Genomic DNA, 72,089 nt, shown 5'->3' with positions numbered 1-72,089 from the left:
GCGGAGTTTGTGGCAGGAACTGAAGATAATGTTGTGGCTTTAATCTTTCCAATATTTAGTTTCAGGCAATTTCTGCCCCTCCAGGATGTTGGATACACAATCAAATGATTCAGAGACAGTGGAGAGTTTGAGATTTGTGCAGATCAAGTCGAGCTGGATATCATCCATGTATATCATCCAGAACTCTACATGGTTAACGGCAGGGTTCTGAAGAATGTGGAGGAGCAGAGAGATCTTGGAGTTCATGTCCATAGATCTCTGAAAGTTGCCATCCAAGTGGATAAAGCCGTGAAGAAAGCCTATAGTGTGTTAGCATTTCTTAACAGGGGGATTGAGTTTAAGAGCAGTGAGGTTATGCTGCAACTGTACAAGACCTTGGTTGGACCACATTTGGAGTATTGTGTGCAGTTCTGGTCGCTTCATTCGAGGAAGGATGTGGAAGCATTGGGAAGGGTGCAAAGGAGATTTACCAGGATGCTGCCTGGGTTGGTGGTTGGGTTTTATGAGGAAAGGTTGAGGGAGCAAGGGATTTTTTCATTGGAGCGAAGGAGGATGAGAGGTGACTTAATTGAGGTGTATCAGATGATGAGAGGGATAGATAGAGTGGACGTTCAGCGACTTTTTCCTCGGGTGGATGTAGCTGTTACAAAGGAGCATAACTATAAGGTTCATGGTGGAAGATATAGGAGGGATGTCAGAGGTAGGTTCGTTACTCAGAGAGTGGTTGGGGCATGGAACGCACTCCCAGCTATGGTAGTGGAGTCGGACACTTTAGGAACTTTCACGTGGTTATTGGATAGGTAGATGAAGTGCACTAGAATAATTGGGAGTAGGTTAATTTGATCTTAGCTTCAGACTAGTTCGGCACAACATCGTGGGCCGAAGGGCCTGTACTGTGCTGTACAGTTCTATGTTCTGTATGTGCTTTGGAAGATGCCATTGAGGGAAGTGAGTGGATGAAAAAGAGGAGAGGGAAGGATAAATCTATGGATTCAACAGGGATAATTATGTTGGAACAGAAAATAACGCATGTGAATTGTCGAGGTGAGTGCTAATTGATAGGTTAGTGGTGGGGCAAGAGTGAATTGAGAGTGAATAAGACAAGCAATGCAGTTAGTAGGTGGGCCATTTGAACAAACAGACCTTGACAGTGACGATTAAAATTCTACTAGCACTGAATCCATGACTGAATCATAGAATATAGTGCAGAAGGAGGCCATTCAGCACATCAGTTTTGCACCGACCCTCTGAAAGAACACTCAACCCAGGCCCACTGACCCACCCTATCCCCGTAACACTGCAGCCCCAATTAACCTGTGGACACTAAGGGACAATTCAGCATGGTAAATCTGCACCTCTTTGGACTGTGGGAGCAAACAGGAGCACCCAGACTAAACCAACGCAGACACGAGGAGAATGTGCAGACTCCACACAGTCACCCAGGGTCGGAATCAACCCCGGATCCCTGGTGCTGTGAGTCAGCAGAGTAAACTACCGTGCCACTGTGCCGCTCCAACATTTTGCAGCAACACCCCTGGCATTGACGTCTCACATGTTCAGCCATTGTTCCAAGTAAAAGGCTGTCTGCTCCTTGATGTAATTCAGCCCTTTCCATGGAGAGTTATTATATCCAGAAAATGTAACACAGTCTAGTTCATGGATGGAAGACAGTCTATTCTGTGGATTGAACAACGCATGTTCCATGGATCTAACAACCTGTTCCATGGACAAAACATAGTCTGTTCCATGGATACAACACAGCCTGTTCTATGGATATAATACATCCTGTTCCATGGATATAACACAGTCTGTTCCATGGATATTACAGTCTGTTCCATGGAGGTAATTCCATGCATGTAACACAGTCTGTTCCAGGGATATTACACAGTCTGTTCCATGGACATTACGCAGTCTGTTATATGGATGTAAACACAGACTGTTCCATGGATATTACACAGTCTGTGCCATGGATATAACACAGTCTGTTCCATGGATATAACAGGGACTGTTTCATGGATAGAACACAGTCTGTGCCATGGATATAACACAGTCTATTCCATGGATATAAACGAGGCTGTTCCCTGGAAATAACACAGTCTGTTTATGAATAGGAAAAATCCTGTTCCATGGATATAACACAGCTGTGCCATGGATATAACACAGTCTGTTCCATGGATATAACAGGGACTGTTTCATGGATAGAACACAGTCTGTGCCATGGATATAACACAGTCTGTTCCATGGATATAACAGAGGCTGTTCCTGGAAATAACACAGTCTGTTCCATGGATAGAAAACATCCTGTTCCATGGATATAAAACAGCCGATTCCAAGGATATAACAGAGTCTTTTCTACGGATGTAACAAAGTCTGTTCCATGGATATAACTCTGTCTGTTCCATGGATATAACACAGTCTGTTCCATGGATATTAGATATACTATTCCATGGATATAACAGAGTCTTTTCCACGGATGTAACACAGTCGGTTCCATGGATATAACACAGCTTGTTCCACGGATGTAACATATCTGTTCCATGGATGTAACATAGTGTGTTCCATGGAAGTAACACAGACTGTTCCAAGGATATAACAGTGTAAGTACCATGGGTATAACACAGTCTGTTCCATGGGTATAACACAGACTGTTCAGGGATGTAACAGAGTCTGTTCCATGGATATAACACGGTCTGTCCCATGGATATAACACAGACTGTTCCATGGATATAAGACAGCCTGGTCCAAGGATATAACACAGCCTGTTCCATGGATATTACATAGCCTGTTCCATGGATATAACACAGTCTGTTCCGTGGATATTAGATATCCTGTTCCATGGATATAACACAGTCTGTTCCATGGAGATAACACAGCCTGTTCCATGCATATAACACAGCCTGTTTCACGGATGTAACACAGTCTGTTCCGCGAAGAAACAGAGTCTGTTCCATGGATATAACACAGTCGGTTCCATGGATATAACACAGCCTGTTCCACGGATATAACACAGTCTGTTCCATCGATATAACACAGACTGTTCCATGGATATAACACAGTCTGTTCCATGGATGTAACACAGTCCGTTCCATGGATGTAATACAGTCCGTTCCAGGGATATAACCCAGCCTGTTCCATGGATGTAACATAGACTGTTCCAGGGATATAACTGAGTCTGTTCCATAGATATAACGCAGTCAGTCCCATGGATATAACACAGACTGTTCCATTGATATAACACAGCCTGGTCCATGGATATGCCACAGTCTGTTCCATGGATATAACACAGACAGTTCCATGGACATAACACAGCCTTTTCCATGGATATAACACAGACAGTTCCATGGATATAACACAGCCTGTTCCATGGATATGCCAAAGTCTGTTCCATGGATATAACACAGTCTGTTCCATCGATATAACACAGACTGTTCCAGGGATTAAACACAGCCTGTTCCATGGATATGACACAGTCTGTTCCACGGATATAACACAGTCTGTTCCATGGGTATAACACAGACTGTTCCATGGATATAACACAGCCTGGTCCAAGGATATAACACAGTCTGATCCATGGATATAAAACAGACTATTCCATGGATATAACACAGCCTGTTCCATGGATATTACATAGCCTGTTCCATTGATATAACAAAGCCTGTTCCATGGATATTACACTGTCTGTTCTATGGATATAACACAGTCTGTTCCATGGATAATAATATCCTGTTCCATGGATATAACAGAGTCTGTTCCATGGAATTAACACAGTCTGTTCCATGTATATAACACATACTGATCCATGGATATAACACAGTCAGTTCCATGGATATAACATAGTATGTTCCGTAGATATATCACAGATTGTTCCATGGATATAACACAGTGTGCTCCACGCATATAACGTAGTCTGTTCCATGAATATAGCACAGTCAGTCCCATGGATATAACACAGTCTGCTCCATGATATAATATAGTCTGTTTCATGGATATAACACAGTCTGTTGCATGAATATAACACAGTCTGTTCCAGGTATGTAACACAGCCTGTCCCATGGATATAACACAATCTATTCCATGGATATAACACTGCCTATTCCATGGATATAACACAGATTGTTCCATGGATATAACACGGTCTGTTCCTTTGATTTAACACAGACTGTTCCATGGATATAACACACTTATTCCATGGATATATCACAGTCAGTTCGATGGATATAACACAGCCGGTTCCACTGATTCAGCACACTATGATCCTTGTGTACAACACAGTTTTTTCATGGATCTAACACAATCTGTTTCATGGATAGAACACAGACTGTTCTATGGATGAAAACACAGTCTGTTCCATGGATATAATACAGTCTGTTCCATGGATATAACACAGTTTGTTCCATGCATACACCACAGTCTGTTCCATGGGTATAACACACTGTTCCATGGATATAACACAGTCTGTTCCATGGATGTAAGACAGTTTGTTCCATGGATATAACACAGTCTGTTCCATGGATATAACCGTCTGTTCCATGGATGTAACACAGTCTGTTCCATGGATATAACACCGTCAGTCCCATAGATATAACACAGCCTGTTCCATGGATATTACATAGCCTGCTCCATAGATATAACACAGTCTGTTCCATGGATATTAGATATCCTGTTCCATGGATATGACAGAGTATGTTCCATGGATGTAACACTGTTTGTTCCATGTATATAACACAGACTATTCAATGGATGTAACACAGTCCGTTCCACGGATATAACACAGCCTGTTCCATGGATATAACATAGACTGTTCCAGGGATATAACAGAGTCTGTTCCATTGATATAACAAAGCCTGTTCCATGGATATTACACTGTCTGTTCTATGGATATAACACAGTCTGTTCCATGGATATTAATATCCTGTTCCATGGATATAACAGAGTCTGTTCCATGGATGTAACACATACTGATCCATGGATATAACACAGTCAGTTCCATGGATATAACATAGTATGTTCCGTAGATATATCACAGATTGTTCCATGGATATAACACAGTGTGCTCCACGCATATAACGTAATCTGTTCCATGAATATAGCACAGTCAGTCCCATGGATATAACACAGTCTGCTCCATGATATAATATAGTTTGTTTCATGGATATAACACAGTCTGTTGCATGAATATAACACAGTCTGTTCCAGGTATGTAACACAGCCTGTCCCATGGATATAACACAATCTATTCCATGTATATAGCACAGCCTGTTCCATGGATATAACACTGCCTATTCCATGGACATAACACAGACTATTCCATGGATATAACACGGTCTGTTCCTTTGATTTAACACAGACTGTTCCATGGATATAACACACTTATTCCATGGATATATCACAGTCAGTTCGATAGGTATAACACAGCCGGTTCCACTGATTCAGCACACTATGATCCTTGTGTACAACACAGTTTTTTCATGGATCTAACACAATCTGTTTCATGGATAGAACACAGACTGTTCTATGGATGAAAACACAGTCTGTTCCATGGATATAATACAGTCTGTTCCATGGATATAACACAGTCTGTTCCATGGATGTAAGACAGTTTGTTCCATGGATATAACAGCCTGTTCCATGGATATAACACACTGTTCCTTTGATATAACACAGTCTGTTGCATGGATGTAAGACAGTTTGTTCCATGGATATAACACAGTCTGTTCCATGGATATAACCTTCTGTTCCATGGATGTATCACAGTCTGTTCCATGGATATAACACAGCCTGCTCCATGGCTATAACATAGACTGTTCCAGGGATATAACAGAGTCTGTTCCATGGATATAACACCGTCAGTCCCATGGATATAACACAGCCTGTTCCATGGATATTACATAGCCTGCTCCATGGATATAACACAGGCTGTTCCATGGATATTAGATATCCTGTTCCATGGATATGACAGAGTCTGTTCCATGGATGTAACACTGTTTGTTCCATATATATAACACAGACTATTCAATGGATGTAACACAGTCCGTTCCACGGATATAACACAGCCTGTTCCATGGATATAACATAGACTGTTCCAGGGATATAACAGAGTCTGTTCCATGGATATAACAGAGTCTGTTCCATGGATATAACAGAGTCTGTTCCATGGATATAACAGAGTCTGTTCCATGGATATAACACAGCCTGTTCCATGGATATAACACAGACTATTGAATGGAAGTAACACAGTCCATTCCATGGATGTAACACAGTCTGTACCATAGTTAGAACATAGATCATAGAACATAGAACAATACAGCGCAGTACAGACCCTTCGGCCCACGATGTTGCACCGAAACAAAAGCCATCTAACCTACACTATGCCATTATCATCCATATGTTTATCCAATAAACTTTTAAATGCCCTCAATGTTGGCGAGTTCACTACTGTAGCAGGTAGGGCATTCCACGGCCTCACTATTCTTTGCGTAAAGAACCTACCTCTGACCTCTGTCCTATATCTATTACCCCTCAGTTTAAAGTTGTGTCCCCTCGTGCCAGCCATTTCCATCCGCGGGAGAAGGCTCTCACTGTCCACCCTATCCAACCCCCTGATCATTTTGTATGCCTCTATTAAGTCTCCTCTTAACCTTCTTCTCTCCAACGAAAACAACCTCAAGTCCATCAGCCTTTCCTCATAAGATTTTCCCTCCATACCAGGCAACATCCTGGTAAATCTCCTCTGCACCCGCTCCAAAGCCTCCACGTCCTTCCTATAATGCGGTGACCAGAACTGTACGCAATACGCGGCCGTACCAGAGTTCTGTACAGCTGCAACATGATCACTCGACTCCGGAACTCAATCCCTCTACCAATAAAGGCCAACACTCCATAGGCCTTCTTCACTACCCTATCAACCTGGGTGGCAACTTTCAGGGATCTATGTACATGGACACCTAGATCCCTCTGCTCATCCACACTTCCAAGAACTTTACCATTAGCCAAATATTCCGTATTCCTGTTATTCCTTCCAAAGTGAATCACCTCACACTTCTCTACATTAAACTCCATTTGCCACCTCTCAGCCCAGCTCTGCAGCTTATCTATATCCCTCTGTAACCTGGTACATCCTTTCGCACTGTCGACAACACCACCGACTTTAATGTCGTCTGCAAATTTACTCACCCACCCTTCTGCGCCTTCCTCTAGGTCATTGATAAAATCGACAAACAGCAACGGCCCCAGAACAGATCCTTGTGGTACGCCACTTGTAACTGAACTCCATTCTGAACATTTCCCATCAACCACCACCCTCTGTCTTCTTTCAGCTAGCCAATTCCTGATCCACATCTCTAAATCACCCTCAATCCCCAGCCTCCGTATTTTCTGCAATAGCCCTATGGAGTGTTGGCCTTTTTTGGTAGAGGGATTGAATTCCGGAGTCAGGAGGTCATGTTGCAGCTGTACAAAACTCTGGTATGGCCGCTTTTGGAGTATTGCGTACAGTTCTGGTCACCACATTATAGGAAGGACGTGGAGGCTTTGGAGCGGGTGCAGAGGAGATTTACCGGGATGTTGCCTGGTATGGAGGGAAAATCTTATGAGGAAAGGCTGATGGACTTGAGGTTGTTTTCGTTGGAGAGAAGAAGGTTAAGAGGAGACTTAATAGAGGCATACAAAATGATCAGGGGGTTAGATAGGGTGGACAGTGAGAGCCTTCTCCCGCGGATGGAAATGGCTGGCACGAGGGGACATAGCTTTAAACTGAGGGGTAATAGATATAGGACAGAGGTCAGAGGTAGGTTCTTTACGCAAAGAGTAGTGAGGCCGTGGAATGCCCTACCTGCAACAGTAGCGAACTCGCCAACATTGAGGGCATTTAAAAGTTTATTGGATAAACATATGGATGATAATGGCATAGTGTAGGTTAGATGGCTTTTGTTTCGGTGCAACATCGTGGGCAGCGATACTGCGCTGTATCGTTCTATGTTCTATGTTCTATAACACAGCCTGTTCCATGGATATAATACAGTCAGTTCCATGTGTATAACACAGCCTGTTCCATGGATATGACACAGTCTGTTCCATGGATATAACACAGACAGTTCCATGGATATGCCACAGTCTGTTCCATGGATATAACACAGTCAGTTCCATGGGTATAACACAGCCTGTTCCATGGATATGACACAGTCTGTTCCATGGATATAACACAGTCAGTTCCATGGATATAACACAGTTAGTCCCATGAATATAACACAGACTGTTCCATGGATATAACACACTCATTCCATGGATATGTCACAGTCAGTTCGATGGATACAGTACAACACAGTTTTTTCATGGATATAACACGATCAGTTCCATGGATATAACACAGCCCCTTCTATGGATATAATAGTGAGTTCTATAGATAGTATGAGGCCCTGTGGGACATGCCCCAGTCTCAGATTGGAACAGCCGAGGTGCTGCAGAGCTTATCCCAGTTAAAGGCAGGCATTGCTGGAGTACTGTCCCAGTCATTGAGGAGCACCGCCGAGGGTGTCGACACCATGCTGCAGACATTGGGGAGTTGCCAGTGCTGGCATAACCAAATGAGGTGAACCCCAGGGCCCTATGGACACTGAGTGGGAGGAGGGGGAGCTGGTTGCGAACCCGGACCCATCCAATGGAGTGGAGACGAAGTTCACCAGCTGCCCCGAATTCCATCCCTCTGATGAGGCCATGTCTTGCAGTTAACACCTGGTACAGTGCTGTACAGTAGGGTATGTGCCGCCAGCAAATTCGCTGAGGTCATATGGCCCCAGAGAATGCCCGGCCCGGGGCATCAAAGGCAATGTGGTAATCATCAATGTGGTAAGCAGCTGACTGCCTCCACCTCTGATGTACATCCTGGAGTAACACCTAGACGCAGTGGTTGAGCTCGGAAGGCTAAGCACTTCGAGGATCACTGTGAGGGCATGGCGGGGAGGGGTGGGGGTGTCATAATATACTTGCAGGTATATGATGGTGCACAGACAGGCAATGATTGACACACAGGATGACCAGTGAACACACAGAACACAGCAGCCAATCACCAGACAGGACACGACCACTATAAAGCCAGAGGGCACATGTTTTGCCGCTCTCTTGGGATCCAGCCTCTGAGACAGTCAGAGCCCATGAGCCGCAACTAGAACATACACCATGTGGTAGTAAGATAGTCTGGTCAGGTTAGCCTCAGGTCTCCAGTCAAGTCAGCACAGTGTCAACCCACAGTTAAAGTATGTATGATAGTTAAGAGTTCAATAAAATCGAGTTGCATTTCTTCAAGTGTTGGAAGCCTGTCTCTCTCACTGCTGCAGTAAACGCAGTCCTCCCAGACCCAGCATACCCAACACATCATGGGGGATGGTAAGTAGGGGGTAAGGGGGTGGCTTTGGGGGAAGTGGTGATGTGGAGACAGGGGCGGCACCATTGGGAGATTGGGGTAGTCGTGTGCACTTGTTTGAGGTATTATTAAAAAACCTTCATCGCAACTAGTATGACGCCTCTAGCACTTTCTTCCGCAATGTGGGCCAAGCATCAAACACATGCCCCATCCCCTCCAGACATGGGGGTCCTGGACCTACTGTCCTTCCCCCCCATTCTCCTCGGCACACCGCATGCAGGTGACGGATGTGAGTGTGCACTCAGCAGACAGGCAGGGGTCAGACTTTGGCGTAGAATGAGGAGCACCAGCGCTTAGCTCTCTGTGGGTTAGCATCACCCCCTCCTTCCCTTGACAGTGACCTGCTGACAGCGCCGACACAGTCCCAGCACCCTGGAGTGATGCAACACAGACACTGGGAGGGTGAAAAATGAGGAGGGGGGGGGTGTCTGGAGGCAGGAGGGGAGGATAGTGAAGGTGGAAGGTGCGCAGAGGGATGGGGGAGGGAAGGGGAGTGAAGGGAAAGAGACTGTGATGATGGACTAGATCATGTCTTATGTAAAGCGTGCGTTGATGAGGGCCTCCCTACACTTCAGGCTTACTGGATCCTTGCCGCAGCCGCTTGTCCTCCAGCGTCCGGCTGGACCTTCGGTTCCTCCCCGGGGTCATCTTCCAACCTCTCCTGGTTTGGTGGCTCCTCATTGCCTAACCCCCCCTCCTCAGAGGTGACCACATGTTCCTCCACCAGCACGTATACCTGCTGCAATGCCAGGTTGTGGAGAACACAGACGACCACCACAGACCCTCCAGAGTACCACTGGAGTGGTCAAGGGATTGGGACTGCATTTTGAGGAGTCCGATGCACCGCTCAATGACAGCCCGGGTGACCGCATGGGTCTTGTTGTATCGGATCTCTGCATCGGTCACTAGCCTCCACACTGGCATTAACGAGGTTCTCAGCGGGTACCCCTTATCCCCCAAGAGCCAACCCCAACCGGCCATCTTGGGGTGGTCCTCGAAGAGGCCGGGGATGTCTGACTGCTCAGGATGTAGCTGACGAGCACACTCCCTGGGAAGCGTGCACACACGTGTATGATCTTCATGAGGTGGTAACATGTGAGCTGGACTTTCAGGGACTGGAACCCCTTCCTGTTGATGTAACGCCTGGGCAATGCCGCTGATGCTCTAAATGATGCTTTTGTTCTTTAAGATTGTAGTTGTTCTTTAAGATTGTAGTTTAGTCGGGCAGTATGGTCGGCACGGGCTTGGAGGGCCGAAGGGCCTGTTCCTGTGCTGTACATTTCTTTGTTCTTTGTTCTTTGTTTAAACCATGGCCCGCTGTGACTGGGCCATGTTCTGGAATGCCGCTGAAATGTCCGGGTGGCTCTGATACACAGTTGTCTGTCATAGGGCAGCCCAGTCCTTGGCCTTGGCCTCTGGCTGCAGAGTGCCCCAGGACTTGGACTTGTTGACCCGTGACCGAGACCTTCACCCCCAGGCCTCCACCGTGGACGCCACCCGTGTGGTTTGGCCTGGGTGGCATGCATGGTCGGCACCACCTCCTGCTCCTGCATGTGGTTGGACTCCTCCAACTGCACCTGAAGGTGTTGGATTCTCGCCGACAACCCTTCATGCAGTCCCTAGCTCTGCGACTGCCTTTCCACAATCGATGGTACCGTGCGTTCCAGAAGCCAGAAACTTGCCTAGACGACAGCTATTCCCTGAGGTCAACCCGCCCTTCGACCATCCACCCCTCGGGAGTTCCTACCTCCACCTGTTGTACCGGATTATGTGTGTGATGTGCACCACATAGTGTCGTGGGAGCCTCTTCACTAAATTGCCCAATCGAGGAGTGTGACCCTGGGATGGTGGAGGGTGTTGTGGACAGCTGAAATGGGAAGTCAGTGTCTTCCCCGGACTCAAGCTCCGTGGTGTCTTGGGATGCGGGTTGAGGGCTCCCGTCTGTGTCGGTCTTGTCTTCATCGCCTGTTAATGCACGGGGTTCTCGTTGTGGTTGGGGTTGGGGGCCAAGGACACCAGAAGGGCTCGCCCATCACCAGCAGCTCCTGCAAGACACAAGTCAAGACCCATGATTGGGAGGGAGTAGAGCGTGAGTGTGGGAATGGTGGTTGGCTGGTGATGGGTCAGGGTAGGATGTGGGGTGGGTGTGGGTGTGTAGGTGGTATGGGTGGGGGGGGAGAGAGACACACGTGTCATGGGGAACCGCCACTCAGCGGGATCTCACTTCCTCGCCCGATGCCTACCTCCGCCCCGGCCACTGCCCTGTCTTCAGGTCCTCTGACCAAGTCCAGTGTCCCCTGTTCTGCTGCGGTGAGGGCCGCAGGCCCTGTGGTTCCCCCTCCAGTCTTCTCCTGCTCTCAGTGGTTCTGAGCCGCCTCCTCCTGGTGGGGGGAACAGAAAATGCACAGTGTTCGACAGTCCGACGCATGCAGGCCAGGGGGTGGGTATCTGGTGCCTTCCTTAGCCGGGGCACCCGGTCATAGCGGCTGGTATGGGTGCTGGCATGTGGTGCATTCAACATCTCCACGAATGGGGGGGGGGGGTACAGATGTGTGGGACGGGGGATGGTGCCAGGCGCACAGTGTTGCCTACTCGCCCTGGCCGCCCTGAGGAAGCCATGCAGTTTTTTCAGCATTGCTGGCCGGTCCGGATGGTGTTGCCCATGGCGCTGATGGCCTCTGCCACCTGCTCGGCAAATGGTGGCGGCTGGCAGCTTCCTTCCCTCCCTGGAGTACAGGGTCACCCGCCTCTCCTCCACGGCTTCCAGCAGTGTCTCCAGTTCCGCATCATTAAAGCTTGGTGCCGCGCGTCTTACTGCCATCTTGTTGGCTGGGATAGTGTGTATGGGGGGTGCAGTGTATATATGCGGCTGCAGCTTGTCAGCCTCCTGAGTGACAATCCCAGACCCGGCGAATCCAACACTGTTTCTCATTGGAATCGACTGAGTTCCATGTGGCGCCGGTGCTAGCCCCTTAATGGACGTTGAATTGGTCCAGATGTGGCGGCAGTTTTGCTGTCATGGATCTCCACTAATCCTGCCCCGGCGTTAGCACTTCGTCTCAGGAATGGAGAATGCGGCCACATGTGATTTCTCTGCAGTTGAAGGAAAAGTGTGTTCAGCGTGTACACCTCAAGGACAATAAAAGGACACTTAAATACATATTCTGTTACCTTTTATTTATTGGACTCTAATTTTTAATATATGTGTCCATACATGCATGTGTGTGTGTGTGTGTGTTTGTGTGTGCACACACATGATGTTTGACATTATTTTTCTTGATGTGGAGATGCCAGCGTTGGACTGGGGTGGGCACAGTAAGAAGTCAGCGAAAACAGCGCGGGAGCAGAGAGAGCCGGGACAGCGAAAACAGCGCCGGAGGAGAGAGCCGGGAGATTTTAAAAGCGCGGGAGGAGAGAACCGGGACAGCGAAAACAGCGCGGGAGCAGAGAGAGCTGGGACAGCGAAAACAGCGCCGGAGGAGAGAGCCGGGAGATTTAAAAAGCGCGGTAGGAGAGAGCCGGGACAGCGAAAACAGCGCGGGAGCAGAGAGAGCCGGGACAACGAAAACAGCGCCGGAGGAGAGAGCCGGGAGATTTAAAAAGCGCGGGAGGAGAGAGCCGTGCTGGGAGAGGTGAGTGCACAAAAGGTGTGGCAGGAGTGCCTTTAGTCACGGAGTGCTGATTGGAACAGAGTGCATCTGAGTTTAGGTGAGTGACTGAGTTCGGGTGAGTGGCTGTGTTTTTGTTGGTGTTCGGGTTTACCCTTGAGGTTCTGTAAAGAAAATAAAAACATTTTAAAAATATTTAAATTAATTAACTAGTTGAATATGGCTGGACAGGTGATGTGCTGTTGCTGTATGATGATGGAACTGGTGGATCCCATTGAGACCGTCAGTGACCACATCTGCAGCAAGTGTTGGCTGCTCGAGGAACTTCGGCTCAGAATTGATGAGCTGGAGACCGAGCTGCACACACTGCGGCACATCAGGGAGGGGGAACATTACCTGGACGCTTTGTTTCAGGAAGCAGTCACACCCGGTAGAATAAGTTCTGTTAATTCGGACAGTGGTCAGGGACAGAGTGGTGTGACTGCAAGGGAGGCAGGTAGGGGGATCCTGAGTTTAGGAGTTGAGGAGCCTCAGCCCTTGACCTTGTCCAACAGGTATGAGGTACTTGCTCCCTGTGTGGATGAGGAAGAGGGCTGTAGGGAGGATGCGTTGACTGACCACTGCACTGTGGTACAGGAAGCCATTCAAGAGGGGGGAGCAAAAAGACAAGTGGTAGTTGTAGGGGATTCTATAATTAGGGGGATTGATGGCATCCTTTGTAAGCCAGATCGAGAGTCCCGCATGGTATGTTGCCTGCCCGGTGCCAGGGTGAGGGACATCTCTGATCGGCTTGAAAGGATTTTGGAGAGGGAGGGGGAGGATCTAGTTGTTGTGGTCCACGTTGGGACTAACAACATAGGTAAGACTAGGAAAGAGGACCTGTTTGGGGATTAGCAAACACTAGGGACTAAATTAAAGAGCAGGTCCTCCAGGGTTATAATCTCTGGATTACTACCCGAGCCACGTGCCATTTGGCATAGTGTTGAGAAAATTAGAGAAGTTAACACGGGGCTAAAGGAGTGGTGCGGGAAAGAGGGATTCCATTTCATGGGGCATTGGCATCAGTACTGGGGCAGGAGGGACCTGTACCGTTGGGACGGTCTTCACCTGAACCATGCTGGGACCAGTGTTCTAGCGAATAGGATAAATAGGTTGGTCACAAGGACTTTAAACTAGCAAGTTGGGGGGAAGGGAAGTGTAAAGCTATGGACAGTATAATGGTTAATGGAGATCAAGGCAGCAGGTTACGTGACAGGTTATTATGTAGAGATATGGGTTCAAAGACAAAGAAAATTAGGAGAAAGGGTAAGAGGAAAAATAAATTGCGAAAAGTTACTGATCAAGGTGTTAGGATTCATAACAAAGGCATAAAAAACAGCAGAAGTGTACTTTTCCTGAATGCTCGTAGTATACGAAATAAGGTAAATGAGTTGATGGCGCAAATCATCGTGAATGACTATGATTTAGTGGCCATTACTGAAACATGGTTAAAAGATGGTCACGACTAGGAGTTAAATATCCAAGGGTATCAGACTATACGAAAGGATAGAATGGACGGGAAGGGCGGTGGTGTAGCTTTGTTGTTTAAGGATGGCATCCGGGCAATAGTAAGGAATGATATTGGTGCTATGGAGGACAAGGTTGAATCAATTTGGGTGGAAATCAAGGCAAAAAGGTCACTGATAGGAGTAGTCTATAGGGCACCAAATAGTAACAGGATGGTAGGGCAGGCAATAAGCAAAGAAATAACGGATGCATGTAGAAATGGTACAGCGGTTATCATGGGAGATTTTAATCTGCATATCGATTGTTTTAACCAGGTTGGTAAAGGCAGCCTTGAGGAGGAGTTTATAGAATGTGCCCGGGATAATTTCCTGGAACAGTACGTAATGGAACCTACAAGGGAACAAGCGGTCCTAGATCTGGTCCTGTGTAATGAGGCAGGATTGATTAATGATCTCATAGTTCGGGATCCTCTTGGAAGGAGTGACCACAATATGGTGGAATTTAAAATACAGTTGGAGAATGACAAGGTAAAATCAAACACTAGTGTTTTGTGCTTAAACAAAGGCGATTACAATGGGATGAGAGAAGGACTAGCTAAGGTAGACTGGGAGCAAAGACTTCATGGTGAAGCAGTTGAGGAACAGTGGAGAACCTTCCGAGCGATCTTTCACAGTGTTCAGAAAAGGTTCATACCAACAAAAAAGAAAGACGGTAGAAAGGGGAAAAATCGACCGTGGATATCTCAGGAGGTGAGGGAGAGTATCAAATTGAAGGAAAAAACATACAAAGTGGCAAAAATTTGTGGGAGACTAGAGGACTGGGAAGTCTTTAGGGGACAACAGAAAGCTACTAAAAACGCCATAAAGAAGAGTAAGGTAGACTATGAAAGTAAACTGGCTCAGAACATAAAAGCAGATAGTGAAAGCTTCTACAAATATATAAGACAAAAAAGAGTGGCTAAGGTAAATATTGGTCCTTTGGAAGATGAGAAGGGAGATTTAATAATAGGAGACGGGGAAATGGCTGAGGAGCTGAACAGGTTTTTTGGGTCAGTCTTCACAGTGGAGGACACAAATAACATGCCAGTGACTGATGGAAATAAGGATATGATAGGTGAGGACCTTGAGATGATTGTAATCACTAAGGAGGCAGTATTGGGCAAGCTAATGGGGCTAAAGGTAGACAATTCTCCTGGCCCTGATGGGATGCATCCCAGAGTGTTAAAAGAGATGGCTAGGGAAATTGTAAACGCACTAGTGATAATTTATCAAAATTCACTAGACTGGGGTGGTCCCAGAGGATTCGAAAGTAGCAAACGTGACACCACTGTTTAAAAAAGGAGGTCGGCAGAAAGCGGGTAATTATAGGCAGGTATGCTTAACTTCGGTTGTAGGGAAAATGCTGGAATATATCATTAAGGAGGAAATAGCGGGGCACCTGGAGGGAAATTGTCCCATTGGGCAGACGCAGCATGGGTTCACAAAGGGTAGGTCGTGTCTGACTAATTTGTTAGAATTTTTTGCGGCAGTTACCAGTGCAGTAGATAATGGGGAGCCAATGGATGTGGTATATCTGGATTTCCAGAACGCTTTTGACAAGGTGCCACACAAAAGGTTGCTGCTTAAACTAAAGATGTATGGCATTGAGGGTAAAGTGGTAGCATGGGTAGAGGATTGGTTAACTAACAGAAAGCAGAGAGTGGGGATAAATTGGTGTTTCTCTGGTTGGCAACCTGTAACTAGTGGGGTCCCTCAAGGATCAGTGTTGGGCCCGCAGTTGTTCACAATTTACATAGACGATTTGGAGTTGGGGACCAAGTGCAATGTGTCAAAGTTTGCAGACGACACTAAGATGAGTGGTAAAGCAAAAAGTGCAGAGGATACCGGAAGTCTGCAGAAGGATTTGGATAGGTTAGGTGAATGGGCTAGGGTCTGGCAGATGGAATTCAATGTTGCCAAGTGTGAGGCTATCCATTTTGGGAGGAATAACAGCAGAATGGATTATTATTTAAACGGTAAGATGTTAAAACATGCTGCTGTGCAGAGGGACCTGGGTGTGCTGTTGCACGAGTCGCAAAAAGTTGGTGTGCAGGTGCAACAGGTGATTAAGAAGGCTAATCGAGTTTTGTCTTTTATTGCTGGAGGGATGGAGTTCAAGACTAGGGAGGTTATGCTGCAATTGTATAGGGTGTTGGTGAGGCCGCATCTGGAGTATTGTGTTCAGTTTTGGCCTCCTTACCTGAGAAAGGACATATTGGCACTGGAGGGAGTGCAGAGGAGATTCACGAGGTTGATCCCAGAGTTGAGGGGATTAGATTATGACGAGAGGTTGAGTAGACTGGGACTGTACTCATTGGAGTTTAGAAGGATGCGGGGGGATCTTATTGAGATATAAAATTATGAAGGGAATAGATAGGATAGATGCGGGCAGGTTGTTTCCACTGGTCGGGAAAGCAGAACTAGGGGGAATAGCCTCAAAATAAGGGGAGGTAGATTTAGGACGGAGTGTAGGAGGAACTTCTTCACCCAAAGGGTTGTGAATCTCTGGAATTCCTTGCCCAGTGAAGCAGTTGAGGCTCCTTCTTTAAACGTTTTTAAGAAAAAGATAGATGCCTTACTAAAGAATAAAGGGATTCGGGGATATGGTGTACGGGCCGGAGAGTGGAGCTGAGTCCACAAAGATCAGCCATGATCTCATTAAATGGTGGAGCAGGCTCGAGGGACCAGATGGCCTACTCCTGTTCCTAATTCTTATGTTCTTTTGTTCTTACAACATCAGGTTAAAGTCCAACAGGTTTGTTTGGAATCACTAGCTTTCGGAGCACTGCTCACCTGATGAAGAAGCCATGCTCCGAAAGTTATTGATTCTGAACAAACCTGTTGGACTTTAACCTGGAGTTGTGAGACTTCTTGGGCGAAATTCTCCGTTATCGGCGGAAAGTCCGCCGATCGGCGCAAAAAACGGCGCAAATCCCACTTGCGTCACGTCATAAAAATGGGACGATAGTCTCCGGCCCGAAATGGGCTAGCAGCGACGTAACGGGATCCGCGCTTGCGCAGTGGTTCACGCCGTGCAGCGTCATACGCGCTGCACGGCGGGACGGCTCATAAGGCCGCGCAGCTCCCCCCCAACCGACCGGAACACCCGACCGCAACACCTGACTGGATGGCTGGCCGTCGCTCAGCCCCGAGGTTCGAGTCACGCGATGTGGAGGCGCTCCTGGACTCGGTGGAGCAGAGGAGGGATGCCCTGTATCCCGGGCACGGTCGCAGAGTTGCCCCACGCCACAGCCGGTGTCTGTGGAGCGAAGTGGCAGAGGCCGTCACCGCTGTGGCCCTGACACCACGGACAGGCACCCAGTGCCACAAGAAGGTGAACGACCTCGTCAGAGCAGGCAGGGTGAGCCTCCCCATATCCCCCCTCCCCCATATCCCCCATATCCCCCAACCCCATATCCCCCCTCCCCCATATCCCCCCTCCCCATATCCCGCCTCCCCATATCCCGCATATCCCCCCCTCCCCCATATCCCCCCTCCCCCATATCCCCCCTCCCCCATATCCCCCCTCCCCCATATCCCCCATATCCCCCCCTCTCCCATATCCCCCCTCCCCCATATCCCCCCTCCCCCATATCCCCCATATCCCCCTCCCCATATCCCCCCTCCCCATATCCTCCCTCCCCCATATCCCCCATATCCCCCCTCCCCCATATCCCCCCTCCCCCATATCCCCCTCCCCATATCCCCCTCCCCCATATCCCCCCTCCCCCATATCCCCCTCCCCATATCCCCCCTCCCCCATATCCCCCCTCCCCCATATCCCCCATATCCCCCCTCCCCCATATCCCCCCTCCCCCATATCCCCCCTCCCCCATATCCCCCCTCCCCCATATCCCCCATATCCCCCCTCCCCATATCCCCCCTCCCCCATATCCCCCCTCCCCCATATCCCACTCCCCATATCCCTCCTCCCCCATACCCCCCCTCCCCCATATCCCCCATATCCCCCCTCCCCATATCCCCCCTCCCCCATATCCCCCCTCCCCCATATCCCCCCTTCCCATATCCCCCCTCCCCCATATCCCCCATATCCCCCCTCCCCCATATCCCCCCTCCCCCATATCCCCCATATCCCCCCTCCCCCATATCCCCCCTCCCCTATATCCCCTTCCCCCGTATCACCTGATCACTGCCTGATGTCTAACCATGCATGCTTCATTGTGTATCGCAGGACCAAACGTTCAGGCACCCATCCCCGCAGATGCACACCGCCCACAGGATGCCCCTCGGAGACCACAGGAGACGGAGAGACCCGGACCCTCCAGCATGCGACGCCCGCAGGATGCCCCTCGGAGACCACGGGAGACGAAGAGACCCGGACCCTCCAGCATGCGACGCCCGCAGGATGCCCCTCGGAGACCACGGGAGACGAAGAGACCCGGACCCTCCAGCATGCGACGCCCGCAGGATGCCCCTCGGAGACCACGGGAGACGAAGAGACCCGGACCCTCCAGCATGCGACGCCCGCAGGATGCCCCTCGCACACCACGGGAGACGGAGAGACCCGGACCCTCCAGCATGCGACGCCCGCAGGATGCCCCTCGGAGACCACGGGAGACGGAGAGACCCGGACCCTCCAGCATGCGAATGCGACGCCCGCAGGATGCCCCTCGCACACCACGGGAGACGGAGAGACCTGGAGCAACAGGGAGACGACACCCCCGTCACGTGCGGGAGCGACCACCCAGCGATGAGGGGGGCAGCCACAGGCCCCCGTCACATCCGAGCCAGGACACCACTACACAGGACACCACTACCCAGGACACCACTACCCAGGACACCACTACCCAGGACACCACTATCCAGGACACCCCTACCCGGGACAGCACTACCCAGGACACCCCTACCCGGGAAGACGAAATACCGGACAGTGACTCAGAGTGGATGGGTGGAGACGAACCCCCACCCCAAAGTGCCATGGAGTCAGAGTGGGACGAAGAGCACGACATAACGCCACTGCTGTCACCAACACCCTCCACCATCGCAGAAACACTCACCACGGTTGGGCACTTTAGTGATGAGGCGTCTGGTACACTCACTGGTGCGCACAACACAGCCGTCCCGGTACAGCAGGTGGAGGTAGGAGCAGCAGAGGAGCCGGGCGGTCGGAGGGCAGCCCAGCCCAAGCAAACATCTGCCGCCCAGATGGATCCCGGGTTCCTGCAGTTACCACACCCACACATAGATCCGATGCAACCACCGACCCGAAGACGAGCGAAGACGGTGACGGGCGGCTTGCGGCGGCTGCGGTCGCAGGTGGAGGAGTCCACCCGCGTCCAGGAGCTGGGAGTGGTCCCGGTCATGCGTGCCACCCAGGCTGACACCGCACGGGTGGCGTCCGCGGTGGAGGCAATGGTTGCGACGGTGTCAGACATGGGGAACGGTTTGCGAGGCCTGGGGCCTTCCGTGCAGGCGGCGTCTGTGGGCCAGGAAATGGCTGCCCTCTCACAGGAGGCCATGAGCCAGTGCCAGCGCCAGATGGCAGAGGCGCTCAACGCCATAGCCCAGTCTCAGCAGGCCATGGCCCAGTCTCTGCAGGCCATGGCCCAGTCTCTGCAGGCCATGGCCCAGTCTCAGCAGGCCATCGCTGAGGGCATCGGCGCCAGTGGCCATGTGCGAGCCGGCGTCGCACTGTCACAGACAGGGTTTGCCAACACCCTGGGCTCCATGGCTGCAAACCTGCAGACCCCTGTCGATACCAGCACGGGCCTCCAGGACTGGCAGCGCCAGATGTCGGGGGGGCGTCGGATGGCCAGTCCGTTCGCATCCCCCACCCATGTAGAGGCCTGGGGGCCATCGGGCACCCCGAGGGAGGAGGAGGTGGTGTGGTCCGTCCCGGCTCCCTCTGTAGGGGAGGTCCCGGTACACCGCGACACCTCGGACTCCCCCCCTTCCATCCCAGTCGCCCGGGCCGCAGCCTGGCCCATCTAGGCCAGGACGCCCCAGGAAACGGCCGCCAAAGGGATCCAGTGTCAGAGGGCAGGAATCACAGGAGTCCACCTCCAGTTCTGCTGTACCATCTGGGGAACCACGTAGACGTAGTCAAAGGGCCCGTAAGGCCAAACAATTAGACACTGAGTAAGTTGGCACGGGTGCAGGGCACAGATGAGTTTTAGGGGCTCGGGCACGTGCATGAACTCCTTTCGTTATTAAAGTCAATGTTACACCTACCGAAGCTGCCTTTGTGCTCTGTCCAAAGTGTGCGGGCGTGTCATGTACGTTGAGCGCAAGTGTGTGTGTGAGGGGTGGTCTTACCTCAGCCCCAGGTGAGTCTGCCCCCTTCCCCCTGGGCCGCCATCAACATCCCCCGGGCAGAGGACGGGACCGTGCGCTGCAGTGTCACAGCCGCATGCAGGGATGGTCCGGGTGGATGGTGGTACTGTGGCCATGGGTCAGACATAGTCCAACGATGTAGAGCCAGGAGCTCATCGCAGGGCGGGTTGTCATCATCCTCCATGGCCTGCGATAGACACGCGTCCACCCGCAACTGTGTGAGCCCGGACCGTTGTGCCGCCGGTGGATCGGCAATGGGGGGTGGCGTGCATGCGGGTGGGGTGGGTGGGGTTGGGGAGGGGGGGATGAGGGTGCTGGGTGGGTGGATGGGTGGGGGGTGTGGGTGGTCGGCTGTTGCCATGGTGTGCGGTCTGTGGCCATACTACCCGATTCCCACGGCCATCTAGTCAGTGAAGCGGGCGTCTATCAGTCTGTCCCGTGCCCGCTGGGCCAGCCGGTAACGGTGGACAGCCACCCGCCTGTGTCTACCCCATCTGCCCTGACCATTGCCCCCATGCCCCTCATCTGGGGAGGACTGTGCCTCTTCCTGCTGCTCCTCCACTCCGCCCTCCTCTGCCTGCGGCACATCGCCCCTCTGCTGGGCTATGTTGTGCAGGACGCAGCACACCACAATGATGCGGCCGACCCTATCTGACCGATACTGGAGGGCGCCCCCAGAGAGGTCCAGGCACCTGAAACGCATCTTCAGCACGCCAAAGCACCTCTCGATCACTCCCCTTGTCGCTACATGGGCATCATTGTAGCGGTTCTCCGCCTCATTGCGTGGCCTCCGTTTAGGCGTCATCAGCCACGATCGCAATGGGTAGCCCCTGTCGCCCAGCAACCAGCCCCTCAGCCGGGGATGGCGTCCCTCGTACATGCCGGGGATGGATGACCGCGACAACACGAATGAGTCGTGTACACTGCCTGGGTGACGGGCGCAGACGTTCAGGATCATCATGCGGTGGTCGCAGACCACCTGTACGTTCATCGAGTACGTCCCCTTCCTATTAGTGAACACGGCCCTGTTATCTGCAGGTGGCCGCACGGCAACGTGCATCCCATCGATCGCGCCCTGGACCATGGGGAACCCGGCCACGGCAGAGAAGCCCACGGCCCGGGCATCTTGGCTGGCCCGGTCCACGGGGAAGCGGATGTAGCAGTGCGCCATGGCATAAAGGGCATCTGTCACTGCCCGGATGCACCGGTGCACCGATGTCTGCGATATGCCGGACAAGTCCCCACTCGGTGCCAGGAATGACCCCGTTGCATAAAAGTTCAGGGCCACCGTAACCTTGACGGACACGGGGAGAGGGTGTCCCCCGCCAGTGCCACGCGGTGACAGGTGTGCCAGCAGGTGGCAGATGTGTGCCACGGTTTCCCGGCTCATCCGGAGTCTCCTCCTGCATTCCCGGTCCGTGCGGTCCTGGTATGACTGCCGGGGCCGGTACACACGGGGCGCCCGCGGGTGCCTCCGTTTCCGTGGGGCCGCGTCGTCCTCCTCCCCCTCCTCGTCCTGTCGGTCAGGTGTCCCTCCAGCCTGGGCGGCTGCCGCCTGCCCCTCTGCGGCAGCCTGCGCCGCCTCTCTGGCACGCTCCTCCTCCTCCTCCTCCTCCTCCTCCAGGGCAACATAGACATGAGCGGCTGCCACCACGGCGGCCAACATCGCTGGATGAGCTGAAAACATGACGGCCTGGTGGGGGGGAGGGGAACGACGACATGTCATCATTGCCCATATCCCCTCCTCCCCCCAGCCAGGTGGCATGGACCGCATGGGTCCAACTGTTGGAGGCTGGCACCTGGCCAGGTGGACCAACTCATTTGCCCTCCCATCACCCTCCTCGGCACGGACCCCCTCCCCAACCTCCACCCCAGCACGGACCCCCTCCAACCCCCAACCTCCACCCCGGCACGGACCCCCCCCCAACCTCCACCCCGGCACGGACCCCCTCCCCAACCTCCACCCCAGCACGGACCCCCCCCCCAACCTCCACCCCGGCACGGACCCCCTCCAACCCCCAACCTCCACCCCGGCACGGACCCCCCCCCCCAACCTCCACCCCGGCACGGACCCCCTCCCCAACCTCCACCCCAGCACTGACCCCCCCCCAACCTCCACCCCGGCACGGACCCCCTCCAACCCCCAACCTCCACCCCGGCACGGGCCCCCTCCCCAACCTCCACCCCAGCACGGACCCCCCCCCCAACCTCCACCCTGGCACGGACCCCCTCCAACCCCCAACCTCCACCCCAGCACGGACCCCCTCCCGGCACTCCCCCGGAGCCCAGCCTACTCTAACCACCCCCCCCCCCCCCCCGCCGCACACACACACACACAACCCGAGACACACCTCTCCTCACGCAATCAGTCTGCGGCCACGCCATTTCCTGCCCAGAGCCAACCCCCCAGGCCGTCACTCACCTCCTCGCTGGTCGGCGTGAGCCTGGAGCACCGGGCCACGCCGATGAAAAGGAGGTTTAATTCACGTCGACGTGAACGGTCATCACGTCGACGGGACTTCGGCCCATCCGGAAGGGAGAATATCGGCAGGCTGAAAATCGGCTGCCTTGCGCAGACCCGTGACATTCTCCGCGGCAGCGGCGCCATTAACGCCCCGCCGACTTTTCTCCCTTCGGAGACTTCGGCGGGGGCGGGGGCGGGATTCACGGCGGCCAACGGCCATTCTCCGACCCGCTGGGGGGTCGGAGAATGACGCCCCTTATTCTTCTTGTGAATAGTGGTTAACAAATTGCTCTTCGTTTGACTCAAGAAAACCTTGATTGATTGGCTACTTATTGCTCACAGCCTAAATCATGAAATACATTTCTGATTTGGAAAAGATATGTTCTCACTAAAATCACAGAATCACAGAAAATACAGTGCCGAAGAGTCCCTTCGGCCCATCGCATCTGTAACGCGACATAAAAAACACCTGGCCTACATACCCAATCCCATTTGCCAGCACTTGGCTCATAACCTTGAATGTTATGATGTGCCAAGTGCTCATCCAGGTACTTTTTAAAGGATGTGAGGCAATCTGCCTCTACCACTCCCCAGGTAGCGCATTCTGACTGACACCACACTCTGGGTAAAAAGGTTTTTCCACAACTCTCCCCTAAACCTCCTCCCCCTCACCTTGAACTTGTCTCCTCTCGTGACTGACCCGCCAACTGAGGGGAATAGGTCAGCAGATCTGGCAGCATCTGTAGGGAGAGAAAAGAGCTAACGTTCCGAGACCGGACGACCCTTTGTCAAAGCTAAAGATAGAGATAGTGGGAAATTTAAGCATAACGCAAACTGGAGGAACAACATCTCATCTTCCGGATAGGCCTTCCGGTCTCAACATCGAATTCAACAACTTCAGATGATTAGCTCTACCCCATCTCAACCAATTTGGTTTCATCCCATTTCATTTTAACTGTCTTTTACCATATCTTTCTCTCTTGTATTTCTTTATATATATCCCCCCCCCCCCAATCTTATCCACCTTTCATTACCCTTTCTCCCCTTTGCTTCCCCCTTCCCTTCCCCCCCCCCCCCCCCGTCACAGTTACCCTCTGATGTTAGATTCTCTGCAGTTTGGCCTTTCACACCTTTTGTTTTCTCTGGAGACTGACATTAGCACCCTTGCTTTCTGTGACTATTAGCACCCCGTTTCCCTGGGTGTCTGTGGCTATGAATCATCTTTCATTCTCACTCCACAGTATAAACATTTCCCACTTTCTCTGTCTTTAGATTTGACAAAGGGTCATCTGGACTCGAAACGTTAGCTCTTTTCTCTCCCTACAGATGCTGCTAGACCTGCTGAGACGTTCCAGCATTTTCTTTTTGGTTTCAGATTCCAGCATTCGCAGTAATTTGCTTTTATTAAGGGGAACAGCTGCTCCCTATCCACCCTGTCCACATCCCTCATAATCTTGCACACCTCGATCAGGTTGTCTCTTAGTCTTCTCCAACAAAAACAACCCAAGCCTATCCAACCTTTCTCCATAACTTAAATGTTCCATCCCAAGTAACATTCTGGTGAATCTCTTCTACGCTCCCTCCAGTGTAATCACATCCTTCCTATAATGTGGTGACCAGAATTGTACAGAGTACTCCAGCTGTGGCCAACATGACGTCCCTGCTTTTGTAACCGATGCTTCGATTGATAAAGGTAAGTGTCCCATATGCCCTTTCACCACCCTATTAACTTGTCCTTCTGCCTTCAGAGATCTATGAACAAACATGCCAAGGTCCCTTTGTTCCTCAGAACTTCCCAGTGTCAAGCGGTTCATTGAATACTTCCTTGTCAAATTTCTCCTTCCAAAGTTTATCGCCTCACACTTTTCAGGGTTAAATTCCATCCGCCACCTTTCTGCCCTTTGGCCATCCCGTCTATATCCTCCTGTAACCCCAGACACTCAACCCTCACCCTTAACCACCCAATCAATCTTTGTGTCATCCGCAAACTTACTGATCCGACTCCCCTCATAGGCATCTAAATCATTTTCTTATTTTATTTGGTATACATACATAGATACATAGAAGATAGGAGCAGGAGGAGGCCTTTTGGCCCTTTGAGCCTGCTCTGCCATTCATCACGATAATGGCTGATCATCCAACTCAATAGCCTAATCCTGCTTTCTCCCCATAGCCTTTGATCCCATTCTCCCCAAGTGCTATATCGAGCCGCCTCTTGAATATATTCAAAGTTTTAGCATCAACTACTTCCTGTGGTAATGAATTCCACAGGGTCACCACTCTGTGTGTGAAGAAATGTCTCCTCATCTCTGCCCGAAATGGTTTACCCTGAATCTTGCTGACAAATGGCAACTAACCTTCGCACCACACAAGTGCCAGGCAATGACCATCCCCAACAAGAGAGAATCTAAATCATCACCATTTGATGGACTCCCCGTGTCCTTATTAAAGTGCCCACACTCTGGATTCTTGCAAACATGATGAGAGGTTTTATTCAGACATGTTACTCATACAATCTAAGATGGAAATCCAGGAACGAGTACGGAAAGCCATCAGGGATGCAAAAAGACAATACCGCATCACACTAGAGTCCCAGGCCAACGACACTAACCCACCATGACTATGGCGTGGCCTACACAAGATCACAGGCTATAAAGGAAGGCCAGGCGGAATATCTGGGGCTGGAGCATCCCGATCATCTGAACAAGTTCTATGCCCGCTTTGAGCAGTCAGCCAATGTATCAGTGCCACCCGCCCCAACGGCCCAGGACACCACCATAGCCACTATTACAGCCTCAGAGGTAAGAGCTGCCTTCTTGGAAGTGAATCCCTGGAAAGCGACGGACCCTTACGGAGTCCTTGGGTGAGCACTTAGAGCCTGCACAGACCAGCTGGCGAGTGTATTCGCAGATATATTCACCACCTCACTCCTCTGCTCTGAGGACCTCCGAGGACCTACCTCCTTCAAGAAGATCACCATAATACCAGTACTAAAGAAGAACAAGGTAGCCTGCCTCAACTACTACTGACCGGTGGCCCTGACGTCTGTTATCATGAAATGCTTCGAGCGGCTAGTCATGAGACGGATCAATGCCAGCCTCCCAGACGGTCTCGATCCACTGCAGTTTGCCTATCACCACAACCAGTCCACAGCAGATGCTATCTCCTTGGCTCTACAATCAACACCCGAACACCTCGCCAACAAGGACACCTATGTAAGACTGCTGTTCATAGACTACAGCTCCGCCTTCAACACCATTATCCTAACAAGACTAATAACCAAACTCCACACTCTTGGACTTGACCCCTCCTTGTGCAGCTGGATCCTCGACTTCCTCACCAACAGACTGCAATCTATCAGGATAGGCAACAGCACCTCCTCCTCAATAGCCCTCAACACCGGAGCGCCGCCAGGATGTGTGCTCAGTCCTTTACTGTACTCCCTATACACACATGACTGTGTGGCAAGATTTAACTCCAACTCAATCTTTAAGTTTGCGGATGAAACGACTGTGGTGAGCCTGATCTTAAACAATGACCAATCAGACTACAGGAGGGAGATAAATCACTTGGTTGCATAGTGTACCGAAAACAACCACTCTCTAAATGTTGGGCAGCACCGTAGCACAAGTGATAGCACTGTAGCTTCACAGCGCCAGGGTCCCAGGTTCGACTCCCCGTGTCTGCGTGAGTAGTAGTTGTGATTTTGCAACCACATTCATTTGTAAATACGCCTGTGAAAGATAGGGGGCGGGATTCTCCCATCGGGTGTCGGCGCCGGCGTAAAAATGGGAGTGTTTTACTTCAGCGTTGGTGCCCATTCCGGGACCCCTATCTCCGGCCCACAGGAGGCTAGCACGGCGCTGGAGTGGCCCACACCGCTGCAGCTGCCGATTCCGGTGTGAACCTGGAGCCGCAGGGTCCACGCATGTGCAGCTGGGCCAGTGCCAATTAGCGCATGTGCAGTGACTTTCTTCCCCGCGCCGGCCCCGACGCCAAATGGCGTAGGGCTGCAGGAGCTGGGGCGGAGGAAACGAGACCCCTGCCAGAGAGGCTGGCCCACCAATTGGTGGCCCCAGATCGTGGGCCAGGCCACTACGGAGGTCCCCCCTGGGGTCGGACCCCCCTGCCCCCCGCACAGGCCACCACCGGAGCTTTCAATGCCGAGGTCCCGCCTGCTCAGAGGATGTTAGAACGACACCGACGGGACTCGGATTTATTTTGATTGCCGGAGACCAAGTGAGAACAAACCGAGTTTATTCAACCGCTCCTCATAGCTAATGCCCTCCATACCAGGCAACATTCTGGTAAATCTCTTCTGCACCCTCTCTAAAGCCTCCACATCCTTCTGGTAGTGTGGAGACCAGAATTGAACACTATACTCCAAGTGTGGCCTAACTAAGGTTCTATACAGCTGCAACATGACTTGCCAATTCTTATACTCAATGCCCCGGCCAATGAAGGCAAGCATGCTGTATGCCTTCTTGACTACCTTCTCCACCTGTGTTGCCCCTTTCAATGACCTGTGGACCTGTACTCCTAGATCTCTTTGACTTTCAATACTCTTGAGGGTTCTACCTCTGTATATTCACTGTATATTCCCTACCTGCATTAGACCTTCCAAAATGCATTACCTCACATTTGTCCGGATTAAACTCCATCTGCCATCTCTCCGCCCAAGTCTCCAAACAATCTAAATCCTGCTGTATCCTCTGACAGTCCTCATCGCTATCCGCAATTCCATCAACCTTTGTGTCGTCTGCAAACTTACTAATCAGACCAGTTACATTTTCCTCCAAATTATTTATATATACTACAAAGAGCAAAGGTCCCAGCACTGATCCCTGTGGAACACCACTGGTCACAGCCCTCCAATTAGAAAAGCATCCTTCCATTGCTACTCTCTGCCTTCTATGACCTAGCCAGTTCTGTATCCACCTTGCCAGCTCACCCCTGATCCCGTGTGACTTCACCTTTTGTACTAGTCTACCATGAGGGACCTTGGCAAAGGCCTTACTGAAGTCCATATAGACAACATCCACTGCCCTACCTGCATCAATCATCTTAGTGACCTCCTCGAAAAACTCGATCAAGTTAGTGAGACACGACCTCCCCTTCACAAAACCATGCTGCCTCTCACTAATACGTCCATTTGCTTCCAAATGGGAGTAGATCCTGTCTCGAAGAATTCTCTCCAGTAATTTCCCTACCACTGAAGTAAGGCTCACCGGCCTGTAGTTCCCTGGATTATCCTTGCTACCCTTCTTAAACAGAGGAACAACATTGGCTATTCTCCAGTCCTCCGGGACATCCCCTGAAGACAGTGAGGATCCAAAGATTTCTGTCAAGGCCTCAGCAATTTCCTCTCCAGCCTCCTTCAGTATTCTGGGGTAGATCCCATCAGGCCCTGGGGACTTATCTACCTTAATATTTTTTAAGACACCCAACACCTCGTCTTTTTGGATCTCAATGTGACCCAGGCTATCTACACACCCTTCTCCAGACTCAACATCTACCAATTTCTTCTCTTTGGTGAATACTGATGCAAAGTAGTCATTTAGTACCTCGCCCATTTCCTCTGGCTCCACACAAAAATTCCCTTGCCTATCCTTCAGTGGGCCAACCCTTTCCCTGGCTACCCTCTTGCTTTTTATGTACGTGTAAAAAGCCTTGGGATTTTCCTTAACCCTATTTGCCTATGACTTTTCGTGACCCCTTCTAGCCCTCCTGACTCCTTGCTTAAGTTCCTTCCTACTTTCCTTATATTCCACGCAGGCTTCGTCTGTTCCCAGCCTTTTAGCCCTGACAAATGCCTCCTTTTTCTTTTTGACGAGGCCTCTTCAATCCTTGGCCTGATGGCATATGTTGCGGTTCTAGCTTTTCGACATTTTGGTGCACTGTATGGCTTGACTTTTAGCTGCACTTCAACTCTAGTCATTGAGCCTAGTGAATCTTCGACCACCTTCTCATACTTCCCCACAAATTGTTGCAAATTGCCCTATGAGTCCAGTAGTTAATTTATTACTCCTCGGTTGAGTTTAACCTTGGACAACCATACTCTACCAAATAAACCTGGAAGATTTCCATGGACAGCGTGAAGAGGCCATTCTGCCGTTTGTCAATTTGCTTCGATTTTCACCATAATGCATCCTTTTAATGGTATGACTTCTTCAGTGCACGTCCTTAGGATCAAACTTTATGGTTTTAAAGGCAGATGCTTCAATTTTTGATTATAATTTGTTTCAGGTATTAATGATGTAGCTGAACTTGTATCCACATTGTTTTCATTTGCGACCCTCCAGTTTTGGATGTGCCCAAAAATATTGTAGATCGCCCCGCACTGACAAGACACCTAGTTTCACTTCCTGAAGTTGCTTGAGTATGTCCTTTTCTGAGTGGTCTTGAACTCCGTCTACTAATTTATAGACATGGCTGTTCGGCTTAGGTGTGCTTATTTTCTTGCACATTCCTGGTATTCGGGGTGTGCTCTGAGCTCAACGTGCCTTAGCAATAAGGCCCTTTTTGCCACAGTTCTTGATCTTATTTTCTCTACTCCAGTGTTCCAACCTGTGTATATCAGTGGCATGGCTGTACCCTTGCAGCCTTGTTCGTTATGGCACCATTTTGTGCATCTTTGTTCCAATCCCTATCTGTGAAGCTTCTTTTATTGCTAGCTTCATTGATGTGACAACTTCCACAGCAGCTTTGAGAGTTAAATCACTTACAGTAAGCAGCTTTCTCTGAATAGCTTCACTGTGGAGTCCACAAACCATTCTGTCATGAAGAGTGTCATAAATTGTTGCACCAAACTCGCAGTATTTTGCAAACTTTCTTGAAGTCGCTACAAATTGTAAAATGCTTTCACCTTCTTCCTGACTATGGTAGTGGAAACAAAACTTTTCTGTCGGTGAGAAATGCATTTCCAAAATGTTCATGAGTTCAATAGAAATCTTTTCTCCCGGTTTTGCTGGGTGAACTAAATTTTGTTGCAGCATAAAAGTTTTACCCCCAACTGAACTGAGAAATATTGTGACCTTTAGGCCCTCTGGTGTTTGATTCGCTATGGGGCATAATTGGAATCTTTCCTCAGATGAGTTCCAAGTCTCATGTTCTTCATCAAAGGCATCCCTGGTGCCCGTTTTTCCCCCCAGTTTGGATAGCGGCTCCGAGATTCTCTACTTCAACCAACTTCCTCCTTTCCAATTATTTAAATGTACGGCACAAATTATCCCCTTATCCACAATATGCAACTAAGAATTTTTTTATTTATGTTTGACTGTGGTTTGACTTTTCCCCCAAATAGTGGCCTGTACAGAGTTGGAAGACTTCTGAATCCCAGTTCCCAACAGGCCGTTTAGATTAGCCCCTGCAGCTTAGACTCTTCCCATTTCAACAGTAAGCAAGTTTTCGAAATGTAGTTCTTACTCATGGTTGTGTTATTTTTTAAAAAACCTTCAGTATGGATGGCTTGCTTCGTCCAACATGTGTGTGTGTGTGTGTGTGTGTGTGGTACTGGTCCTGAGTATCTTTTTCTGCTCCCGAAGCCATCTCCACTCTTTTTGTCAACAGTTTTATTCTTCAGCAATTTGTTCTCTTGCATCCCATCCTCATCGCCAGTTCTCTCTTTTGTTACATCTCTGAGGTAGCTGCAAAAAGAAAAGGTATGGAGGTTTTATTAAGAGGTGTTGCTCATACAATGTAAGACAGAGAATTGAAAGCTCGCGCAAAACACTCTGCTGACGTCACTACAGTTCAAGTGACGCTTCACCAGAAGGGAAGTATTCTCTGATACATAATAATGTAGAAGAATTAGAATTTTTAAAATTTGTGCCATTCGTGAGCCAGGGGCCAGTATGTGTGTGTAATCACAGGGCTTGGATAAACTCGGTTTGTTCTCACTGGAACGAAGGAGGTTGAGGGGCGACCTGATAGAGGTCTACAAAATTATGAGGGGCATAGACAGAGTGGATAGTCCGAGGCTTTTCCCCAGGGTAGAGGGGTCAATTACTAGGGGGCATAGGTTTAAGGTGCGAGGGGCAAGGTTTAGAGTAGATGTACGAGGCAAGTTTTTTATACAGAGGATAGTGGGTGCCTGGAACTCGCTATCGGAGGAGGTGGTGGAAGCAGGGACGATAGTGACATTTAAGGGGCATCTTGACAAATACATGAATAGGATGGGAATAGAGGGATATGGACACAGGAAGTGTAGAAGATTGTAGTTTAGTTGGGCAGCATGGTCGGCACGGGCTTGGAGGGCCGAAGGGCCTGTTCCTGTGCTGTACATTTTTTTGTTCTTTGTTCTTTGGTGTGAGCTAGCATATAAGCAGTAAATTTGGAGAGTTTGTATGAGAACGTAGAAGTTGTAACACCAACCAGGAGATCATTGGAATAGGCAAGTCAGAATATAACAAAATCAGAGAATCCAAGAAGAAAGAGCCTATTTTATCGATCAAGTTTTGCAAGCATATTTTCCCATGAGCCAGTAAGCACAATCTTAATTCATTGCTTGTTTCTGATAACTTTAAGTACTATTATTTATTCAACAGCTGTTTATGCTCTTTAAAAGTATTTAGGGACTGCTTCAATGTGGTTCATTCCAGTAAATTCCACATTCTCATCACCCTTGTGTAAAGGATGTCTTTATTACCTCGGCTGCAAATCCAATTGCTGCCTTTCCCTCTCATTGTCATCTGACCTACCAGTGGAAAATTTCCATCAGCATTTACCCCATCATGGCTATTTGTCATCTTGAAGAACTCTCTCAATCTGTAGCCACTCGTCCTCAGCAAATACTGTCTGAATTCATGCTGCATATTGTCCATTTCTTTTATATTTACCTATAAAGGGATACACAAAACTGCAACTTCATTGAAATTATGTCCCCAATAAGGTCCTGTACACGTTCAAGGTGACCATTGTACAGTATTTAATGTCCTTAAATTGAAAATGTTCATCCCATTGATTTCCTTCCCATTGATCAGGGGCCAAAAATACACTTCAGGTGATCTATGTGCACGGTTGCCACATTCACTGATTTCCCTCCACGTTATTTTTTTTCATACCGGTATGATAATAATAATCTTTATTAGTGTCACAAGCCGGCTTACATTAACACTGCAATGAAGTTATTGTGATAATCCCCTAGTCACCACACTATGGCGCCTATTCAGGTACACTGAGGGAGAATTCAGATTGTCCAATTCACCTAACAAGCACATATTTCGGAACTTGTGGGAGGAAACTGGAGCGGCAGGAGGAAACCCACACAGACACGGGGAGAACATGCAGAATCTGAATAGGCAGTGACCCAAGCTCGGAATCGAACCTGGGTACCTGACGTTGTGAGGCAACAGTGGTAACCACTGTGCTACCATGCCTCCCCGACTGAAGTGGCTCACATGTAAAGCAAGGGTAATGGAAGTGAGGAGCATGCTGATTGAACACAACATTGGCTTTGAGATCTTTGGCTGCATCCAAAGTGGAAATATTTATTTTGTTTTTATCATTTGAAGTTAATGAAACTTCTTTTAATATATAAATGATTAAGCACTTTCTATAAATCGTTCTGAAATATTTGGTACATATTAAACATACTTAATCTTATTCATGGGGTCATGGTTAGTGAACAAGCCTGATTTCAATCTTGCAGCCCACTGAGATGAAGGAGGGCCATTCATGCGGCCCACTCACTAGCCTACATTTCCCATCACTGCCTTAGTTCAATCCAGTTCGGATAGGACGACTTCCCTATGTCAGATGATTCCTTGCTCTGGACCAGGAGCTGTTCTTAAAGGAAACACCAGTCAGGGTATTAGATCTACAGAGTTTTTACTCTACCTCCACCCCATGCTCCTTTCCAACTGGGAGTTAAATATCCTTTGAATTTAGCAAGGACTGGAGTACAAAGGGGAGGAAGCTACTATTCTGTTCTGTAGAGGCTCGGTCAGACCCCAGTCTTCAGATTACAGCATTCAGTTATGCGCATTACACCTCAGGAAAGATATATTGAACTTGCACGAGTACAGAGTCAATTCATCAAAATGATACTGGAGTTTAGAGAGTTACATCATGCAGCCAAATTGCATGAACGTGGCTTGTATTCCCTTGAATATAAAAATTCTAAGGTGGTCTTGTCAGTGTTTCAAATGTTAGAAGTATTCAATAGGGTAACTAAATGAGGCAAACAATTTTCTCTGATGGAAGAATCAATAAGGAAAAGGCCTAACATTAAAATCAGAGCCAAGCCAATTAGGAGGAAAATAAGGAGACAGGTATTCACACAAGGCACGTAACAAACCCTGGAAGTTGCCTCCTTAAATGTTTGTGGATGCTAGGACATTACCTTTCAAGACTTTGATTGATAGACTTGTATCATGTGTCAAGGAATATTAATTTAAGGTGAGTAATTAGAGCTGAGGTCAGAATAGCCACAATCTAAATGCAGGTTGTGGGGACTGACTAGCCTACTCATGTCACGATATTCCAAGGCACTTCTTGGAATAAAATTCATGAAAATCATTCAGATTTTCAAGCTAAAACGAGTAATCCTCACTTCAATCAATTGAGAACTGACAGATCCATAGAAACCCTACTGTGCAGGAGGAGGCCATTTGGCCCATCGAGTCTGCACCAACACTCTGAAAGACCACTCTACCTAGGCCCACTCCCCATCCCCATGACCCCGCATATCGATTATGACCAATCCACCTATCTTTGAACACTAAGGGTGAAATGCACGCAGACATGGTGTTGCGTGTTTCTTTTACTTTGGCTTTCTGTGGCTCTGTTCCAATTATGGCAATCAGTGAGTTTGCCCTTCTTTTTGTGTTATCTATGTCTTAATGCTTAGAGTCGGCAGGTATCAAGTGATACCACCACAAGTTTCAACCAGCTAGCGATCAAAGCGCCAAACACCAGTTAGTCAGTTCAAGGTCAAGGGTACTTTATTTACACACAATTACTCATGCAACATAAACACTACTAGTTAACTATGCCTATCAACAAAGACAACCTGTACTTAAGGTCGGGCACCCGGCTTAGGTCAGAAAACAGTGGCCGCCGTCGATTCTGGATCTATTGGGTTCGAAGGGAGTAACTGCTGCTCAGCTGGGCTCATCCGTCTGGTAGCGGGCGTTGAACTTGTCCTTGCTTCTGGCGTTGCTGCACTTGGCGATGGCCGTGACCGGGGTACCAAGACCAAGAGAGAGCGAACATATGGCGAACTCTTCTTCTTATACTCAAGGTGTTTTCCCGCTCTTTTGGGCGGTCCTTCGATTTGGGCCTTACTAATTGGGTGATCCCTGATCACTCTGTTCGATTCTTTAGCCAATAAGTGGGCGGGGATCTGGATGGCTGGGCATGTTCCAAGCGGTCACTGACCCTGTTGTTTGCGTTTCCCTTGAACAGGGAGCGGCGCCAAAATGTCTGGGACTGTCCCGGTTGCTTGAGTACCAGTCCTTTGTTTTGGTGAAGATGGGCCATCAATTGCTAATCGGCCCCCTTACAATGCTAATTGGATGGAATTTCGATACCGTCTGTTCTTCCAGCTTACGAATATGCATTTCAGGCTCTGAGCCTGCCTGAGTCTTGGCTTGTCCATTTTACCCGCTAGGCTTTGCGAGTTTCTCTGTACCTAGTTGTAAGTGGCCATCCCAGATGGCTACAATGGGGAGAACATGCAAACTCCACACAGATAGTCACCCAAGGCCAGAATCAAACCCGGGTCCCTGGTGCTGCGAGGCAGCAGTGCTAACCACTGTGCCACTGTGCTGCTTTGTTCTCACTCCATGCATTGTTAAATAGCCACTGGAAGGTTTCAGTATCAGTTGCACTCTTTCTTGCCCAGTTTCCTGAGGAAAACAATATGGAGCTCGTTGTTATTAACATTTAAAAACCTGACGTTAAAGAAATCTTCAAAGTGTGGCACCTTTAAAGCTATCTCAGTTATTACATTTAAGCATTAATTTGAAATTACATTTACTTTTTTATTTGCACATAACTGCCAAACTGAGTCAGAGTGCATTGCAAAGCAAACATAATTAACATAGCAAATTTACTAAAATATTTTCATATATTGCTATCAATGAAGTTAGTCAGGAGTGTAAAGAAACAAATTTGGTTATTAAAACCAGCAAAGGGCACTGGCAATTTTATAATTGAAACCAAGTAATTTAATAGGTGAATGTCATGCTTCTTCTGTACAATAATTATTGCTAACCCATGTAAGAAAACACAACTTTACAATTCTAATGCGTATGTGTGCATTTATCTATAATTGTAAGAATGTTTTATGAACTGGTAATAATATTTTACAATAATATGGAATGCATTTTTTCTTATTGTTCAACAGAATGTGGGTGTCACTGGCTCGACCAACATTTATTACCCACCCCTAATTACCCTTCCAAGGTTGTTTTAGCCACCTTCCTGAAATGCTGCAGCGCATGTGGTGTCAGAACATGCACAGTGCTATTAGGGAGGGAGTTCCTAACTTTGACCAAGCAACAGTGAATGAACGACAATAATTCCAAGTCGGGATGGTATGTGACATGGGGGGGAACTTGAAGAGGTGGTTTTCCCATGCGTCTGCAGCCCTTGTCTTTCTTTGAGGTAGAAGTCACGGGTTTGGAAAATGCTGTTGAAGTGAGTTTAGGTGAGTTGCTGCAATGCATTTTGTGCAGATTGTTGTCACTGTATGGCAATGGTGGAAGGAGTGAATGTGGTAGATGGGGCGTTGATCGAGCAGGCTGCTTTATCGTGGATAGTGTCAAGCTTTTTGAGTATTGTTGGAGCTGCACTCACCTGTAAAGTGGAGAGTATCCCATCACAATCCTGACTTGTGTCTTGTAGATGGTGGACAAGCTTTGAGGGAATGAGGAGGTGAGATACCCGCCACAGAATTCTTAGCTTCTGCCCTGCTCTTGTAGCCACGGTTTTTTAAATGGCTGGTCCAGTTCAGGTTCTGGTCAACGGTAACATCCACCGTGTTGTTGGCAGAGGAATACAGCAATGGGAATGTTATTGAATGTCATAGGGAGATAGTTAGATTCTCTCTTGTTGGAGATGGCCATTGCATGGCAGTTGTGTGGCATGAATGTTACACGCCACTTATCAGCCCAATTTAGATTATGTCCAGGCCTGGCTGCATTTGGACACAGATTACTTCAGTCTCTGAAGATTCACGGCTGGTGCTGAACATTGTGCAATCATCAGCGAACATCCCCACTTCTGGCCTTATGATGGTAAGAGACTCATAGGAACATAGAAAATAGGAGCAGGAGTAAACCATTTGGCCCTTCAAGACTGCTCCACCATTCATTATGGTCATGGCTGATCATCCAACTCAATAGCCTTGCCCAGCCTTCCCCCCCCCATATCTTTTGATCCCCTTCGACCCAAGTGTTATATCTATCTGCTTCTTGAAAACATACAATGTTTTGGCATCATCTATTTCCTGTGGTAATGAATTCCACAAGCTGCCCATTCTCTGGGTGAAGACATTTCTCCTCATCTCTGTCCTAAATGGTCTCCCCACGTCCTCTGCGATCCCTGGTTCTGGACACACCCACTATCGGGAACATCCTTCCTGTGTCTACCCTGTCTAGTCATGTGAGAATTTTAGAGGTTTCTATGATAACCCCTCATTCTTCTCAACGCCAGTGAATACGATCCTAACTGACTCAATCTCTCCTCCATCCTGCCATCCCATGAATCAGTCTGGTAAAGCTTCACTGCTCTCCCTCTAGAGCAAGAACATCCTCCCTCAGATAAGAAGACTAAAACTGCACACAGGGTTCCAGGTATGCCCTCACCAATGCCCTGTGTTATTGCATCTAGGCATTGCTGCTACTGTACTTATATCCTTCAATGACTGGTGTACGAGGATACCCAAGTCTTGTTGCACATTCCCCTCTCCTAATTTATGGCCATTCAGATAATAGTATGCCTTCCCATTTTTGCTACCAAAGTGGATAACCTCGCATTTATCCAAAGTATACTACACCTGTCATACATTTGTCCACTCATTCAACTTGTCCAAATCACATTGAAGAATCTATGTATCCTCCTCACAACTAATTTGAGTTGCGCAATCTATATGCAGATTAAAATCACCCATAATTACAGATGTTCCTTTATTGCATGCATGTTTAATTTCCTGTTTAATGCCATTCCCAACATCACCACTATAGTTTGGGGGTCTATATACACGGCAACTAACATTTTAGCCGCTTGGTGCTTCTGAGCTTGAATCAGAAAGGTTCCACATTTTCTCTTTAACCAGCACCTCAATCCATCGCCTTTTCCTATCTGTCTGTCCTTCCTAAATACTGAAAAACTCTGGATATTCAGTTCCCATCGCTGATCACACCACAGCCATGCCTCCATAATCCCAATTGTATTATACCCATTTACATCTGTTTGTGTCATTAATTCATCTGCTTTAATGCGAAGGCTCCACGCGTTACAACAGAAAGCATGTCTTTTTAACATAGATATTATAGAAATCATAGAAATTACAGTGCAGAAGGAGGCCATTCAGCCCATCGAGTCTACACCGGCGCCTGAAAGAGCACCTTCCCTAAGCCTACACCTCCACCCTATCCCAGTAACCCATCAACACCACCTAACATTTGCACACTATGGGGCAATTTAGCGTGACCGACCTACCTAACCCGCACATCTTTGGACTTTGGGAGGAAACCCATGCAGACACGGGGAGAACGTGCAGACTCCGCACAGACAGTGACTGAAGCCAGGAATCAAACCCGGGTCCCTGGCGCTGTGAAGCAACAGTGCTATACATTGTGTTACCGTGAGGTCCCTAGAATTTACAGTGCAGAAGGAGGCCATTCGGCCCATTGAGTCTTTCTCTGCGCATTGAGAGCCTTAGTGACCTTCTTTATCACACAGTGTATGAACAAGTGAGATGTTGCTCATAACTCCAGTAGCAACCTGGAAGAAGCCAGGTGACTAAAGGTTAAGAGCCACAGCCACTTTGCCAGTAACAGAAGAAATGCTAATTTTTATGCTTTGGGGTTATAGTTGTAGCTGCAACAAATGAGGTAAGGACATTTAATTCATTGGTTCTTGCTGAATTACGCCTTATAGATCCTTACCAGGTATGACCTCCAGTTGAAAGACCTTCACCGCCATGTCCTTCAGCTTCGAGAAGTTTGTCTGGCTCTGGTTAACCTTTCTTCAGTCTCACAGCCACACTCAATGTCAAGAAGAACCTGTATCAGATCACAAATGTCTGGAGGCAGCTTGTTTTGGCACAAGCTTTTGAATCAACAGAAATGTGTGTCAGCAGCAACACTAATTCTCTCAAGAATACTTAAAATGTTATGCAAGTAGAGGAAAGCTCCACAAATATCTACAATTGCACTCGCAGAGAAGTACTGATGGGGTGGGATCTGCAAAGTTCAGACAAGGTGAGGGCCTTTACATTCCACAGTTAGCACTAACATCAATAAGCTTTTCGCTGATTAACTCCATAGTCCACCTACACTGCATACTACCAGCAAGCGTTAGATGCATGTTCACAAATTATTGTGCCGGGAGGTTGTCCAGCACATTTTCCTTCATAAATGTGCACTTGAATGTAGGAGCTAATTTCAACCTTTAAGAGAACGCTTAATGCCTAAAAAACAGGTACCACCAAGTCCAGTTTCTCGCTGGATAACTGTGATTTTTACAATCGGAGAGGATTTTCATTGGTAATCCAAATGACAACAATATGCATCTATAAAGAGTTGCTAAATATGTTCAAAATCTATCCAATTGAACATAGTGGTCGAACCTCACACCACCATAGAGCATATAACTATGATTATTAATTCCAGATTATTAATTGAACTGATGTTCCACCTGCTGCCCTAGTAACATTTGAATCCATGGGTGGGGTTCTCCGACCCCCCGCCGGGTCGGAGAATCGCCGGGGACAGCGTGAATCCCGCCCTCTTCGGCTGCCGAATTCTCCGGCACCAGGGTTTTGGCGGGAGCGGAAATTGTGCCGCCCCGTCACGGCCGCTGGCAGCGCCCCACCCCCGGCGATTCTCCGGCCCGTGATGGGCCAAGTGGCCGCCCGTTTTCGGCGGATCCTGCCGGCGTAAATCACAGCAAGTCCTTACCGGCGGGACCTGGCTCCACGGGCGGCATGCAGAGTCCTCGGGGGGGGGGGGGGGGGGGGGGGGGGGGGGGGGCACGGGGGGATCTGGCCCGGGGGGTGCCCACCCGGTGGCCTGGCCCGCGATCGGGGCCCACCAATCCCCGGGCGGGCCTGTGCCATGGGGGCACTCTTTCCCTCCGCACCGGCCGCTGTCAACCTTCGCCATGGCCGGTGCGGAAAAGAACCCCCCTGCGCATGCACTGGGATGACGCCCGCACATGGTGGCGCTCTCGTGCATGTGCCAACTCGCACCGGCCGGCGGAGGCCCTTCGGCGCCGGTTGGCATGGCGCCAAACACTCCAGCGCCAGCCTAGCCCCTGAAGGTGTGGAGGATTCCACACCTTCAGGGCAGCCCGACGCCAGAGTGGTTTACGCAACTCCTCGGCGCCGGAGTGGCTCATCCCGTCGGTTCGCGGAGAATCCCGCCCCATGTCTCCAAAGCATTACCTGGGCTTCTGGGTTACTGATCCAGTGACATTACCACTATGAAAGCCCTTACTAAATACTACTGACTGTAGCGCACAAAGACTCCATGAGACGAATATAGTGAAGTCGATGAGGCTTTATTAAGCGTGTCTGTTCCCCAGCAGCTCGATAGTAAACTGGCCTGCGGGGGAAGACACCGGCTTCTTATACTCCGCCTTCAGGGCGGAGCTTGAGGTCAACGGCCAACCAGGACCCGGGATCTGTCAGCCAATGACATTAGAGCTTCCAGTCCCACATGACCCCCAATACATACTACCACATTCACCCCTTGTCAAAAATGAACCCGGCGGGTGATGCTTCGTATGGTGGTAAGGGTTTACAGGACTGGTCCTGGGAGGATAGAACATTCACATGGTAGTACAGTATTGGACAGTTTCGTCCTGTTGCAGCTATTTACAGAGGGTATAGGAAAAAAACAAAATGTTCTTTGAACAGTCCATCTTTGTTTTACATCGACGCCACGAGTCGGTCGGGCGGTCTGGTCGTCCGTGTCGATCACCTCGGCCCCGGCGGTGGTGGTGGTGCTTGTACCAGTGTTGTCGCCTCCAGGAGCCGTATGGTTTCAGCTGTCGGTGCAAAGGGGAGGGGGACTGATCCTCCTGGGAAGGGGGCGGTCGCGGGGTGCGGCGGTGGCAGGAAGGGGGGGGTTGGGTTGATGGTGTCGGGGGGGTGTGCATGGTGCCGGCGGGCTCCAGATCCCGCAGGGAGACTGTGTCCTGTCGGCCGTCGGGGTACTCCACGTAGGCGTACTGGGGGTTTGCGTGGAGGAGGTGAACCCTTTCGACCAACACATGCTTTCGGAGCAGGATGGGTCCTGGGGCCGCCAGCCAGGTCGGCAGCGACGTTCCAGAGGAGGACCTCCTAGGGAAGACAAGGAGACGCTCGTGAGGCGTTTGATTAGTGCTTGTACATAATAACGACCGGATGGAATGGAGAGCGTCCGGGAGGACCTCCTGCCACCGTGAAACTGGGAGATCCCTGGACCGTAGGGCCAGTAGGACGGCCTTCCAGACCGTGCCGTTCTCCCTTTCTACTTGCCCGTTCCCCCGGGGGTTGTAGCTGGTCGTCCTGCTTGAGGCTATGCTCTTGCTGAGCAGGAACTGGCGCAGCTCGTCACTCATGAAAGAGGACCCCCTGTCGCTGTGGACGTATGTGGGGTAACCGAACAGTGTGAAGATGCTGTTCAGGGCTTTAATGACTGTGGCCGCGGTCATGTCGGAGCAGGGAATGGAAAAAGGGAAGCGGGAGTATTCGTCCACTACATTAAGAAAATATGCGTTGCGGTCGGTGGAGGGGAGGGGCCCTTTGAAATCGAGACTGAGACGTTCAAAGGGGCGGGAAGCCTTAATCAGGTGCGCTCCATCTGGCCTGAAAAAATGCGGCTTGCATTCCGCGCAGATGTGGCAGTCCCTTGTGACTGTACGGACCTCTTCTAAAGAGTATGGGAGATTGCGGGACTTGATGAAGTGGTAAAACCGAGTGACCCCCGGGTGGCAGAGGTCCTCGTGGAGGGTTTGGAGGCAGTCAATTTCTGCATTGGCACATGTGCCGCGGGATAGGGCATTGGACGGCTCGTTCAGCTTTCCGGGCTGGTACAAGATCTCATAGTTGAAGGTGGAGAGCTCGATCCTCCACCTTAAGATCTTGTCATTTTTAATTTTGCCCCGCTGTGCATTATCGAACATGAAAGCTACCGACCGTTGGTCAGTGAGGAGAGTGAATCCCCTGCCGGCCAGGTAATGCCTCCAATGTCGCACAGCTTCCACTATGGCTTGGGCTTCCTTTTCCACTGAGGAGTGGCGGATTTCTGAGGCGTGGAGGGTTCGGGAGAAAAAGGCCACGGGTCTGCCCGCTTGGTTAAGGGTGGCCGCTAGAGCTACGTCGGAGGCGTCGCTCTCGACCTGGAAGGGGAGGGACTCGTCGATGGCGCGCATCGTGGCCTTTGCGATGTCCGCTTTGATGCGGCTGAAGGCCTGGCAAGCCTCTGTTGACAGAGGGAAGGTCGTGGTCTGTATTAGGGGGCGGGCCTTGTCTGCGTACTGGGGGACCCACTGGGCGTAGTACGAAAAGAACCCCAGGCAGCGTTTCAGGGCTTTTGGGCAGTGCGGGAGGGGAAATTCCATGAGTGCGCGCATACGTTCGGGGTCGGGGCCTATTATCCCATTGCGTACTATGTAGCCCAGAATGGCTAGCCGGTCGGTGCTAAAAACGCACTTGTCCTCGTTGTACGTGAGGTTCAAGGCTTTGGCGGTCTAGAGGAATTTTTGGAGGTTGGCGTCGTGGTCTTGCTGATCGTGGCCGCAGATGGTTACATTGTCGAGATACGGGAACGTGGCCCGTAACCCATGTTGATCAACCATCCGGTCCATCTCCCGTTGGAAGACCGAGACCCCGTTTGTGACGCCAAAAGGGACCCGTAGGAAATGGTATAATCGCCTGTCTGCCTCGAAGGCTGTGTACTTGCGGTCACTTGGGCGGATGGGGAGCTGATGGTAGGCGGACTTGAGGTCCACGGTAGAGAAGACTTTATACTGGGCAATCCGATTGACCATGTCGGATATGCGGGGGAGAGGGTACGCGTCTAGTTGTGTGTACCTGTTGATGGTCTGGCTATAGTCAATGACCATCCTTTGTTTCTCCCCTGTCTTCACTACTACCACCTGCGCTCTCCAGGGACTATTGCTGGCCTGGATTATGCCCTCCTTTAGTAGCCGCTGGACTTCGGACCGAATGAAGGTCCAGTCCTGGGCGCTGTACCGTCTGCTCCTAGTGGCGACGGGTTTGCAATCTGGGGTGAGGTTCGCAAACAAGGACGGGGGTTGCACCTTGAGGGTAGCGAGGCCGCAGATAGTGAGTGGGGGTATGGGGCCGCCGAATTTAAACGTAAGGCTCTGTAGATTACATTGGAAATCTAATCCCAGCAAGGTGGGGGCACAGAGTTGGGGAAGGACGTTAGGTTTGTAGTTTTTGAACTCCCTCCCCTGCACCGTTAGGGTAACTATGCAGAATCCCTGGATCTGTACGGAGTGGGATCCTGCAGCTAGGCAAATCTTTTGTGCGCTGGGATAGGTGGTCAAGGAACAGCGTCTTACCGTGTCGGGGTGTATAAAGCTTTCCGTGCTCCCGGAGTCGACTAGGCATGGCGTTTCGTGGCCGTTAATTAGGACCGTTGTCGTCGTCGTCTGGAGTGTCCGGGGCCGAGCCTGATCGAGCGTAACCGAAGCGAGCCGTGGTTGTAGTAGTGGGGTGGGGTCCGTTGTTGCCGTCCAAGATGGCGTCGGGGATGGACAAAATGGCCACCCCCCTACATCGCACGTGGCTGGGGGGTCACAAATGGCGGCGGGGGTGGACAAAGTGGCCGCCCCCATGCGTCGTACAGGTCGGGGGCGGTCCAAGATGGCGGCGCCCCTCCTCCCCTCGTGGTGGTCAGGACCCAAAATGGCGGTGTCTGCGGGTCGCACAACGGCGCCCCTCCTCCCCTCGTGGTGGTCGGGACCCAAAATGGCGGCGTCTGCGGGTCGCACATGGTGTGCTGGGGGGTCTGGGAGCGCTAGGACCGCGAGCGCTAGGACCGCGCGGAGCTCCCTCACCGTGAGCGCTAGGACCGCGAGCGCTAGGACCGCGCGGAGCTCCCTCACCGGGGACAGCGGTGGTCGGGGCCCAAGTCGGCGGTGCCGGCGGGTCAGGCGTGGGGCCGCGAGCGCAAGGACCGCGAGGAGCTCCCTCACCGGGGACAGCAGTGGTCGGGGTCCAAGTAGGTGGCACCGGCGGGTCAGGCGTGGGGCGCGGGACGGGGGTGAGGGTGGCGTTAGGGACATGAAAAACTCCCTCCTCTCCGTGGAGAGTGTTGGCCGGGACCCAAAGCGATAGCGCCGGCGGCGGTTCATACATGGGCTGCGGGGAGGGGGGTTGGGGAGCGTAGGCGGCGTGCAGGGCTCCCAGTTCTCCCGGGACCGCGGTGGTCGGGAACCAAAGCGGCTGCGCCTGCGGGTCGCACATGGCGTGCTGGGGGGGTTGGGACGCATAGACTGCTTGTAGGGCTCCCTGTGGCCCCGGGACGGCGGCGAACACGCGGGATCGGCACACCACCGCATAATGGCCCTTTTTCCCGCAGCTTTTGCAGATGGCTGCGCGGGCCGGACAGCGCTGTCAGGGGTGTTTCGCCTGGCCGCAGAAATAACAGCGGGCGCCCCCGGTGCGACTCGGCGTTTGGACTGCGCAAGCCTGTGGGGTGTCCGGGGGGGGGGCTAGGGGGTTTGCCGCGACGGGTACGGACGGGGCCCAATGGCCTGCCGCGCGGTCGGGGCCGTAGGCGCGGGTATTACGCGCGGCCACGTCTAGGGAGGCTGCTAGGGCCCGTGCCTCTGAGAGTCCTAGCGACTCTTTTTCTAGAAGTCTTTGGCGGATTTGGGAGGATTGCATACCTGCCACAAAAGCGTCGCGCATTAACATGTCCGTGTGTTCGTTTGCATTCACCGACGGGCAGCTGCAGGCTCGTCCCAAAATCAGCAGCGCGGCGTAGAACTCGTCCATCGATTCTCCGAGAGCTTGCCGTCTTGTCGCGAGCTGGTAGCGAGCGTAGATTTGGTTAACTGGGCGAACGTAGAGACTTCTGAGTGTTGTGAACGCCGTCTGGAAATCGTCGGTGTCTTCAATGAGGGTGAAAATCTCCGTGCTCACCCTCGAGTGCAGGACCTGCAGTTTTTGTTCGTCTGAGACTCGGCCGGTGGTCGTTCTGATGTAGGTCTCGAAGCAAGCCTGCCAGTGTTTGAAGGCTGCTGCCGCATTCACTGCGTGGGGGCTGATCCTCAGGCATTCTGGAATGATCCTGAGCTCCATAGTCCTTTTTAGGCACGCTTAATAAATTGTAGCGCACAAAGACTCCATGAGACAAATATAGTGAAGTCGATGAGGCTTTATTAAGCGTGTCTGTTCCCCAGCAGCTCGATAGTAAACTGGCCTGCGGGGGAAGACACCGGCTTCTTATACTCCGCCTTCAGGGCGGAGCTTGAGGTCAACGGCCAACCAGGACCCGGGATCTGTCAGCCAATGACATTAGGGCTTCCAGTCCCACATGACCCCCAATACATACTACCACACTGACCATCAAAATATTATCGATATTCCTTCATCTTCACAAGTACACTATCCAATCCCAGCATTTTCCCTTTGACCACAACAACTTTCTTTTACTTACGTCCCAGGTGCAAACAACACAGAGGCCTGTGTGTCCTGGGGAACATTTAATTATCTCGGTCTATACTTATCCTTCGCAGCTTTTTTCCATCCTTTGGTATCTGATAGTCTGTAAATATTGTTTCAGTCCTTGTTTTGCCCAAACAATGGTTGTATAAATGATGTTTCCTGTTCTTGCTCGTGTTTTCTCTGTTACAGTGTTGGTCTCAGGGACTTCAATCGCTGTACACAAATAGCTTCCGTTATTCATTTCAAACAGGCTTGGCAAGATCTGAAAGAAAAGGTTTCAAAAACTTTCTATTATTTTCAAGTTTATTCTGCAGTAAGATAGAACATTGAATAGTGCCAGTAATCACGGATGATAAACTTTTGTGATTGGATTTCACACTGCAATTAAAAATTGGCAGTATTTTAGTGAACATCTGTTTTTAAGGATTAAATTGAACAGAAGGTAAAACTGACAACATTCTGCCTCTTAACAAATTACACCTCCTGAACAACACCTAGGTGTATTTGTAGGAAATGCATATCTCATTGTACCATTTGCAAATTCAGAAAGAAATAGGCAAATTTTGCCAGTCCAAAAATAAAATGTTGATTCTTTGTTTAATTGTAGTTGATGAAGCCAAAGATGCAAATAGATATAGCCCTCTAAATTGGTAGGCCTCAGAAATAGCATGGAATAAGGTGAAATAATATAATTCATGCAGGCCAGTCATGATAATGTGCCAGCAATGGATGTGGGAAGGGCCCAAGGGCATACTTTGATAAGCGTCTCTGACTATTTCCAGTTTAGCCATTAACTCTTTCATGGCTCTTGGCAGGAATCTTGCTCTTACATGAAAAATGCTTACATTGTTAAAAATCATATTGAGGATGCATCATGTGAAATGGGTTTGAACTCTGGGACACAGTATCAGAATATCTGACAGAGCATGTCCACTTTGCTGCTTGCTTGATTTTCACTCTGTTAAATCCCACACCAAGAGAGACACACAAATCAGGGCTGTGAAACTGAGCTCTGCTGGTGCTGTGAAAGTCCCAAACTAAACCATTTTGACTGGAATGCTTCTGGCATGGCTCATGTAGTGCACCAGAAGCATGCTGAGCAGGCGGACTGCAACATCAAACAGCCTTTAACGATAACTTGGCAGACAAACATTGCTGCAAGAGGTCCTCAGGGCAATATACTGAGCCCAAACATCTCATTCAATGATCTTCCCTCCATCAGAGGGTAGGAAATGGGGATGTTCCTCGATGGTCAGATAATAATCAGCACCACTCATTGTTCCGCATGTACTGAAGCAGTCCATGTCCATATGCAGTGAGCTACGCCACTCCCTACAACCTGACCTGCAAATGCACTGTTGCACAAGTGTGGCACTGCCAGTGGCTGTCAAGGTCACCATCATCCGAAAGCAGTAGATTCTTCTGCATGGATTGGGAGATATTAACAATGTCTCATAGTTCAGCAACTATTGCTGCATTAGGGAGATCACAGAGGCCCTTTATAGAGGAGCACTTCATAATCTTCTGACCAGAGAGAGCAGGAGACCACATATGGTTTTGATAGGCCGAAGGGATTCCCAATGTTACAAAGTACAGTCAACTGTGCACAAATGACTCTGACAACGCCACATGTTAAGTAGGAAAGGGTCCACTGCAGCAAGGGCTACTGCTCCATTAACGTCAGTTGCTGAGTGACCAGTAACTCATCCTAACCTGGCAGCACTCAGAATACATTCATCCTGTGTCAGGCATCTGCACACTCCATCTCTGGGCTGCCACATTCATCCTGTGTCAGGCAGCTGTATACACCATCTCTGGGCTGCCACAAAGGTTGTCTGCTGGGTGACAAGTGCTACCCATAATACATCTGGCTTACAGCTCCCTTTTGTCACCCCACCAGGCAAAAGCAGTACATCTAAAATGAGAACCATGTAGTAGAAGGAACAACCATTTGGTGCCCTGAAACAAGTGTTCTGTTGCCTGGACCACTCCGGGTGCACCCTCCAGTGTTCAATGGAGTGTGTGTCCAATTTGTGCTGTTCTGTTATGTCCCTCATAATATAACTATGATGTGAGTGCAGCCCTTTTCATCATTACATAACAATGTTATTTCTCTATTTATATTTTTTGCTCTTGCTATGTGAACACCTCTGTTAGAGCCAGCATTTATTGCCCATTCATAATTATCCTTGAGAGGTGGTGGTGAGCTGCTTCCTTGAACCGCTGTGACTTGTGGTGGTGGTGGTGGTGGGGGGAGGTGGGGGGTGCGGGTAGGTACACCCACAGTGCTGTGAGGAAGGTAGGTCCAGGATATTGATTCAGCGACAGTGAAGGAATGCTGATATAGTTACAAGTCAGGATGGTCTGTGACCTGCAGGCAATTTTCAAGCAGTGGTGCTCCCATGTATCTGTTGCTCTTGACTTTTAAGCACTGCTCCCACTGTGCACTGGTGGCTGACAGAATGAATTTCCAAAATGGAGGATGGGGTGCCAATAAGCTGTCTGCTTTGTCTTGGATGGTCTCAAGCTGGTTTCATGTGACTGGAGCTGCAACAGGCAACTGGACAGTATTTCGTCACATTCCTGACTTGTGCCTTGTAGATGATGTACAGGCTTTGGAGAGTTACCTGCACAGAACTCCAAGTTCTTGACCTGCTTTTGTAGCCAAAGTATTTATATGGCTTGCCCAGTTCAGTTTTTGGTCAATGGTATCCCCAGGATGTTGATGCTGAGGAATCAACAATGGCAATGATTGTCCATGGGAGATGGTTCGATACACTCGTGTTGAAGTGGTCATTACCTGCCACTTGCATGGCCCAAATATTACTTGCAACTTATCAGGTCAAACCTGAATGGTGTCCAGGTCTTGCTGCATGTAGGCATGGACTGCTTTAGTAAGTGAGGAGTCATGGTGCTGAACATTGTGCAATCATCAGCGAATCTCTTCACTTCTGATCTTATTGTGGAAGGAAGGTCATTACAAACACAACCATCTTCATTTGTGCGAGGCATGATTCCAACATGCAGAGAGTTTCCCGCCTGATTCCCATTGATTCCAAACTTTAATTGAGTTCTGTGATGCCACAATCAAATGCTTACCTTGTTGTCAAGGGCAGTTATTCTCACCTCATCACTTGAATTCACTTCCATTGTCCATGTTGAGATCAAGGCTGTCATGAGTGTTAAAGCCAAGTGGTCCTTTTGGAACCCAAACTGAGCATCACGGTGCAACCTAGTGCTGATATGGTTCAGTTGAGAATATCTTCCAACACTCTGCTGGTGATTAAGAATAAACGGATGGGGTGATAATCAGGTGGATTAAATTTCTTCTGTTTTTGAAGAAGGATCAGATCTGGTGATTTTTCATTTTGTCGGTTCCCTCGCCCATGTTTTGACCTGAAGGCATGGGACTTCATCAGATTTGGAGTCAATGTTTAAGGCAATGTTGAGGGCGCCCAGGGCAACTCCATTCCAACTGTATAACCACATCTGGTGAGTCAGCTGGTGGGACAGGATACATTCAGCAATGGTGATGAAGGAGTCTTGGACATTATTAATAATAATAATAATAATAATAACAATAATAATAGTCACAAGTACATTAATACTGCAATGAAGTTACTGTCAAAAGCCCCTAGTCGCCACATTCTTGCACATGTTTGGGTCCACAGAGGAAGAATTGAGAATGTTACCGAACAAGCACGTATTTCGGGACTTGTGGGAGGAAAGCAGAGCACCCAGAGAAAACCCACGCAGACACTGGGAGAACGTGCAGACTCCACACAGACAGTGATCCAAGCCGGGAATCGAAGCTGGGACCCTGGAGCTGTGAAGCTACAGTGCTACCCACTGCCCTAACGTAAGGTAGCTAGGGTGATCATGACTATGTCAGACTGTTGCTTGATGAGTCTTTTAGGACAGCTCTCCCAAGTGCTCCGAGATGTTCATGAAGAGAATTTTGCAGGATTCACCGGACAAGGTGTGCCGCTGTTACATCTGGGGCGGGATTCTCCGACCCCCCGTCGGGTTGGAGAATCGGCAGGGGGCGGCGTGAATCCCGCCCCCGCCGTCTGCCGAATTCTCCGGCGCCTGGGTTTTGATGGGGGTGGGAATCGCGCCGCGCCAGTCGGCGGCCGCTGGTAGTGGCCCCCCCCGGCGATTCTCCGGCCCGCGATGAGCTGAGCAGCCGCCCGTTTTAGGCCAGTCCCACCGGCGTAAATTAGACCTGGTACTTACCGGTGGGACCTGGCTCTGCGGGCCCCGGGGAGTGCCCCCACGGTAGCCTGGCCCACGATCGGGGTTCACCAATCCACGGGCGGGCCTGTGCCATGGGGGCACTCTTTCCCTCCGCAACGGCTGCTGTGGACCTCCGCCATCGTCGGTGCGGAGAAGAAACCCCTTGCACATGTGCTGGGATGACGCCAGCACACACGGGCGCTCCCGTGCTTGTGCCAACTTGTGCTGGCCGGTAGAGGCCCTTCGGAGCTGGTTGGCGTGGTGCCAAGCCCCTTCCATGCCGGTTGGCATGGCGCCAACCCCGCCAGCGCCGGCCTACCCCCTGAAGGTGCAGAGGATTCCGCACCTTCTTGGCGGCCCGACATCAGACTGGTTCACGCCACTCCTCGGCGCCATGACCGCCTGCCCCGCCCTGGTAGGGGAGAATCCCGCCTGAGGTGTCTCAGCTGCGGCCAGGTTAGCTGTCCAATTTTTCTGCTATTTGAATTTTTTATAGCACTTTAATATAACTGAGAGACGTGGAGGACCATTTCAGAGTGAATTCGGTATTCTTGGTTTGGGGTCATATGAAGGCTAGATCAGGTCGGGAGGGCAGATTTCTTTTCCTAAAGGACATCAGTGAAGCAGATGGGTTTTTAATTATATGGTTGTTTCACAATCCTCATTACTGAAAGTAGTTTTTTTTTTCAGATTTCATAATTTAATTGAACTTAATTTGCTCCAGCTGCTGTGGTGGAGTTTGAATTCTTGTTTCTGGAGCATTGGCCTGGGCCTCTTGATTACTGGTGCTGTAACAAAGGGCGCGATTTAATGAGGCGGGGGAAATAGTCCTGTTGTGGGTGGGTTTAGTGGGGTGTTTCCCAGCACTTGGAGCTCCGGGACTAACCCCACTATCGAATGGGACCCTGTTATTTTTTTCAGGCCTAGGCGGGGAAGGGCTTGCGGAGGCTGCACTTCCCTTTATTTCCTGCGCTGAGGAGCTCCATTTGTCAGTGCAGGAAGAAGTTGGAAGATGGCGCCCCGATCTCTTGATCTCCAAACACGACCACCTGTTGGGGGTCCTCGAACCACCTTTACCGCGCCTCATAAGAGCAGGGCACTCCCGGGCCCGATCCCTGACGCAGGCAGAATGCCACCACAGCACTGCCAGCCTGGTAGAGCCTCTGCCAGCCTGACATTGCCACCTGGACACCATGGCACTGCCAGAGTGGCAAGGTGGCAGTGCCAGGTTGGCTGTGCCAATGTGACATTAGCAGTGCCTGCATGGCACGCTGCCCAGAAGCCAGCTACCCGGGGCCTCCAATCATCAGGGAGACCACCGCCCCCCCCCTCCCCAAATGCCATAAGACCATAAGGCAGAGGAGCAGAAGTATGCCATTCGGCCCATCGGGTCTGCTCCACCATTCAATCACGGCTGATATGCTTTTCATCCCCATTCTCCTGTCTTCTCCCCATAACCCCTTGTTGTGTTATGCCGCTTCAGATAACACAGGCTGCTACTTGATGCCGTCTTAACTAAAGGATGCTCCAGACTCTGAAATTAGTTCAACGTGTTTATTGAACTATTAACTCAGTTCTCAAATGAGTTAGACTCTCTGCTAATCTAACTGTAGTAACTCAGTCTAACTGTACCAGCTTGCTCTAAGCCACGTGCTGGGGTGTGATGCTGCTGATCAACCCTGTCTAACTCTCTAGATGTCTGTCTGTGGAAAGAGGCAGGTTGTGAGTGCCTCATCCCTTTTAAAGTGTTTATGTCATGCTCCCTTGTGGTGATGCCACCTCTGAGTGTCCTGACTTCCCATTGGTTGTGTCCAATTCTGAGTGTTCATTGGTTGCATGTTTGCATATCATGACACCCCTGATCCCCCTATTAATCAAGAATCTATCTTTCTCTGTCTTTAAGGCACAGTAAGAAGTCTTGCAACACCAGGTGAAACTCCATCAGGACATTGAGTGTCTGAAAGACGCTCAGTGATTTGGCCTCCACAGCCTCTGTAGCCAAGAGTTCACAGATTCACCACCTCATTGTGGAGATCAGTGCTAAATGGCACCCAGTGGGGCTTCCTCAGCGAGGCCATTAGATCCCGGGCACTAGTTAGCTTGGCAGAAACAAATTTAAGTGTGCCCAACTGCACACTAAAATATGCAAATTTAAGTCCCACCCATTACAGGTGAGATCCAGATCGTGAAGTCTCATGAGATCCCGTTAGATCCTGAATCGAACACAACGTGCCATTAGATTGTGCCCATTATCGCTATTGTTACCATTCCATTGGAAGTACCTTCCAACAATGTACTGGAAAGATTTGTGATGATACGCTCAAACGATCTCATGACTTCTGTCTGAGCTTCCACTTCAGACTCATGGGCAAGAGGTAGGAATATCCCATCATCCATAATGCTCTTGGCCATCAAGATGTGGCCCCATGCGCCAGTCACAGGTGGTCCCATGATGTGGAGCATCACCTTCCCCGAGAAGCTTTAGTTAGGGCATTGTGCTGGTTCCCTGCCAGTTCTACTCTGCTCCTTGATTCATGTGCTGTGTGCCATGCAAGAGAGTGAAGAATGTCAGTGTCATGTTACAATATATTTGGCTGAAGAATCTGTCATAGCTGACTAGCTGGAGTTATGTGGAAGCACCAAGAGGTGGGTATTGTTTCCTTTTCTGTGGCTCTGCTGTAACTAAAGTAATCAGTGAGTTTGCCCTCCTTTCTCTTGATATCTATATTCTAATGCTCAGGGTCGGCAGGTATCGAATGATACCGCCACAAGGTTCAACCAGCTATCGATCAAAGAGCCAAACACCCGTTAGTTAGTTCAAGGTCAAGGGTACTTTATTTACACACAATTATCATGCAACATAAACACTACTAGTTAACTACACCTATCGACTAAGACAACCTGTACTTAACTTCAGGCACCCGGCTTAGGTCAGAGGAACAGTGGTTGTTGTTCGCTTCTGGATCTATCGAGTCTGGAAAAGTAATTGCTGCTCAGCTGGGCTCATCCATCTGGTAGCGGGCGTTGAACTTGGACTTGCTTCTGGTGGTGCTGCGATTGGAGATGGTCGTCGCCAGGACGCCAGGTCCAAAAGAGGACGAACATATGGCGGACTCTCTTCTTATGTTTGGGGGTTTTCGCGCTCTTTTGGGCGGTCCTTCAGTTTGGACCCCACTAATTGGGTGATCCCCGATCACTATGTTCAATTTCTAACCAACAAATGGGCGGGTGCCTGGATGGCTGGGCGTGTCCCAAGCGGTCACTGACCCTGTTGTTTATGCTTCCCTAGAACAGGGCATGGCGCAGAAATGTCTGGGACTGTACCGGTCGCTCAAGTACCAGTCCTTTGTCTTGGTGGAGATGGGCCATCAAATGCTAATCGGCCCATCAAAATGCTAATTGGTCGGAGTTTCGATACCGTCTGGACTCCTTGATTGCAAATATACATTTCAGGCTCTGAGCCTGCCTGAATCTTGCTTTGTCCATTTTACCCGCTATGCTTTGCGAGTTTCTCTGTTCCTGGTTGTAAGTGGCCATCCCAGATGGCTACAGTATGAGGCTGGCAGCGTTGTTAAGAGTGTGAGTGTAAGGTGGAGTATCATGTTGGGCATGAGTTATGACTGCTAGAGGTTGCTGATGGGTGAGTGATGGGGATGTGGGCATTGAGCTGTGTGAGATGTTGTTGGTGCAGTGGGTAGGAATTGTCATGTGACGGTGCAGTCGCTGACTTTCACCACCTGTGTGAAGTCATTGAATTTGTTCCAGCACTGCTGCCAGATCTTCAGGGCCAGACTCTGAGAATTGACCTCCCTAGCCATCTGCTCCCATTTCTTTCACAAGATTTGCTTCAGGGCCTCCTGGCTCCCTGAGGAAACCTGGCATCTCCTGCTTTTGACCTCCATCACTAAGTCTTTCAATGCCACATCAGAAACCCTCTCTAGGCTGCTGTTCCATTTATTTTGCTTTTCCTTCCAGCCAGGTTTTTCACAGTCTGTCGCAGCTGCCATTGAATGAATGTAGTGCCACTTTAAGAGGGGCAGGCTACCTTAAAAAGGCCCAGGTTAGCTGTGCACCATGCTAGCCACACGCACTGTTGGGTCCCACATCGAGTGAGCAAACAATCAGCAGTGTGTTCCGTGCTGGGCTACATGTTGAAGTCATTTGGATGAGCAAGAATCTCCCAGTTTGCTTGCTGCCTTTCTGAATGGGACCAGTTATGTGGTAGTCATGCATAGCGACGCCCATGCCCCAAAACAGGCCTGATTAATATTCCCCCGATGTAACACTTAACTGTATCAAATAACAAACAACCAATGCAATTATTGAAATCTTAACTGATCATTGCTCAATTTACTTTTCCAAAGTTCATCTTGAATTAGTATCTGTTTAAAATAGACATACGATAACTCAAACAACAATTTTGCATGTACGCATAAATTTAAACTGTTAATGTTTGAAATTTCTTCAGTGAAGTCCTTTTCTGGAGCATTGATTTCAGTTCTGCCTCTGTACCATGTTTCGAAATTCAATTAAAGACTTTGGTGCTGAGCAACTAATTCCAGCAACTATTACAGATTGGAAGAAAAATTGGGTGACCAACATACATTATAAATGGCATTGAAATAGCCAAGTGGACTTGATTCTCATACCAAGGGGGAATTGCTGAAGCTGACAATTACAATACAATACATTAAAAAGTCAGTGAAAAGAACAATGACCTGAAAAATTAGGGAGAAGATTCACCTCTATAAATGGCAGGAAATGAAAATTAAAAGATTTCAAACCTGACCCCAGTCTGCCAGCTTTAATAGAGGCAGGGTATGAGACATATTCTTAATTTAAATGGTTTAAGGAGGCTGCATGCCTCAGTTTTGTTTCGCTCTGATCCAGTTTTAATGTTGCCTCTGTTATGGGCCAGGGTTTAGAGAACCCCAAAATGCAACATGGAGTTCACCTGACTCACAACATTTAATAGATTGTGGTATGGGGAGTACACGGCCCACTCCACAGCAGAAATGGAAAAGTATTTTTTTAAACAAAACAATGTTTATTCTAATAACTCAAGTTAACCTTTTTTAAAACATACAGTGAACAACTTAGCAACCATGAATTCAAATACAACCCCTTAAGAATACAACACTAAGTAATCCGCAAGCTGTCCTTTTACTATCCAGAAGACTTAAGAAACACCTTTTAACAGAAGCACATTAGGTTTACATTCACGACTGAAAACATTTATAATTCTGAATTCACCAAATGATCAAGAGACGGTCCTTTCATGGCAGAGAGATCAACAGCGCACCCGCTCTGTCTGGCTTCAGCTCCAACACTGAAAACTAAACTAAACCACACCCTGCAGCAAACAGACTAAAACAAAAGTAAAAAGCTGACAGACAGCCCAGCTCCACCCCCTCGCTGACATTACTGCAGTAATAAACACCCATTTCTTAAAGGTACTCTAACTACAGATACTTATATACACACCCATTTATAAACACCCATTTCTTAAAGGTACTCTCACATGACACCTCGCTGACCTTGAAAAACTTAAATGCTAAAGGGAGGTAAGGACTGCTTCATGGAGCAGGTAAGCGCTATTCCGGCTCTGCTTGTGGGTAAGAAGGAGCAGGAATGACACCACCCAGCCTGATGCCTTCCAAATGTCCTCTTTGGTCTGTGATATTCTCCTTGGGCTTCACGCTTATGTCCTCCACGTGCCCTCCAGAATGTTTACCCTCCCACCACGATCTTCCTGGTCCTCCAAATTCTTCTCAAGTCCTCCCTCGCCCTCTTCTATGCTCCTGCCATCTAACTAGCCCCTCATTATTTGCAGCCAGGAGACATTTTTTTAAAAAAGTATCCAATTCCTGCCATTAAATTATACAGCACCTGAACCCTAATGATTCCTATTTGCCCCCCTGTAAGTGTTGGGAATAGATCAGGGAATGTTACTGAAAATGTACAGATAACAAGGATGATGCGCAGGCAGAAAGATAATTGACCTGAAATGTTAACTCAGTTTCTAACAACAGATGTTGCTTATTTAAATGTGAGTGACTGGAAACAGATAACTTGACAAAACACATGTTTTTGGTGAGAGAAATGTAGCTGTGTATGTCTTAAGCTTCTTTTCTAAAGTAACTAAATAGTATAATAACAACAGCAACCTGCATTTATACAGCGCTTTTGTAAGGGCCCCGAAGAATCCAGCACGAGTTTTAAGGATACAAAATAATAAAGTTTATTTACTATAACAATATATACATAGCAGTAACTTCCCTTGCTACCTTCTCCTTCCTCTTGGTTCCTGGACTGGCCAGCTTATTTATAGTAGGAGTTTCTCCGCCCCCCTCATTGGGGAAGTTCATACTCCCATAGGATTGTGGGATAGTCATTAGTCCCCAGCCAATCGTCAGTAGGCAGGTTATAACAAGCGCCCTTAAAGCTGGGATCTTTGCATGCTGTACTCAGACAAAAATTGACCTCAGATGTTAAGTAATGGGTTAAGAGACATTGCAATTAATTGTCTCATTTATATTAAGTATCCATTAATTGACACTGATATGTAAAGGGGCTTCAGGTGGCCCCTGGCAGGTGCTTTGGTGAGAGTTTTGTGCAAAGGCTGTTGGAAGGAAATAAATGTGTTGGTGAAAAAGGAACAGAACTTTAGACTCTTCATATCACAGCAACTAAAACATCTAACAATTGGTAGCAGAGGATGGTTGCTGTGTAAATGTGAAGGGTTGAAAGATACAACTTTTCCAGATCAAACCAAAGAGTGAGTGAGAAAAGAAAAAAAAAGGGGATATATGGCTGAACCGAGGATAAAGATGGCTGGATATGACTATCCTCCCTTATTTTCTGAAAGGGAATCGTACGACCAATGGAGAAGTGCAGTAGTTATGTGGACTAAGGTAACTGCTTTGGGAAAGAGAAAACAAGGTATGGCATTGGCTCTTTCTCGACCATATGGCAGTAAAATCCGAAACAAAGTGCTTTCTGAGCTGGAATTGGAGGAGTTAGACTCAGAAGAAGGTCTGGAGACTTTATTACATTATATGGATAAGATTTATAAGAAAGATGACTTGTTAAGTGCGTATGAAGCATGGTCGGATTTTGATAAGTTACGGAAAATGGAGGATATCTCCATGGAAGACTATATAATGGAATTTGGAAGACTATATAAAAGGCTGCAGAAACACAACCTGGAATTTCCACAGTCTGTGTTGGCCTTTAAATTACTTGACTGTGCTGGCGTGAGCAACATGGATAGGCTCCTGGTTTTGACAGGAGTTCAGTTTACGGATGAGGATACCTAATTCGAACAGATGACAAAAGTTTTACAAAGGTTTCTGGGGAAACATTCGATTCCGATGGCTCTGATGACCCAAATAGGTCAGCCTGCAATAAGGCAGAATATGGAAGATACACTACTAACAGGATGGCGAACTTGTATGGCTACGAACAGGGCTCAAGACTATAAAAGGAGACCGAGACAAGGAAATTATGAAGACAGAAACCCAGTTAGAACCTACAATAGGAAGATGAACCCCAGAAATGCACGGGGCATGATAAATCGATGTTTTCGATGTGACTTTCAATACCATTATACTTTCAACTGTCCAACTCGTTATGGTAGTGTTTGAAGCGACACATGACATGGAAGAGTCAGAAGAGGAAAAGGATAGTGACTAGAAAGAAGGCATTGTCCTATTTACAAGCAGTTTTACACTGGTAATGAGGGTGTTGGTTGCAGAATCCTTCAACTATGCTGTATTGGACAGTGGCTGCACATCTACTGTGTGTGGAATTGACTGGTTAAAATGTTACCTGAATGCTGAAAATTGTAACAAGGTTAAGGAATTTGCAAGTTCCACAAGTTTCAGGTTTGGGGATGATAATACTCTGAAGTCGCTGAAAAGAGTGGTGATCCCTTGCAATATTACCGGAATGAATCATTTCATTAGCACGGATGTTGTATCAAGTGAGATACCTTTGTTTCTGAGCAGACCGTCGATGAAGAAAGCACCCATGAAACTGGATATGGAACAGGATAAGGCAACAGTTTTTGGAAAGACGGTGGACTTACAATTTACGCAGTTGGGACACTATTGTATTCCATTACTGACAAATAATATTTCAAGTAGAGTGGTTAAGGATGTATTAATGGCAGTTGAAAATGGGACTTTAGCTGATATAAAGCTTGTGGTATTAAAACTGCATCGGCAATTTGCACATCCGTTTCCTTGGAGGCCGAAAAATTTATCAAAGGATGCAGGGGTAAGGGATGATGACTATACTAAACTGATAGAACAGGTTAGTGACCGCTGTGAAGTTTGTAGGAAGTACAGAAGGACCCCAGCACGACCGATAGTAACCCTACCTTTGGCCAGGGATTTTAACGACATTGTGGCCATGGACCTTAAGATCTGGGATAAAGCAAATAATATATTTATTTTGCATTTTGTAGATTTAGCAACCAGATTTAGTCAATCAATGATTGTACGAAGTAAAGAAAAGAAAGTAATTCTGGATCAAATTGTGGAAAAAAGGATAGGGACAGGAATGGGTCTACCGGCAAAATTCCTTACGGACAATGGGGGAGAAGTTGCTAATGATGAGTTTAGGGATATGTGTGAAAACATGAATATCAGAGTTATGAATACGGCTGCAGAAAGCCCATTTAGTAATGGTGTCTGTGAAAGAAATCATGCTGTCATCGATGACATGCTTCGGAAAATTTTGGCAGAGCGACAAAATTGCAGGCTAAATTCAGCTTTAGCATGGGCAGTACATGCAAAGAATTCATTGCAGATGGTTGGGGGCTATAGTCCTTATCAAATAGTGTTTGGTAGAAATCCTAAAATTCCGTCCATTTTGGATGACCAGCCTCCAGCTTGGGAAGGGACTACAATTAGCTCTGGTTTTGCTGAACATTTAAATGCATTACATAGCAGCATAGATGGCAAAACAATTATTTCGCAACATGGTAATCAAACTGTTAGGGTACATTCATCAAGGATAATGGGTACAGATTACAAATTTTCAATATTAGACAGAGCAGACAGACTTGACGAGGAACCAGAGTCATCTGGTACGCATGTGTTACAGAACTATGATGACCAATTAACTGATATAGACAGGGTTTCTGTGGAGGAACACAACACTTCTGATGAATTAGAATAGGCCATTTTTCTGAAAGGGCAACTGCCAAAAGTTGGTGCAAAAGTGACATACTTGCCTGAAGGGCCTAGTCAATGGAAGGATGCAACTGTTCTTAGTAGAGCAGGGAAGGCCACTGGAAAGTATAAACATTAGTTGAATGTACAGCATTCAGGGGAAGGAGTCAAGACAATGGATTGGGAAAACAAAGTTCAAAAATGGAGGGCACAGAAAGGCAGTGCCAGTTCAGATCGTACATCGGATAGTGAACAGGTCCGCAGGAAAAGGTCGAGAACTATAGAAAGGACATCCCACAGCAGAAGGGAAAGATCAAACAGTAGCAGTACAGAACGAGATACCAGGCGGGCGAGGGGAAGTAGTTTATCAAGATCTCGGAACATGAGTAAGACTACGAATACTAAGAAGACCACATGCACGTGAGATTTTGGTGGCTTCAAATAAATTAGATGAAAAAGTTATCAAAGAAGCTAAACAGCAAGAATTGCATAGTTGGAGAGAATTTGGAGTATACACGGAGGTACCGGGTAGGGGTCAAAGAGCTCTACCCCACAGATGGATTTGCACGGAAAAGGTTCTTCCGGATGGAACTTATAAGGCAAAGGCCAGGCTTGTGGCAAGTGAATTTGAAGAAAACTTAGAAGATCAGGATTTAAGGGTAGATTCACCTACAGCAGGAAAGGTTATTTTAAAGATCTTCTTGGCTCTATTAGCCACAAAGGCATGGGAATGCAAATCTATAGATATAAAAGCTGCCTTTTTGCAGCGGCATCAGCTCCAGAGAGACATTTTTCTCCATCCTCCTAAAGAAGCAGCTAACACAGAAGGGGTACTCTGGAAGTTGAACAAATGTGTATATGGATTAAATGATACATCTAGAGTCTGGTATTTTTCGGTAAGGTCAGTTTTGTTAAAGTTAGGCTGTTGCCAGTTGAAAGCAGATCCTGCAATGTTTTACTGGCACTATAAAGGAAATCTTTCTGGCATTTTTATTATGCATGTCGATGATTTTTTGTGGGGTGGGACTAGTGATTTTGAAGCTATTGTAATCTCTGGTTTGAGGAAAGAATCCAGGGTTGGAAGTCAGGCTTCCGGTGCATTTAAATATATTGGACTGGATAATGGACAGACTAAGTTAGGGGCAACTTTACGTCAGCAATCTTATTTGGAAAGCATCAGCCCAATAGCAATTAGTCATGGCCGAGTTTCACAAAAAGACACAATGGTTTCAAAGATAGAAAAAGAGCAACTGCGAAGTTTAATTTGGCAACTGAACTGGTTAGGGAGACAGACTAGACCGGACGTGAGTTTTGATGTCTTAGGGTTGAGTACAAAAATGAATGATTCCAAAGTGGAAAACATAATAAGAGCAAATAAAACATTGGCCAAACTAAAAGTGCAGGAGTGTGTTTTGAAGTTCCTGGTTTTAGGTGATCTTCGGCACTTGAAACTCATAGTTTATAGTGATGCGTCCTATGCAAATTTATGTGATGGGGTTTCAAGCACAGGAGGTTTTATCATTTTCCTTTTGAGGAACAATGGTAAATGTTGCCCGCTTGTGTGGGAAACAAAGAAAATAAGGAGAGTGGTAAAAAGCACTTTGGCTGCTGAGACGTTAAGCCTTGTAGAGGCGGTGGATATGGCCTTTTACATAAGTATGATATTGACAGAAATTTTGGGATTTGGGTAATATACCTATTGACTGTCACATTGACAATAAATCCCTGTGGGAAAATGTGCACTCTACAAAAAGTGTCAATGACAAGAAGTTACGGATAGACATCGCAAGTTTGAAGCAGATGTTGGACAGAGGGGAAATAATAAAAATTAAATGGGTCGACAGGAGCTATCAACTGTCAAACTGTTTTACAAAAAGAGGGGCGAGTTCACAGAAACTTTTGGATATTGTTAATGAAGGCGCTTGTTTCTGTGAATTTTTTTTTCTTTCTCGTCCAAACAAAATAAATTTTGTTTCGAACAAATTATTTTTTTTCTCCAAGGAAGGGGAGACTGTTAAGTAATGGGTTAAGAGACATTGCAATTAGTTGTCTCATTTATGTTCAGTATCCATTAATTGACACTGATATGTAAAGGGGCTTCAGGTGGCCTCTGGCAGGTGATGTGTAGTGAGAGTTTTGTGCAAAGGCTGTTGGAAGGAAATAAATGTGTTGGTGAAAACAGAACTTTCGACTCTTCATATCACAGCAATTACAACGTCTAACATCAGAGCCCAAGAAGGAGACATTAGACTAAATAGATTTTAAGCATCACCTTAAAGGATAAATAGAGAGGTTTGTAGAGGAAAGTTCTGTGCTCAGGCCCTCATCAAATGAAGACGATGATTAGTGTACTGCATGTCAAGCAAACTTTGATGTCTGAACACTGTGCCTGAATTTGAGGAGAACCATAGAGGCAGCTGTCGACGACAAGTACTAAAGAGCTGGGCTTCAGCACTCGCGAGCAAAGGATCAACGCAGGGCACCTGAGCGTGCTCTCCCTAACATTCCATGATGCGGAGATGCCGGCGTGGACTGGGTTGAGCACAGTAAGAAGTCTTACAACATCAGGTCAAAATCCAACAGATTTGTTTCGATGTCACCAGCTTTCGGAGCGCTGCTCCTTCCTCAGGTGAACATTCCAAGCAGAGGTCTGGGGTCCAGGGGCACCTGAGATGGCGGGAGTGAGTGTGCAGAGCAAGGTTTGCCAGCACAACCGGCTCGCTGGGTGGCACTCTGAGAGAAGGCGGGAAGCGTAAGGGGGGGAGGCTTGGGGGATTTTAGGGTCCCGTGATGGAAGCACTAACTGACTGTCGGTCTCTTTCCTTCTCCAATTCCTTACGGATATAACGATGTTTGTGGGCGTCGATGCCTCAGAGGCTGCCCTCTTGCTGCTGGTGGCAGCTAAGGTGGCCAGGCGCTGGCGAAGGCAGCAGGAAGTATGCAGGCTGGAAGGGGCACCCCATGTATAGGGGGCTGCTGCACATTCTGAAGACCCAGCTGCCCAACAGGCCAAGGAGTGTCCCAGAATGTGAGGTCAGCAGCGGTCCAAGGTGTTCAGCGGTCATTGGTCGTGCACCGAGATGACGGACACCATGTGCCGCAGAAGACTTGGTCTATATAGTGAGACTCGCAGACTTGGCACCTGTGGAGAAGGAGCACGCCCGCTCCTGGTGGCCATGAAGGTCACTGCAGCCCTCACCTTTTATGCTACTGGGTCATTCCTGGGCTCGGGCGGGTACCTGTGTGGCATTTCACAATTTACAGCCCACGGGTGCATCCAGGAAGTGATGGATGTTCTGTGTGCCCGGGCATGAGACTTTATCACCTTTGAGCTGGACCAAGGGGCAGCACGGTGGTGCAGTGGTTAACACTGCTGCCTCACTGTGCCGAGATCCCATGTTCGATCCGAGCTCTGGGTCACTGTCCGTGTGGAGTTTGCAAATTCTCCCCATGTTTGTGTGGGTTTCACCCCCACAACCCAAAAGATGTGCTGGGTAGGTGGATTGGCCATGCTAAATTGCAGCTTAATTATAAAAAAAGAATTGGTTACTCTAAATTTAAAAAAAAACAATCTTTGAGCTGGATCAGGCCTACTAAGATGCTCGAGCTACAGGATTTGCTGCCATCACTGGGGTGCCCCAGATCCAGGGGATGATTGATGGCGAACATGTTGCCCTGTGAGCACCGGGGCATCAGGGAGTTCCCTACATTCACAGGAAGGGGTTCCACTCCCTGAATGCTCAGATCGTGTGCAACCACCACCTCCATATCATGCACATGTGTGCCCGCTACACAGAGAGTGTGCATGACAGCTACATCCTGGGGCATTCGGAGATCTCCGGTGTCTTCGAGATCCATCCCTCGATGGCTGGTTGACTCTTGGAGGACAAGGGATACCCGCTGAGGTCATTGCTGACAATGCCATTGCAGAGGCCGGAGACCAAAGCGGAGACCCATTATAATTAGGCCCACATTGCCAGCTGTGCTCTCATTGAGCAGTGCAGCGGACTGCTGAAAATGTGGTTCCGGTGCCTGGGCCACTGTGCAGTACACCCCCCCAGGTGGCCTACCACTTTGTGATGGCTTGCTGTGCCCTACACAACATGGCACTGCATTGGGGCGACATGCTGGAGGAAGAGGATGATCAGTCGTGTGAGGAAAGCTCTGCATCTCCTCAGTTTTTTCAAAAGTCTGACTCCTGTCTTTCTGCTGATAACGCTGATGTGTTGGGTGTTCTGGATCACATACAGGTCACCAACACTTGAAGTAGTGCAACACTATTTTATTAAAAGGTTAACTATTTAAACATACTTGAACTGTGGGTAAATACGATACCAGCTTGAACGAAAGACCTTTGCCTTGTCCTAACCAGTTGATGCACTCAGCACATGGTGAATGTCTGTGTTGCAGGCTGTGAGCTCTGTGCTCCTAGCTAGCTGCTACTCAAATGAGCGGGAACTCTGATGTCCCCTGTCTTTATAGTGCGAGTGCTCTCACTGGTGATTGGCTGCGGTGTTGTGTATGTTGATTGGTCCCACTGTGTGTCCATCAGTGTGTGTCTGCACCATGATATACTGGTGTATATTATGACAAACGCACTCACACCCAGCCTCTGAACTGCATCGGGGGCTTGAGATCTTGCACCACTGTGCCCGGGGTCAGGGGGTGGGGGGAATGGAGGGCAGCAGAGGGTGGGGGTGCAGGCAGGATTGCTGTGAAGATTAACGTGACAGAGCAATGTAATAGAGGCTTCACATGTATCAGGTGTTATATGTTTTAATAGAGAACATTTTACATTTCCAGTCCCCCCAGCTACAGATAGTGAACCCTCCCCCAGTACCCACTCCGTGCTCCTCACTCTTCTTTATCTTTCGTAGTCTAGTGCTCCGTCTACGTGTGTCCACATACCTTCAGAGGTGGAGGCAGTCTACTGCTTTCCATGCCCTGTGGCCCTTAATGCCTTTGATGGACATCCTCTCGGGGGCCTGGAGCCGAAGGGCCCTTGCCAACTTATCAGTGTTACAGATATCACTGTGCCATCCTGTTCTGCCTGCTGCCGGTGTCAAGATGTGCTGGTGTCAGGAGGGTGGTGAGATTCCTACACCTCCTCCAACATGCCACCCTTCTGCTTCGCAATATTGTGGAGGACACAGCAGGCGACCACGATGTGAGAGATCCTCCTGGGGTTAAACTGGAGGACCCCAACAGAGCAGTTCAGACACCGGTACCACATCTTGAGGACACCGATGCACCGCTCGATCATGCCCATGTTCGCTACATGGGCATCGTTCTAGTGGTTCTCCATGTTGATCTGCGGCCTCCGGATAGGTGTCATCAGTCACGACAGCAATGGATAACCTCTTGTCGTCCAAGAACCACCCCCTCACCCGAGACTGCACCCCAAATGTGTCATGCACTGACGAGTGTATCAGGCCGAAAGCGTTACGCACGCTACCCGGATACTGGGCGCAGACATGCATGATGTGCAGCCGGTGGTCACACACCAACTGCACATTCATCAAATGGAATCCCTTCCAGTTCCAGTGTGGACGGCAGGTAGCACAGTGGTTAGCACTGTTGCTTCACAGCTTCAGGGTTCCAGGTTCGATTCCTGGCTTGGGTCACTGTCTGTGCGGAGTCTGCACGCTCTCGCTGTGTCTGCGTGGGTTTCCTCTGGGTGGGGGTAACGGAGGGCAACAGAGGGTGGGGTGCAGGCAAGACTGCTGTGAAGATTTAACATGACAGAGTAAAATGATAGAGTTTCCTCCCACAAGTCCCGGAAAACGTGCTGCTAGATGAATTAGACATTCTGAATTCTCCCTCTGTGTACCCGAACAGGTGTCGGAATGTGGCGACTAGGGGCTTTTCACAGTAACTTCATTGCACTGTTAATGTAAGCCTATTTGTGACAATAAAGGTTATTATTATTAGTTGGTGAATGGCACCCCCTCATGCCCTCGTGCTCGGAGGGGGACGTGTGTCCCATCTATCACCCGCTGGATCTGGACCATGCCTGCAATGGCGGTGAATCCCGCTGCCCGGGCAACCTGGTGGGTCCAGTTCAGAATGATGTTGGTGTATTGTGTCGCCCGGGCATATAGAGCATAGAATTACCTGTGATCAGACGACTAGGAGATCCCAGACAGGTCACCACTCCGCATCTGGATGAAGCCCGTGACAAAATGTTTGAGGGTGATCGTCACCTTGACTGTCACCGGGGGTGCATGTCGTCCCCTACATTTCTAGGTGCGCCATCATCTGGCTCAGATGTCGCACAGTCTCCCTGCTCAACGTAGCTCAGTCTCGGCGACATGCTTGATCCAGCAGGTCCTCGAAGGACAGGTGCTGCCGAAATCCGCCTGATACGGAGCCTCCCTCCCACCTCCTCCTCGCCTTGCTAGATGGCTGACTCTGCAGCCTCACAAGCTGGCCTCTGCTCCTCTGGGACAGGCTCCTGTTCTGCAGGGTCCTCCCCAAGCAGCTCCTGCTTGTGCAGGCTCATTGTGTCTGCAAGGGATGCTGCAGCCAGGCAGATGCCAACCAGTCATAGAATCATAGAATTATCATAGAATTTACAGAGCAGAAGGAGGCCACTCGGCCCATCGAGTCTGCACCGGCCCATGGAAAGATCACCCTACCTAAGCCCACACCTCCACCCTATCCCTGTAACCCAAGAACCCCATCTAACCTTTTTGGACACTAAGGGAAATTTAGCATGGCCAATCCACCTAACCTGCACATCTTTGGACTGTGGGAGGGAACCGGAGCACTCGGAGGAAACCCACGCAGAAACGGGGAGAAGGTGCAGACTCCGCACAGACAGTGACCCAAGCCGGGAATCGAACCTGGGACCCTGGCGTTGTGAAGCAACAGTGCTAACCACTGTGCTACCGTGCTGCCCATCCTTGCTGGACTCTGAAATTCATTGCTTGCAAGTTATAATGGGCAGACATATTTGCATGGTATGTACTCCCATATCCATCCACGTCCAACGGGCTACGCGGTGGCCCTGACCTGCATTGCAGTCCCTGCCCCTACATGTCCCACTCACGGCCGTTCCCCCGACACACTGCCATACGCATCGTGCCCCTGGCCTTGTCGGTGCCTGGCAGCGATGGGCCTCTAACTCTGCCACCCACCCCTGCCAGCAAAGGTGCTGGTGACTGGTGATACCCATGCCAGCACAACGTTCTGCAGCCCCTGTCCTACACCCTCCTCTGCGGTCTACTGAGGGTGGGCCATGTGCTACCCGCCAGCAGGATAGCATCTGGTTATGGTGTGGGGGTGGGGGGGCACCATGTGTCACCGAACGGTGCCATACTTTTGAGCAGAGCCAATAGATGCGGCTGGACGAGGGGGGTGGGCACCTATTTGAACCATAGCTGTGGTGTGCCATGGGTCTTGTGATGCATGAGTTGTGTCTACCTCTCTGGGACGCTGGATGGATGGGAGCAGGAGCATAGTGGATAGGCAGGGCTTGGTGGTGGCTGGTGGTCCTGCGGGGTGGGCGAGTTGATGCTGCCCCTTTGCCCTCGGGGAGCATTGTGCCAGGCTGTGTGGAAAAGGCCACAGTGCATGCATCTGCTGTTCGGGGTACGCTCTGCTCTCCCCTTGCTCCCCCATTTTCCTGCGTAGGAAGTTGTCAGTCTGCATTAAACATTGCAACCTGATCATGTGTGGTAGTCACCACTGCTGTATTGGATAGACCGCATACGAGGGGTATTACGGTAAGGCCCCTGTACTACAAGTACGGGGGTAGAGCCATGCCTGCTGGCTCCGCCCAGTAGGCGGGGTATAAACATGTGGGCTCTCCGAGCTGCAGCCATTCCGGCAGCAGCTGCGGGAGGCTACACATCTCTGCTTAATAAAGCCTCGATTACACTCGACCCTCATCTCGTTGTAATTGATAGTGCATCAATTTATTACACAGAGATTTTACAACGATGGATCTCCGCATCAAGCCTGATCGCCTGCAGTTGCACCCTCAAGCAGACAACGGCAAATCGGCCTTCGCACATTGGCTAGCTTGCTTTGAAGCAAACATCGGATCTGCGACAGAACCACCCTCAGAGGCACAGAAGCTCCAGATCCTTTACACGCGGCTGAGCTCCGATGTCTTTCCCTTCATCCGGAACGCGCCGACCTATGCTGAGGCCATGGTGCTACTGAAGGAGAACTACACTCAGCAGACCAACAAAATCTACACCAGCCACCTCCTGTCCACGCGGCATCAACTCCCCAGTGAGTCTGTGGAAGATTTCTGGCGTGCTCTGCACGCACTGGTGAGAGACTGCGATTGCCAGGCCATTTCGGCCGTTGAACATTCTGACCTGCTAGTTAGAGATGCGTTCATTACGGGCATAGGGTCGGCCTACATCCGCCACCGCCTCTTAGAAGGGGCTACCCTCGACCTCGCGGCGACCAAGAAACTAGCGATCTCACTCACAGTCGCCTCACGCAATGTACAGGCGTATGCCCCCGACCGCACGGCCCACCACTCCTGGGCACCGTGGACCCCGCCAACGAACACCCCACCGTGGACCCCATCAGTGACCGCTCCCAGCTAATCCCAGGCCTGCATCGCGTGGCAGCCAACCAATCCCGGGGGACCCAAGTGCTACTTCTGCGGATAGACAAAACACCCCCGGCAGCGCTGCCCGGCGCGGAGCGCGCTCTGCAAGGCCTGCGGGAAGAAAGGACATTTTGCTGCTGTGTGCCAGGCCCACTCGATCGCCGCGATTGTGCCTGCACCCCCCACGTGCGACCCGTGGGCGCCGCGATCTTCCTTGCCTCAGACCACATGCGGCCCGTGGGCACCGCTATCTTGCTCGCCATCTTGCTCGCCTCACAACACGTGCGGCCCGTGGGCGCCGTTCTCTTCCCTGCCTCAGGACCCCTGCTCATCGGCCACCTCATCGGGCCGCTCATCTCCTGCAACCGCCGCCGACCATCCGCGTCTCGCCTCCATCACGATCGACCAGTCCCGACCGCACAACTCGCGACCGCGTCGACAACAATGAATGTCGACGGGCACAAGCTATCCTGCCTTCGGGACTCCGGGAGCACTGAGAGCTTCATCCACGATATGGTAAGGCGCTGCTCCCTCACGGTACACCGCATTAACCCAGAAAATCTCCCTGGCCTCCGGATCCAACTCCGTGGTGATCCGGTGGTACTGCACCGCCGCCCTCACCATCCAGGGCGTAGACTTCAGCGGCTTCCGGCTCTGCGTCCTCCCCGACCTCCGCACTGCCTTGCTACTCGCCTGGACTTCCAGAGCAGCCTCCAGAGCCTAACCCTGAAATTTGGCGGGCCCCTACCACCCCTTACTGTCTGCGGTCTCACGACCCTTAAGGTTGACCCGCCTTCTCTGTTTGCAAACCTCACCCCGGATTGCAAACCCGTCGCCACCAGACGGTACAGCGCCCAGGACAGGACCTTCATCAGGTCTGAGGTCCAGCGGCTGCTACAGGAAGGTATTATCTAGGCCAGCAACAGCCCCTGGAAAGCCCAAGTGGTAGTTGTGAAAACTGGGGAGAAAAACAGGATGGTCGTTGACTACAGTCAGACCATCAATCAGTACACGCAACTCGATGCATACATCACCCCACGCATATCTGATATGTTCAATCAGATTGCACAGTACCGGGTCTTCTCGACAGTGGACCTGAAATCAGCCTACCACCAGCTCCCTATTCGCAAGGCGGACCGTCCATACACTGCGTTTGAAGCGGACGGCCGCCTTTACCACTTCCTTAGGGTTCCCTTTGGTGTCACTAACGGGGTCTCGGTCTTCCAACGGGAGATGGACCGAATGGTTGACCGGTATGGACTGCGGACCAGCTTCCCGTACCTGGATAACGTCACCAACTGCGGCCACGACCAGTAGGACCACGACGCTAACCTTTCCAAATTCCTCCACACCACTAAACTCATCAACCTAACCTACAACAAGGAGAAGTGCGTGTTCAGCACGAACCGATTAGCCATCCTCGGCTATGTTGTCCAGAACGGAGTGCTAGGGCCCGACCCCGACCGCATGCCCCCCCTCATGGAACTTCCCCTTCCCCACTGCCCCAAGGCCCTCAAACGATGCCTGGGCTTCTTCTCGTACTACGCCCAGTGGGTCCCTCACTATGCGGACATGGACCGCCCACTCATTCACTCCACCGTTTTCCCCCTGGCGGCCGAGGCTCACCAGGCCTTCAACCGTATCACGGCCGACATCGCCAAGGCCGCGATGCACGCGGTCGACGAGACGCTCCCCTTCCAAGTCGAGAGCGATGCATCAGACGTTGCTCTAGCCGCCACCGTCAACCAGGCAGGCAGGCCCGTGGCATTCTTTTCCCGCACCCTCCATGCCTCCGAAATTCGGCACTCCTCTGTCGAAAAGGAGGCCCAAGCTATCGTTGAAGCTGTGCGGCATTGGAGGCATTATCTGGCCGGCAGGAGATTCACTCTCCTCACTGACCAACGGTTGGTTGCCTTCATGTTCAACAACACACAGCGGGGCAAGATCAAAAATGATAAGATCTTGAGGTGGAGGATCGAGCTCTCCACCTACAATTACGAGATTTTGTATCGCCCTGGTAAGCTCAACGAGCCCCCCAATGCCCTGTCCCGAGGTACATGTGCCAGCGCACAAGTGGACCGACTCCGGACCCTGCACGACAATCTCTGTCACCCAGGGATCACCCGCTTTTATCACTTCATAAAGGCCCGCAATGTGCCCTACTCCATCGAGGAGGTCAGGGCTATCACCAGAGACTGCCAGGTCTGCGCGGAGTGTAAACCGCACTTCTACCGGCCAGACCGTGCGCACCTGGTGAAGGCCTGCCACCCCTTTGAATGCCTCAGCGTGGACTTCAAAGGGCCCCTCCCCTCCACCGACCGAAACACGTACTTTCTTAATGTGGTCGGCGAATATTCCAGATTCCCCTTCGCCGTTCCATGCCCCGATATGACGTCTGCCACCATCATCAAAGCCCTCAACACCATATTCGCTCTGTTCGGTTTCCCCGCCTACGGCCACAGCGACCGGGGATCCTCGTTTATGAGCGATGAGCTGCGCCAGTACCTGCTCAATAGTGGCATTGCCTCGAGCAGGACAACCAGCTACAACCCCCGGGGAAACGGGCAGGTGGAGCGGGAGAATGGGACGATCTGGAAAGCCGTCCAGCTGGCCCTATGGTCCAGATATCTTCCGGCCTCCCACTGGCAGGAGGTCCTCCCCGGCCCCCTTCACTCCATTCGGTCGCTCCTTTGCACTGCGACTAACAAAACTCTCCATGAACGTCTCTTTGCCTTCCCCAGGAAGTCCACCTCCGGGGTTTCGTTCCCAACGTGGCTGGCAAATAGGACCCGTCCTCCTCCGCAAGCACCTGCGGCTACAAAAGGTGGACCCGTTGGTTGAGAGGGTACAGCTTCTTCACGCGAACCCACAGTACGCCTACGTAGCCAAGACACGGTCTCCCTCAGGGAACTGGCACCAACTGGGTCCCCACACCACCCCCCATCCCGTCCCGGCGCCACTCTCCCACCCCCCAGCGCACCCCACCACAGCCCCCGCTCCAGGACGATCCGTCCTCTCCTTGGTCCCACCCGGGGATGAAGATGAGGTCGACACGCTCCCGGAGTCACCGACGAGCGAACCAACGCCAAAATCGCCATCAGAACTGCGGCACTTGCAACGGCGGATCAAGGCGCCCGATCGTCTGAATTTGTAAACTTTTCCTTAAAATGTTAAACACCTGAATGTAAATAGTTTTCTACCCCCCCCCCCCCCCCCCTCCCTCCCCCCCCCGCTGGACTCTATTTAACAGGGTGTGAATGTGGTAGTCACCACTGTTGTATTGTATATACCGCATATGAGGGGTATTACGGTAAGGCCCCTGTACTACAGGTACCGGGGTAGATTCCTGCCTGCTGGCTCCGCCCAATAAGCGGAGTATAAATGTGTGGGCTCTCCGAGCTGCAGCCATTTCGGCAGCAGCTGCGGGAGGCTCCACATCTCTGCGTAAGAAAGCCTTGATTACACTCTACTCTTGTCTCGTCGTAATTGATAGTGCATCATCGTGTCAGCTGTGGCACAGGAGATCTATTAGTTTATATGTATAATATATTAAAACGATTGTGGGTAACACATATTTCCTGTTTGTGTCATACAGCTCACTTCCCTGTTACAATTTTGGAAACATTCCACACAGTGTTCAAACCACTGTAAGCAACAGAGCAAGAATGTTTTGAAGTGTTTATATAATTGTCTGGGTCTGTTTAGCAATCAGGCAGCACCAATTCAGCTCCTCAAACAGATTGCCCATCTCAAAAAACAAATGTCAGGTCACTTGCCCCACTTGCAGTGGCCACCAGAGAGGATAGCTGAGGAACTGCAGTGGGAGGAGCAACACCAATTGTACCTAATAGATGCCATCAGGAATGCTATGGAGCTGGGAGCTCATTTTCTCTTTGTGGCTCCATAAGTATTAAAATAAAACCAAATGTAACCTTAACGTTTTATGGTGCAACTTACTGAGCTGTATTTTCTCCTGAAGAACCTGAGCAGAGACAACCGGATGCCTACACTGTTGAGGGTTGCTCAGTTTCCCTGGGGAGTCCTAAAACAGGCAGTCAAACCCTCATTAGAATATGCAAGACACCTAATGCCCATTTTAGGTAGCCAGCTTGAACCCCTGAATACTTTCATTCCCGGCCTCCAACTCTGCCATTTTCCTACTAGAAAATGGCAACTATGGTGTATTTCTACCCCGTTTTGTAATATATCCCAATAATTTGAAATTTGTCAACCTTTTGTATGCAAATGAAAATAATGATCACTTCTGCTATAATGTTACTGTGGAATATTTTGCCTTTGTTGGTATTTTTTTCATAGAAATATACTTGTTATAGACCTGGAAGATCCAAGGCTATATTCTCACTAATTTGAAAAAAATGTTTAAATGCTAATTTTACTTCACTATTTTTAACTCGCTAATAGGATGCAACTTTGAAGTGTGCACTTGTATTGAATCCAGTATAATTAGTGGAAGAAACAACTGCAGGATTCAGAGGTTTAGATCACTCCCCAGCTGAATGCTGATGAAGTTGAAGCTTTTAGCTGACATATGCCTTGTCAATAAGATGATTCCTTAGATTTTGGGCATTTCAATAAAATTGGGCAACTATGCTACGTTGCCATGGGTATTTAGTGGGAATGGCAATGGAAATGTTGGTCTTGTTGGAAAGTATATCAATCACCTGCTTGCGATATTTATGAATTACAAATTAACTGATACTGTAAATATCACCTAGCTTAGTTCGGAAAGAGCTGGATGTATTGAGATGAAGGTAATGAATCATCTGATAATGGCAGTGCCAACCCTCGTACAGGCAGATTCTTGCCAAATCGTTATCACAGTCCGGCAATTGCCTTTGTGCTGTCCCCAAACCCGGAAAACCAGGGCTGTTGCTAAGTAAGTATCTACATATGT

The sequence above is a fragment of the Scyliorhinus torazame genome, chromosome 15, assembly GCF_047496885.1.
Source record: "Scyliorhinus torazame isolate Kashiwa2021f chromosome 15, sScyTor2.1, whole genome shotgun sequence".
NCBI lineage: Eukaryota > Metazoa > Chordata > Chondrichthyes > Carcharhiniformes > Scyliorhinidae > Scyliorhinus > Scyliorhinus torazame.
Note: the sequence above shows the minus strand (reverse complement) of the source record.